The sequence below is a fragment of the Quercus lobata genome, chromosome 4 (assembly GCF_001633185.2).
Source record: "Quercus lobata isolate SW786 chromosome 4, ValleyOak3.0 Primary Assembly, whole genome shotgun sequence".
Taxonomy (NCBI): Eukaryota; Viridiplantae; Streptophyta; class Magnoliopsida; order Fagales; family Fagaceae; genus Quercus; species Quercus lobata.
The window spans coordinates 611,641-683,729 of record NC_044907.1 but is presented as its reverse complement, the minus strand read 5'-3'; the positions used below and the strand labels follow the sequence as shown (position 1 = coordinate 683,729).

General features: G+C 34.8%; 4 protein-coding genes and 1 pseudogene across 5 annotated transcripts; 3 read left to right on the top strand and 2 right to left on the bottom strand.

Moving 5' to 3' along the window:
* Window positions 1-2,545: 2,545 nt before the first annotated feature.
* On the top strand, window positions 2,546-3,582 carry LOC115988000. Its single transcript, XM_031111621.1, has 2 exons — window positions 2,546-2,614; window positions 2,788-3,582. The coding sequence occupies exons 1-2, from the start codon at window positions 2,546-2,548 to the stop codon at window positions 3,580-3,582; spliced, it is 864 nt and encodes a 287-aa protein (XP_030967481.1).
* A 20,252-nt stretch (window positions 3,583-23,834) lies between these two features.
* LOC115983843 (callose synthase 1-like) lies at window positions 23,835-54,378 on the top strand. 2 transcript variants are annotated; one of them, XM_031106674.1, is made up of 43 exons: window positions 23,835-24,017; window positions 24,543-24,768; window positions 25,432-25,532; window positions 27,224-27,345; window positions 27,447-27,540; window positions 27,736-27,846; window positions 27,930-28,046; window positions 28,128-28,220; window positions 28,314-28,405; window positions 28,609-28,735; window positions 29,899-30,036; window positions 30,133-30,209; window positions 30,291-30,384; window positions 33,561-33,683; window positions 33,778-33,895; window positions 40,060-40,394; window positions 40,584-40,636; window positions 40,732-40,792; window positions 41,186-41,267; window positions 41,346-41,395; window positions 41,526-41,612; window positions 42,574-42,711; window positions 42,841-42,935; window positions 43,073-43,154; window positions 43,236-43,396; window positions 43,502-43,625; window positions 43,714-43,811; window positions 43,897-44,029; window positions 44,617-44,768; window positions 46,780-46,892; window positions 46,989-47,114; window positions 47,215-47,283; window positions 47,381-47,570; window positions 47,656-47,815; window positions 48,158-48,277; window positions 48,399-48,517; window positions 48,635-48,718; window positions 51,952-52,064; window positions 52,158-52,387; window positions 52,477-53,271; window positions 53,359-53,409; window positions 53,554-53,739; window positions 53,921-54,378. In XM_031106674.1, the coding sequence occupies exons 2-43, from the start codon at window positions 24,585-24,587 to the stop codon at window positions 54,167-54,169; spliced, it is 5,847 nt and encodes a 1,948-aa protein (XP_030962534.1). In that variant the 5' UTR covers window positions 23,835-24,017; window positions 24,543-24,584; the 3' UTR covers window positions 54,170-54,378. The 2 variants fall into 2 exon arrangements, with proteins under 2 accessions (XP_030962534.1, XP_030962533.1); XM_031106673.1 differs by having other exon boundaries at window positions 46,780-47,114.
* A 4,819-nt stretch (window positions 54,379-59,197) lies between these two features.
* LOC115987989 lies at window positions 59,198-60,784 on the top strand. The gene has a single exon (XM_031111610.1). The coding sequence runs from the start codon at window positions 59,198-59,200 to the stop codon at window positions 60,782-60,784; it is 1,587 nt and encodes a 528-aa protein (XP_030967470.1).
* Window positions 60,785-62,433: 1,649 nt separating this feature from the next.
* LOC115987985 lies at window positions 62,434-67,584 on the bottom strand (annotated as a pseudogene).
* Window positions 67,585-68,854: 1,270 nt separating this feature from the next.
* Window positions 68,855-71,066, bottom strand: LOC115987976 (serine/threonine-protein phosphatase 7 long form homolog). Its single transcript, XM_031111592.1, has 5 exons — window positions 70,510-71,066; window positions 70,148-70,238; window positions 69,577-69,975; window positions 68,905-69,321; window positions 68,855-68,860 (listed from the first exon to the last, which is right to left on the bottom strand). Exons 1-5 carry the CDS (start codon window positions 71,064-71,066, stop codon window positions 68,855-68,857), a joined length of 1,470 nt encoding a protein of 489 aa, XP_030967452.1.
* Window positions 71,067-72,089: the final 1,023 nt, after the last annotated feature.

Genomic DNA, 72,089 nt, shown 5'->3' with positions numbered 1-72,089 from the left:
AGTTTTCAGTTTTCAGTTTCAGCAAAATAAGTTTTATCCAAATGGACTCCTAGTTTCCTTAATTCCTATTGAGAATGTAATTGTTTATTTTGTTAAGGTTTGTCATTATATATAACAAATAGAAAATCGAAATTAATATTTTTAGTTCCATATTTTATTATTTATATTAAACATCAAAATTTTCATTTTTTATTATAATATTCAAAATTTTTTTAATCTATTAAGATTTTTCTATAATTTGAATTATTAGATCTTATTTTCATATATAATTTATATACCGGATTTAAAATAAAAAATAATATCATTTAAAATTATAATAATATGAGACAATAAATACTTAATTTTTGGCTAAGTAAGCACACAAAAAAATATTAAAAATTTAAACATCATCTCCTTCATCACTTGTTATATATTTGTCTTAAAAATACAACTAAAATTTGAAGAACAATATGTACTAAATGTATTATATTCTTAATTAGTTGAATTTTTATACAATATTACAAAATTATATTAAGATAATATAAGTATGCTTCTAAATTGAAATATAATAAAAGTAACTTAACATATATATAAATCTTTTGTTCATAATTTTTCGTTCTAATTCTTAATATAGCTGTACATATGTATTTACAATTTTTTTTTTCATTTTTGGTTTTATGCCATATTCCGTCAAAAAAACTAGTTGCAGTCTTGCAGACTCATGTGATACTTGGAAATATATAATTATTTTGAGATCTAGTATAATGTATAATTTAGTCTTTAATTTTATTTTAGATAATTTTTTCTCCCTAAAAATTAAACAATTTCTAAAAGTAATATATATTTATATATTTTTACAAATATATAAATATATAAATTTATTTATTTATTAGTATTTTTGATTGATGTTATTCTTTTGTGAAGTGGTACATATTCTTCTAACTATTGTTATTGTGCATTATATTTTCCTCATTTCTTTTGGTACAACTAAAATTTTTAAGTTTTAAATTTCTCATTCTCTTAAGGTAATTATCTTAATAATCATAACTTAAATTACAATTGTTATTATTTAAATAATTGATAAGCACATTCAAATATATAGCCATGTAGTTTGTGTTTTGATATAAACTAAAATTCTCACTTCCAAACTAAAATAAATTTAGACAAAAATCAAACCAAAACTATAAAGGGGAGAGAGAGAAGAGTTGTGATGGGGAACTCAAAAAACACAATACCAAAACATATCAATTCAAAGTAAAGATATTAAAAAACACAAAAATTCATCAATATAAAGTAGAGTTGCAAGAAAGATTGAAGGAGAGAGAAAGAGAAAGAACATAATGGAAAAGGTGGACCGAAATAGACCAAATAGATCAAAATGGACCAAAATGGACAAAAGTGAACTAAAATGGACTGAAGTAGACTGAAATGGATTGAATTGATTGAAGTGGAATGAGTGGACCAAACAGGACAGAAATGTTACTTTGATGTGGCTCAATAGGATCATAGCAATAATGAATGTTATGCTTCGGCTTTTAGATATTTTGTAGATTTGTAGATTGTAATCAACACTCCTGCTTTTACAACAGCTGAAATGCTTTACTATCTTCTTCCTCGTTGTCCATGGATGGTATTCTAATATATCAATTCATGCATTTATTTATACAGGTTGTGGCAAAGCTAATAAGCAAGTGGAAGCTCATTTTTGTGTTAATAAATGTGTTATACTCCCCAATGATTAAACTTTGGCCACAATGCCTTTGTAGTTCAAAATTATCCTAAAATTGTCTTGGTATGCAATGTGTTTCCAGTCAAGTGGTTATGTACTCGATGTTCTGAATTGTTTGACCTTTCTCTCCGGTCCTTTGTGAATGTTCTTCTTGTAACTTGTTAAAACAGCTAGTCTGTTTTGTTGCAAGAATGATCTTACAGCGTAGCACTTCATAGCACATATGACCGAGTGCCGGACATTCGTACAATTCGCAAGGTCATTTTGGTAACAATAAGATCACACCTTTTATCATGATTAAGTAGTTGAAGAGAAGAATTTGACAATGTCATTGACCTTGTAGAGATGATTACTTGATTACAAGCTTTTGTGCCCTTAATATGTATTACGTGTTACTGACTTTAACTTGGAGTTTTTTTTAAGCTTTAGCATCACACAGGAAACGCCTATATGGCATATCGGTATTACAAGAATATATAGTTAGGATCATCTATCTACAATGTGAATGTGAATATAGAGTAACTTATACTAAGCTACCTAAACAAATTCATTTTGATTTCTTAAGACTCATGAAGTCTGCATCTAATTGCATATTGTGTTTATAATATGTTTTTTTTTACTACTATATACTACAATATCCCCCCAAATTGCCACTACAAATGCCTTTAATAATTAGCTACAATTAACTATCAAACTTCCATTCCAGCCAGCTCAGAAGTTGATTGGCAAATTCAACACCCTCATTGCCAATAATAGAAGTTGACATTGACTCTGTCTATCACATTATTGGTTGACTTAGCTCGCTAGACTCAACATTATAAGCTTGGTTTGCACTATATGAGTTTAATACTTCAATTGCACAAACCAATTCTGAGAGATCAGAAAGAGAAAGCGGTGGGAGAAAAAGTGAGCTACATTGGTATAATGAATGGCCAACCTGAACTTGAAATTCACCATTTCAGCCACCAACATCCATTACAGCTCTCCAACTATCTGCCACAACAAACCCTAAACTTAGCCTTGTGTTCAGGTTGCAAACTCGGAGCCTCTAGATCAATTTACAGTTGCACATTCTGCAGCTACTCCATATCTCATGTTCACGATTGCCTCAGCAAATTACTCACCCATTTGACCAAAACCATATCCTTTCTCTATTCCCAAAACCTGTATACCCAGAAGGATTATTCAACTGTGATGCATGTGGGAAGGAAGGTAATAGCTTTTCCTACCATTGTGGATTGTGCAACATCGATCTCCATACTACTTGTGCTTCCATGCCATTAATGCTTAGTCACCAATCCCACTATCACCAGCTCAATCTCACATTCTCATCTCCTGATTATAACAAAAGCTTCTCATGCGATATATGTATGGAGCAGCTGGGGGTCAAACAGTGGCACTATCGATGTAGCTTGTGTGATTTTGATGCTCATTGGGGCTGTACTAAAGCAAATCCAAGACCTCCTCCAACCCAAAATTGCATAGTTCCAGCTAGTCCTCATTATCAGGTTCTTGGAAATCAATCACAAACAGGACCTCTCATGCAAAACTATATGGCTCCAAGAGCTGGTCCTCAGTTTCAAACAAGGCATCCTGTGCAAAATCATGTGAACTATGCCCACCAGGGTTCCTATGGATCTGTTGGGACTACTGGAAGTAGGCAAAGAAATGGTATGCTGAACCAGGCAATTAAAGGAATTTCAGAGAGTTTAGGCCAGACATTGGTGCAAGGACTACTAGGTGCCGGCGATGGCAGCAATGGTGTTATGAATACTTCTGGAGGCGATGGTAGTGCTAGTGAGGGTGGTATATTTTGGGGATCCACAGACAATTCTGGTGGAATAGATGACTATCAAGATTATTCTAGATTTTAAGATTTACACACATGAATTTTACCTAGTTTGTTGTTTGTTTTTGTTATTGCGAATGAGTAAGTTAACTACTATGAGAATACAGTTAATGTGATCATATATACCATGTGGCAATTACACAAACTTGATGATAGAAGCTTGAAGTTGAGATGCAAACAAATGAAGCTTTGGAATCAATTACGATTAAAGTACTTCAGAGTTCCACTCAATTTATTATAGCATTGGGGATATGAGCTGCCAGGAATGAATAATTATAGGACCATGCTGTACCCTCTAATTTTGAAAATAAATCTACATGTCGTCCAAAACTTATATTTGCATTTTATGATGATGATTTTCCAGTAAGCTTACTATAAGCATAAGCAAACATGTAGATTATTTTCCCATTTTAAGACGCAATATGCCAATTATTTATCTTATGGGATAGGTTGGATGATGGATGAGGATCTGCATTTCTCTTTGCCTCAAACGCAAATATTTAGTGAAATTTCTGTTCATATTCTTTGGTTATGTTATTTAAACAACAGTTTTCATTGTTTAAATAACACCACATATTTTCACAAAACTTTTTCACACACTTATTTTCACAACATTTAAACAATGTTATTAGAATAATATTACCAAATGGGTCCTAATACTCTGTAATAAAAAAGCTTTGTTGTGGAGCATGGCTGCACAAGGGAAGTGAGGGTACTAGGTAACTGTGTTACCATGTTTAGCACAGACTACATTTAAAATGACTGTATATCTTCAACATCAAATTTAAGTCCTTTTTGGTATTTCTTCTTTAAAAAAAAAGTTCTTTTTGGTAATTTTCATCCACAACAAAAAATTTATAGTTTTCAAACTGCAATTTTTACAAGTTTTACCAAACGTTTAATTGTAGCTTTCAAAATCGAGGACCCGTTTGATAAGAGATTTCTAGTAACGTTGTTGTTGTTTTGTAGAAATATGTGTGGGTGAAAAAATGTGTGAAAATACGTGTAATATTGTTTAAACAACAATACAAAACACCCTTCGAGTTTTCATAATGCACATTTTTAAAACGCTATTTAAAAAAAACCCAATTTTCAAAACAACCTATCCAAATAGATTCATAGTCTTCTTTTTATTTTATTTTATTTTATTTTATACAAGATAGAATTCTACTTTAGCCTAATCTAAGTGTATATGTGTCTGAAACTCTCTCCTGGAGACTTGAACTCGACTCTTGCCCCCTACACCCCATAAGCACTTATACTTGTAGAGTGACCATCGCATCATAGGTGTGCAGTGGTTTTATTTTTATTTTTTGGATTCGCTTTTCGTAGGACATGTTTAATTTAAATTAATTTGCTTCCTCAATTTTAAACTTACACCTAAATTACTTTTATTCTATTTATCTAAGTGCGAAACAAGAGTAAATGAAGAACAATAAACTGAAACTACTCTAGTGCATAAATATAGGCGTTACACAATAAATGTATAGGGGAGAGAGTTGCAAATATACGATAACATCGAGAAGTGTTATCGAAGATGAAATCGAAGAACTCGGTGAAAAATCTTTTCGCGACCTACCGAGTCGAAATGATCCACTAGTAAGTAAGTTAGAGCACAAAGATATCAAAAAGACTCACCAAGGCTAATTTACCCAAAGTACTTGAGCCCTCTAAGCTCCAGCTACCAACAGACTTCTTAGAGTCTTATTTTTACTAATTATCCGGATCCTGCAATACCACCCTTGCACTGCCAAGCCTTACCGGCTTCTTTTGGCAAATACCTATTGCTTCCTAACTCCAAAACACTTTCTACGCTTTGAATATGTGAGTTGTATTTTGGTACAAATCTCCTCTCAAGGTATAACAATGGGAGAGGGGAGGAAAAGAAATTACAAAGGAATTCTCACTTAAGCATGAGTAATTCTCTCTAAAATGGTGGGTGTTGTAGAAACTTCTCTAGAATTTTATTCTGAATAGTCTCCTTACAATTTTGTGGATAATGAAGGTATATATAGTATGGGTGAAGCGTATAAGAGTCACACTTAAAATCCCAGCTGTTTATGGCTGTTCACAGGTTGGGCTGGGTCAGGTTTGTGCCCAACCCAGACTTGACCCGAATGATTTGGGTGGAGGAAATTATGACTTGAAACCGACCCAAATGATCTTGTCTAATTTTTTGGTTTGGGTCTTGTCGGTTTCGGGTTGTGTTGGGTTGGTCTCAGGTTTTATCATTGAGGCCAATATTTGGCCAGATCTAGCCTAGATTTGGTAGGATCTAGACTAGACCTAGATGGATCTCGATGAGATCTCGCTGAATTTCATCCGAAAAGGTTAAAGCTTTTAGTTCGGGTCGGGTTTCACGGGTTTTGAAATGGAAAACTGACAACCAACCCACTGGGGTTGCGTTAGAGAGTTAGGAACCCGCGTTCAACGAAGGGAGTCGTCGAATTGAGTGGTATTGCTCTTTGTAATTGTATGTTGGCAACGTGAAGAAGTTGAACTTATAAATTTTCCACGTATTTTTAAATGATATTATTGGTTAATAATCTACGTATAAGTCAGAGTAAGAGATGTGGTATATCTGTCCTTGCTTCTAGTACCCTTATCTGAAAAATGTACTGATAAAACCGAGAGCTAAAATTCAAGATTGTGGTGCAATAATTCATTGACCAGATCAAAGCTGTACTAATTAATACAGTTCATGCATGACATATAAATGAAGCAGTTTACGCATGTCATATTGAAAGTGATGGGAGGTGCTCAATATATGCTCATGGTTGTGTCAAGTTGACCCAGTAATATGAAAAATAGAGATCTGACTTAGTGAGTGAGATCATGATTCTTTAATTAAATGCCTACGGTCATATAAAAATAAGATATAATTATCTTTTATATATACCATGTTGAAATCAATTCCTGGTTTTAATGAGGTCAACCTCGCATGTTGTGGGTATTTGGATATCTACAAAATTGGCTTTTGTCCTTTTCCATCAAACAATCTAACATTTTGTCCCATTTCTCAAACTAATTAGGCAAATGCCTCTCTTTTGAAACTTGATTTTCTCAAAATCAAGTTAAAAAAAAAAAATTCTAAAGCCGTATAGTGGCGTTTTAAAGAGCTTATAATGACATTTTAAGGAGCCTATAGTGGCATTTTAGAACTCAAGCTCCATGAACTCAAGTTCCATACAAGTTTTTTTTTTTGTGGAACTTGAGCTCCTTAAAACATCACTGTAGGCTCCTTAAAACACCACCATAGGGCTTAACTCGATTTTGAGAAAATTGAGTTTCAAAAGAGAAGCATTTTCTTAATTAGTTTGAGAAAGGGGGCAAAATGCTGGATTGTTTGATAGAAAGTGGCAAAGGCTTATTTTGTCCACTCATTTTATGTAATTCAATGTGTCATACATGTAAACCAACACTTGTCGGTATGCATATTGGATATTATAATTGTTTATGAGATTGAGAAAATGAGAGCGAAGAAAAAATAGAGAGTGAATTGTGGTTTGGGAAAAGTGTTTACTAAAGTTTGTATTTTGGATTTTAGAATTGTTAATGAGATTGAGAAAACGAGTGGGAAGAAATAATAGAAAGTGTACTGTGTACGTGTTTCGTTTACACTTAAATTAATAAAAACTACTAAAAGATTCTTTTCCAAAGAAAGTTCTAAAAGGATTATATATGTACCATATAATAAATTGTCATTTTACAATGAGGCTATTGGAAATATATATAGAGAGACTAATCATAAGCTAACTTGACATTTAAATATTTATAGTTATAATGTACAATATTAGTAGTACTGATAAATTGAGTATGGATTAACTAAAATGGACATGAATCTTAGGTTTTGATAACTCTAACATTGATGCTTATAATACACCTTATGAAATGGCACACTGAAGTCTTTAAGGGGATTCTTTCTACATCAATGTTAAACACCCCTTTGTAACAACAAGGCAGAGAGGGTTAGAATGTGTGTTTAAGACTTCTCTTGTTGACGCATACATAACTTAGCACTAATAAAAAAATAATAATAACAATAATAATATTTTAACAAAGGTATCTAGAGTTTAAATCCCACTCCCCAACAATTAAAAAAAAAAAAAAAAATCAGCAATAAATCTCATCATCAATGGTTATGATTTAATAATCAACACTTTTGAACCAGTCACTACTAACATGAAAATGTAGAGACTATCTTTTGACCATTAATCTCTACCATTTTGGACACATGTAGCTTTTATTTTTTGGGCAATGTTTTCATGATTGTATGTAAACTATTATTGACAACTATCTTAAGAGCACATGTTAAAGAATATTTAGTTTTGAATTGCAAATTATTTTAAATGTTTTTAATAGAAAAATAAAAGACTTGCTCATGATTCATTGGTTGTTTGCATTCCCTGGGTATACAAATTCAAAATTGCTGTATGTTTTTTACTTAATATTTGTGTAGTGGTACTCTAAATGAGAAGGTTTTTTTTTTTTTTTTTTGGAGAAAGAAGACTTGAATTTTATTCAATTAAGGCATGTCTACATGATAAACATTCAAACAATGGACTGGAACATCCTTTATTCATACATAATAACCTGTGATATGACTTGCATATCTAGCAAGGTTGTGAGCTACTTTGTTGCCTTCCTTACCAACATGTTGAAACCTAACCCCATTAAACTGATTCGCCAAAGTTTGTGCCTCCCGAATCAGCAAGCCATAAGTTGCAAATGGTTGTGATGAATCTGTTAAAAGCCCTTATGACAGTTTTATAATCACCTTCAAAGATAACTCTGTCGAAAACCAGCTCGGAGGAGAGTTCAATGGCTCAGATGGCTGCCATGGCTTCCATTTCCATCATTGAAGTCGTGAGATGAATATTCTGTGATGCAGATACCATTACTAACCCCTTGCTGTCGCGCAAAATGACACCGATACCTGCCCTTTCATCCTCTTTGAACGTTGCTGCATCAAAGTTTGCTTTGTACTAGCCATCAGGAGGAGGTGACCACCTTGCACCTGTTCTGACCGATGTTCTTGTTCTGATTGTCCATTACTGAGCTGCTCTGTGCTCCATCAACGCCTCATATGCTCTCTGTGATATCAGATTCAGAGGGAAGCCTGGAGGAGCTGTTCTAACCTTATTTCTTCTGAACCAAACCCGTCCAAACTTGCATTGCAAATAGTTCCACACTGCACTCCGAGTTAAGGACATGTAGGAGCAATTGTGGGAAGTCATGGAAGGTCATTCGGTCTTTGAAATTCCACTGGTTGTCTTCATTCCACACCTGTGCTAGCTCTGGACAGGACCAAAGTGCATGGAGCACGTTCTCCTCCTGTTGCGAACAGAGAGGGCATAGTGGATCATCAACCACAATGGCGCTGCAAATTTTTCATCGTTGGAATGGCATTGCTACAAGCTCTCCACAGAAAATTTCGGACTTTACATGGCAAGGACAATTTCCATATTTTTTTTCCACAATGGTCTCAGCATCTCGGTATTGTTTCATCTCAAAGGAATGGTTGATCTTGCTTCTGTTTTAAGGAAAAAATACCCAGACCTGACCGTGTACTCTCCAGATTGAACAGAAGGCCAAAATAGAGTGTCATTTACGGTGTATCGGCTGAGTGGAATTCTTTGTATCAGATCTGATTCCTCAGCATTTAAAGAGTTTTGCAGCAAACTATGATCCCATTGCCTAGTGATAGGATTTATGAGAGAACTCACCGTGGCTCCTTGCATTTCTGCCGTAAGAGGTCCATGGACTGTTGGAGTATGTAAAGAGGGCAGCCATTTGTCACCCCATATTTTGATTTTTTTTCCCCATCACCAACTCTCCACTTTGCACCTCACCGGATAAACTCCCTTCCCCTCCAAATACTCCTCCAAGCGTATGAACCACCACGACCTTCCTTAGCTTCTAGAATTGAAAAACTTGGAAAGAAATTTGTTTGAACACTTTGTAAAACAAGGAATTTTGGTTAGCAGCAACCTCTAAGTTTGCTTTGCCAAGAGAGCATCGTTGAACAAAACTAATTCCTTGAAGCCCATACCACCTTCGGATTTTGGTTCACACATATCCTCACATTTAGCCCAATGAATCTTCCTTCGATCACCCCTTTGTCCCCACCAAAACCTTTGAATGAGCTTTTCAATTTCATCACAAAGGCCCATTGGGAACTTGAAACAACTCATTGTGAATATGGGGATTGCTTGCACCACCACCTTGATCAACACTTCCCTCCTTGCTTGTGAAAGCAATTTTTCTTCCCAACCCTGTAATTTCCTCCACACCCTATTTTTTATATAATCAAAACTCGCTTTTTTGTGTCTCCCCACTAGTAAGGGTAAACCCAAATATTTGTCATAATGTAGAATTTCAGGAACCCCCAAAACTTCCTTTATTGCTGTCATCATGGCCTCAGTAGTGGACTTGCTAAAAAAGATGGAAGTTTTGCCTAGTTTAATTTTTTGCCCTAAAAAACTTTGATAGGAAGCCAAAATTTCCAACACTTTTTGACATTCACTTATGCTAGACCTGCAAAACAGTAAGGTATTATCTACAAAGAGCAAATGTGTTAGTTTTGGACCTCCCCTATTTAGGGAAAATCCATGGATAAAGCCTTCCCTTTCTGCTTTCACAATAAGACTATTAAGTCCTTCCGTGCATAATAAGAATAGGAAGGGGGATAGGGGGTCTCCTTGGCAAATACCCCTTGAAGGTTGAATCAACCCCTTTGGTTCCCCATTTACAAGCACTGAATATGACATTGTTTTGACACAAGTCATGATAAGAGCAATCCATTGTTCATTGAAACCCATCCTTCTCATCACTTCCCCCAAAAAACTCCACTTCACTCTATCATAGGCCTTACTCATATCCAATTCTACCGCCATGTAACCTGATTTGCTAGATTTATGGATATTCATGCTATGCAAAGTTTCAAATGCAACAAGAATATTATTCGAAATCAAGTGGTGTTTGGTAAAAACACTTTGGTGTTCAGTTATTATGGAAGGTAAAATTTTCTTTAACCTATTTGCAAGTACATTAGAAAATATTTTGTAAAGAACATTGCATAGGTTAATAGGACAATAATCAGTGACAGCCAAAAGGTTCTTTGTTTTTGGGATTAGAGTTATAAAGGTGTGATTTAGAGGTGGGGTATAGTGGCAGAATTTAACCTGGATAATATTGTTTTAGAAACATCATGACCAACAAGACTCCAATAATTTTGATAGAAAAGAGGGAGCATACTATCGGGGCCAAGAGTTTTTAGGGGAACCATTTGTTTAAGTGCTTCTTCAACCTCCAACTCTGTGAACTCTTGCAATAGCATTGCATTCGTATCATCGGTAACACTTCTTTCCATGTGGTTCAAGGCTGCCTCCCCCATTATTGGATTTGAAGAGGCAAAGAGTCGCTGGTATGACTCAATGAAGGTCTCGGCAATGTCATTGGGATGAATTACCCAATCCCTTAAGGAGTTCTGTATGCCCAAAATTCGATTTCGCCAATACCTTTGGGTTGCCTGATTGTGGAAATATTTCGAGTTCATATCTCCTCCCACCAACCAAAAGGATTTTGCATGTTGCCTCCACATAGTATTTTCTTTGATCAATAAATCATTTATCTCCAATTTCAACTCCTTAACCCAAAAATTACATCCAGTCTACCTTGCCTCCAATTCAGCCTTAGCCAACCACTTTCTTTTCTCCATAATTTCCTTCCTAACATGTCCAAAATTCCTCCCACTCCATTGTGTAAGTTCAGTTCCACATTTTTCAATTCTATTCAACACTTGAGTCCCGGCCACATGGTAGGAAGTATTTTTCCATACCGCTTCAACTACCCATCCACACCCTTTATCCGACAATCACATTTCTTCAAAATGGAAAGGCCTTGACATGGGGGGGAGGGGGGGGGGGGTTAGTATGTCACTTGGAGTGATCCATAGAGGAGAATGATCCAATGTAGTGCATGTAAGGTAATTGACCTTTGTACTGGCAAATTGGGTGAGCAACTTCGGTGTACATAGAGCTCTATCTAGTCTTTTCCATATCGAGTACCCATTACTGTAGTGTTTGCTCCATGTAAATTTTGAACTTGAATACCCAAGATCAATAAAACCACACATATCAATTGCATCCCGGAAGAGTTGCATTTGGTTGTTCTCCTATTTCCACCCAATTTTTTGTCACTTTGAACCAGCTCATTAAAATCCCCCACACAAAACCATGGCAATCTGAATTTCTGATTTAGCTCTCTAAGCAAGTCCCAAGATTCAACTCGCTTCTGTGTGTCAGGTTCACTATAGAAACCGGTGAATCTCCACTCACCTTCTTTGTTTTTATTGATGATGGTATCGATATGGTTCTTATCAAAACCCTTCACTGAAATGTCAACTGACTCCCTTCAAAAAGGAACTAACCTGCCTCCTCCAGTGTTTCTTGGTGATGTAAACATATTTTCGAATTGAATTTTCCTTTCACATCTTTTAGCCTTGCTTCGTCTACTCATATTTCGGCTAAAAACACGACAGAAGGATTATTTGCCTGCACCATTTCAGCAAGCTCATTCCCTATACATGGGTTCCCAAGCCTACGACAATTCCAGACTAAGTAACTCATTGTGATTGGCGGGGCAGATTCTTAGCCTCCACCCTTGAATAAAACAACTCCCTCTCATCTTTAGAAACCAGTTGATGTTTACTTGGTAACTCCAGATGAGACACTTCCCTTCGCTTCCCACAATTTTTTTTCTCCGTTGCCAACCCGTCTGCTACCCTCTCCCTGACCCCCTGCCTTTTTTTTTTTTTTCATTGGTGGTTGTGGTGAATTTTTTCCCCCGTGTTGCCCTAGTGCCAACTTGTCTAGCTCTTTCCCTTTCATCAGAAATGACTTGCTTTACTGGAGAATTTGACTGTGAATTAATTACGGCAGTTGGAATTTCCTTAAATTCCGAGTTATTCCCAAATGCCTTTAAAGTCTCATCAATCTCCCTTATTTGTATATCAAATAATTCTACCTCTGAAATCAAATTTGGAATTAAATTTTCGGATTCAATTAGGAGCATTAATAGGAGGTGATAATGTTGATATAGAATCCGAAATTTGTTGTTCTTCCTGATTCGGTTGTAACGTTCCCTTCACGTCCACGCAATTATTGTTCAGTGCTTCACCCTTTTTAATGCCATCAATGCTCTTGAATGCCTCACCATCAACGCTCTTTTTTGTCACCCTCTTAGCTGGTTGCACCACCATCGGACTGCCATCCTCACCTGCCCTCACTGATGAACTTGACTGGGACTGAACACCATGAAACTTAGCACGGGCTCTAGGCTTCGAATGCTTATAATAACATGGGGTGTAAATAACATCCTTCTGTGCCGATGTATAAGGGGCTGCCCTCAAAGTGGAATTAAACTGTTGTTGAATGTTGATCTGGTGTAAGAGTTCCTTTACTATCAATCCACAATTTGCAATTTTTTTCGCTATGGTTCAAGCGTCCACACCAAAAACAAAAATTCGGTAGTTGTTCATATTTGAAGCTAATCTAGATTTTTCCTCCATTCTCCATTGTGATCAGCCTACCCTGACATAGTGGCAGAGAAATATCAATAAGAACTTGAACCCTTATGAAATGTCCACCCTCCTCATCAACTGCACTCGTGGACTTCTGTACCTCTTCGATTGTGTCACAGATTTCTTCAGCTACCTTTCTCGTCTTGAAACGCACCGGAATTTCTTGGACCTGAACCTAAAATAGTGTTGTCTTGAAAACTATAAACTAGATCTCTTACTGGAATATCCGAATTGTACCTTTATAGCATTACTAGGTGTTTGTTGAAACTCTAGGGTTGACTCTTCAGTATCCGATCCACATCACCCAAATTATCAAAGACAAATAACACTTGATGCTTCTTATGATTATGTATCTTGAAACCATTCGTGGACCTCCATAATTGTTTGAAAGTTCTTGCCATGGCTTCCATGTTAAGGAATCGTGGCGTCAGGAACTGTGCTGCTAGAATGAACTCACCCGTTTGTTGGTCTCTTTGAAGTACAAAGCCTGTGTTCTCCCTCTCTGATAGAGTAAATTGACTCCATTTTTCAGCTAAGTCCTCCATACCCGTGATAGGTAGTATGCAAACTGACTATGTTTCCCTAAACCCCAAAGAAAACAAAACCCCCTTAGCTCTAATGGTAACCTTGTTACCTTAGAGATACAAACTCCCCTTCATTGGAAGGGACAAAACACTTCTACTGTCTAAGAGAAAAGATGAAGCTCACTTTCTTAGTGACAAAGAGACTTTTGGCTCAATACAGGTTCAAGTTGGATACAATTACAGTGTTAAATGAGAAGTTAATATAACATATAAGAACATTATTTTACCTAAAGATAAACATATGAGGTAAGCCCCAATTATATTGTATTAACCACTCATTTTTGTCATTAGTATTTTATGTGTGACTTCAAAACATAATTAATCACACAACTCACAATGAATATTTCAACAAAAAATATTGATGACGTGGTAGAATTCATGATGATTTCATCCATAAGTCTCGAATGAAAAATATTTGGATAGAAGTTTTTTTTTTTTTTTTTTTTTTTTTTTTTTAATTTTAGAATATTGATATTAGGTTTGATTTGTGACAAACCTAACATCCAAACAGTTAATTCTTCAAATTAAATGTTCAAGAGCCAATTTAACATAGGTAAAATTCAATTAATATTTGTAAAAATAAAACCCCGTATAATCAAAATAATCATTTAATTTTTAAGTAAAATAAAGTTTTACATAATATAACTTTTTCTTAGCAAAAATGAGGCTGTGACAAAGGTAAAGAAGTTTTGAAAATTTTTTGATAAACGCAAATCAATATATTTCTAAAAGTTTAAGCGTAATATTTATTGTTGTTACACTCCAGTTTAGCCATATCAGCGGCCATGACATCTTTATAAAAAAAAAAAGACATTTTTTTAAAATATTAATATCTAAGGATGACTTTACACATTCTAAAATAATAATTAAATATATGTAACTTACCGACTATAATAATGCTATAATTATTATTGTAGGTGCTCAAGAATTCTTTGGTTTTGGCTTTGGCTTTTTTGGCTTGATTGCCTTGCTTTGCCCTGCCTTTGGCTTGAATTCTTTTGTCCCACATTGGAAAGATCTCTTTCCTCTTTCTACCTTATATGGGATGAACCAAGGCAAGGCAATCAAGCCAAAAAAGCCAAAGCCAAAGCCAAAGCCAAAGCCAAAGAATTCTTGAGTACCTACAATTATCATTGAAAACATGTAGTCATAAAATATGTTATTTATAAATAATAATAAAAACCAAAATATAAAAGTAGGAATTCTTCACCGGACATACCATCCTCTTTTTTTTTTTTTTTGTTAACCCTTCTCATAGGTATTTTATCAAACATGTGACATAGAACTACAAATGGTGGGATTATCTTCAGCATATCACTTTGTTGGTGGTAATTTATAGTAAAAGAGATATAATAGAAATAGAAATACCACTTAACACTCCAAAATATCTAACATTATATATATATATATATATAATACTAAACATATTAAATATTAAAATATTCAATATTGGACATAAAAAAATCAAAATTGCATTATCAGTTTATGACCTTACACATTCTCTTGACTGAACATATGAATTCTAAACTATTCCCAAGTGCATTATGGCAAAATAAATTGTCATATGAACAGAATAGTAGAAAACACACCCAATATTGCATTATGAGTTTATGACCTTACACATCCTCTTGAACGGTCATATATTAAGTTATGCCAAAGTGCATTATGACAAAATAAATTTTCGTATGAAAATGAATAGTATAAAACACACCCATGAAGAAAATAAAAGAAAACACACCCATCAAGAAACTCTGGATTTTCTTTACTAAGATTGAGATGATTTATTCGATCAGAGATAACAATTCAACAAAAAGTCATCGTCTCAATTTGGTAAGTATTTCAATGTGCTTACAATACTCTTGATCTTCACTCTATTTTTTTTTTTTTTTTTTGGGTACATTTTAAATGTTTTCCACTTCTTCTTTTGAGTAATGGTTATTTTCCTTGATCACAATTTATCAAATCACTTCCATCATATCGAAATACATTACCATCTTGCTAATTTCTTATTTTGTTTTAGTACATGGTCTTTTGCCTCCCATTTGTTTATTTTATTTTCTGAATAGCTTTGTTATTTTTTAAATTAAATACTACACAAATTCTTGCTAAAATCCTTTATTCTCATCTAAATATATGCTAATTTATAATTTCTTTCTTAGGATTCCTTGGGAGAGGAAACAAAATATTATGATTTATAGGTATGGCGTTTCTCTTTTTCTTTATATTTGGGATTATACCATGTGCTTCTCTTTTTCTTTGTATTTGAGATTATACCTAATCTTTATATGGTTTTTTCATTAAATTTTCAACAAAATACAATGCAAATAACATTGTGGTAATTCAAACACACTAAAGGTTTTTTAAAATTTTATTTTAAGATCTAATCTCTAAATCTTACCATTTGTAATTTTCAAGGAAACAATTTTGGGACACTTACAATATTTAAGTATTGCATCCATTTTATGACTATGGGCATGCATGCAATATTTCTTTATGTTTTTCATGGTTTACCTAATATCCATTTCTTTGGATTTAAAAATTCTTTCAACTGAAGCATATACCTTGATGTAACTTATTCTTAGAAAATTCCACAACTTAATTCAAATCATGCTAGCCAAATATATATATATATATATATATATATAGACACACACACTATTATTCCTCACCTCAGTTAGCTTAAACTTATCTCATTCTCAAGGGGAAAAAAATGCTTAAAATTATCTCTTTTTTCTGAGTTCAATATGTTCTTTGTATTTATTAAGACAGAGCACAATGATTTTGTACCTTTCTATATGAATTAAATCATCATACCTTATTTAGCTTAAACTTATCTCTTATTCCAAGTTCAATTTGGCTATGACATGTTGCTCTTCAATCCATAATACTCCTTAAATATTTTAGTGTAATACATATTTCTTTAGTACTTTTTTCTTATATTCATCTGCATAAACTTCTTATAAGTTCTTGAATTGATTAGAATTTAAGAAGGTTGTATCAAGATAATGGCAACAATCTTTTGTGTTAGCACTACTCAAAGAACCAAAACTATTAAACACAAAATTACTACCATAATTTTTTTTTCTTTAGGATAATAAGTGATAAATGGTTGTTAGTTTGTTTACATTTATTTGTAAATAGTTGTTTTTGGTTATTTTGGGTGATGATGTAGGTATTACTAATCAAATTCTCTTACATTTAAAAAAAAAAATTATCACTAAAATTATGTTTCACATATGTCACACTTTTTAGCAAGTGCTCTGAATATATATATATATATATATATATACACATATATTATTTCACTGGCAATTCTACAATCAGCAATGCAATACTCTTGCGGTGTAATTTATAATTTATTTCATTGATTATTAACATGTGATAGTTTATCAGTTATTATCTTTATCTCTTCCTTCTTTCTAGAATGTATAGAATGTATTTAACAACTGTTATCATATTGGACAACACAATATGAATTGGATATATTGCACTTTTTTTTTTTAGGCTTGGTGCCTCACAAACAAATATGCTCTTCTTCGAAATTTTCTTTTGTTTTCTTCTCTTACTATTTTCTTGGCTGATTTGTTAAAATTTAGAAATTGTGTTTGGCTTCATCTTGCTAGCTAGGTTCATTTTGCATGATCATTGGCTTATATGCTATAATTTGGGCTAAAGCTACACCTAGAACTGGAAGAGATCAAACTAGATATATAGTCGTAGAGAACAAGAGTATTAAATGTATAAATTTGTGAATAGCTCAACAAAATGAACTAGTTCTATGGTATTAAAACACAATTATGAGCATGTATAAACAATTCTATCATGTCTAATTTTGCTTTCTCCTACCCCTTTTGTGTTATTTATTGATTGACTAAGATTTACTACACATTTAGATTCCTCTGTTTTCAGGTTTATTAAATTGTGGAGAAAAAATTCTATAAAATAGTTGATTCTCATATATGAGTTTAGTGAATATCAAAATATAAATTGTTATAGCTTGGTTTAATAAACAAAGTTTGTATAAATTGCTCATTAACTTCTCAAAAAATGAAAAATAATGTTAGCTTCCATATGAAATAATCAAGATTCATTTTCATGTTGTAATCAAAATTGTACATTCTCCAATTTTTTTATTTTTTTTTATTGTGTTGGGTTTTGATGCATAACTATATTATAACATGTTACAAAATATCTTGCCATATATAATAATTGAAAGCAAATTGCAACATGTTTCCTTGGATATATATCTATCAAGATATAGACTTCTTTACCTACATAATATATACTACTCTATATTAGAATGTAATCACATTATTTTGAGATGAGTTTGTGACTAATACTTATAAGTCTCAAGTCCAACTTAGGTAGCCCCATCTACCCATTTTTTTTCATTAAAAAAAAAAAAAAAAAAATCACTAGTACTATTCTCATTTTTTACTTCACCACCAAAAAAAAAAAAAAAAAAAAAAAAAATTATGATGTCAAATTTTTCCGCGCATTGCGCGGGTTTGCGACTAGTATAAGATAATTGTTCCTTTGCTAGAAGCCTCAATTCTTATTCATAATAGAAATGAAAAAGAACCTCAATTAACTCTTCTTCCATGCGCTTAGATCTTACTGATGAAAACTTGGCTTAACCAGTAGTACCATAAAATATGAGACCATCTCAAAGTCACACCCATTCATATGATCCAAGAGTCATATTAAATTTTCCAGGGAGCAGTGATTGTTTGTGCTCAATTCCATCCAAACAAATGAAGTCATGACTCATTTATTGAAACTAAAAGGGTAAATTGCAAAGTACACTCCTGAAGTTTGGGGTTACTTGGATTTTACATCCTGAAGTTTGGTTCCGTTAGCAAAACCTACCCGTCAGTTAGTTTGAGCTGTTAAGTGACAAGTGGCGTGCTAACGTGTTTTTTTCTTTGCCAAATCAGCACTACAAAACAATACTGTGTCACTTATGTAACACCGTTTCCCATCACAGCAACCCAATTCCCAAATCAAAACCCCCATGAACTCAGCATACGAACGAGGGCAGAGCCAAGAATTTTTGTTTGAGAGGGCCAAGTTACAACACTAATATATTTATCAAAACAGTCCGGACAAAATTGGCCTTTGCCCTTTTTGGGCAAAATAAATAGCATTCTACCCCCTTTCTCAAACTAATTAGGGAAATGCCCCTCTTTTAAAACTTGATTTTCTCAAAATCGAGTTAAAAAAAAAATTATGGAGCCCTATAGTGGCGTTTTAAGAACTTATAGTGGCGTTTTGTAACTCGAGCTCCATCAACTTGAGTTATATGCAAGGTTTTTACCTATAACTCGATTTCATGGAGCTTGAGTTAAAAAATGCCACTATAGGTCCTTAAAAACATCACTATAGGACTTAACTCGATTTTGAGAAAGTCGAGTTTCAAAAAATGGGCATTTCCCTAATTAGTTTGGGAAATGAGATAGAATGCTATTTATTTTACATGAAAAGGGCAGAAGCCAATTTTGTCCAAGACAATCCCTCACACACACATATATACACATGTTTTTTTATTATATACACACTTTTTTATTTGATAAGTTATATATATACACACTCAAAAAAAAAAAAAAACCTTAGTATTTTCAATCACAATTATGTTTGATGGCGATCTTTTATAAAATATTTTTACCATTTTTATAGTGAAATTCTTAAAAAGTTTCATTTTTTATACAAATTATCAAATTTTATACTAAAGTAAGTAAAAAATATTTCAATTGAACTAATAAAATTTTCAAAAACATGAATGATCCAAAACTTGGAATAAGAAGTTAAGCTTCAAACACATTTGAAGCTATCTTTCTCTAATCCATTATGTGGCAACTAAAAAGACATTTCATGTATAGTTTTAGTGACAATATTTTTTTAATGAGTCAATGATTTATTAATTGCCACACAACAAGTTGAAAAAAATATAGATTCAAATATGTTTGGTGTCAAACTTTGTCAAATATTTAACAAATATAAGAGCACATTTTATAATAAAAAATAAAATTGCGAAAAATAATGTTATATCTCTATAACTATTAGAACAATTTTTTTTTTTTTAAGAACATCATTTTGGACTAAATCAAATATTGGGGGACTCTTATTTTTGTAGACTAAAATTTGAAAATATTAAAATAATTATATATTTTTTCTAAATTTGGGGGAGGCCCCCCACCCTTACACATAGGTACGCCCCTGCATACGAACCTTTCGTGAGCCCATCAAGCTCCGCGGCGGTGGCAACGACGAGTTTCTCTTTGCTTTCTTTCTCTTGTGCTTTTTTCTTTCCATTATTGGATTTGGATTTGTTGGGGGGTTTTTGTCACCGTCGAGCCACCGCCATCGAGTTGAAGCAAATCTCTTACCATTGCCGACAACCTAGAACGAACAAGATGGAAAGGTTTTGTGTGTGATGAAACAAAGAGGTTTGGGTTTCAGCAGGTTTATTTGGAGTAGGTTTTTGTATTTTAGTCACTGCACTTTGTTTGTGGGTTTTTAGCAAGTTTGATTGTGGATTTTGGATTTTGGGAGTGCCCACTTAAGTCGTCAATAGGCAATAGCCATGTTGAATCGTCCCACACACCTCACGTGCCACCAGGACTCCACACGCACCAGTTTATACTGATAGCCTCAATCATGTTTCCCCATGCAGTGACATCTCCTCTACTTATGCCACGAGTCATTTGTATCTTGTCAATGGCAGTCTGCTCCACTAAGATGGATGAAATTTTATTAGACACGAATTTTAAAGACTGTCTCTGTGTCTTTGCTTCCATCGAGTTGTATAATCATAGGATGCCCTATTGAGTGAAGACAGATCAGTAATGATGTAGTTTTGAATTTATTTGGAGATCAAATTAAAAGGAAGTGATTTTTTTTTTTCTTTATGCCACAAGGATCTACCCTGGAAGTTATTTTGGAATGAGTTTTTGATTTCTGGTAATAGGTCGTGTTGTAGATGGTTTTGTGTTTTAAGTTTGGGCGAAGGTGTTTTGGGAGGTTGATTTGGCAAAACCAATACACATTAGCACTCCACCTTCTTAGAGCATCAGCATTGAAGAATGCTACTCTATCCTATTTTACCATTCGAAAAAGCTACTTTATCAATTATACCATACCATTTTACAATACACCCTACATCCAAAAACTCTATTATTTTACTTTTTCATTAAAATATTATTTTTTAATCTTTTTTTATTATTTCTTTCATATCATCACTTTTTTTCAACTAAGGATTTGATTCCAACGGAAAAGAGGTGGAATAAAATATATATATATTTTTTACCATAGTGCTACAGTACAATTCTAAGTTTAGAATTGTACTGTAGCACTATTGCAAAAAAATTTGCAATAGTGAGGTATACCATTTTTTGATGCAAAGGTTTTTGAACTATGAAATGCCAAAAAGGCCTTAGATAGAGCATTAGCATAATGCTAATGCTCTAACTTAACAGTTAAAACAAACTGAGGGTGAGGTTTTGATAACAGAACTAAATTTTAGGTTGTAAAATCCATTTTTTCAAACATCAGGGTGTAAAATTCAAGCAACTCCAAACTTCAAGGATGTACTTTGCAATTTACTCAAACTAAAATATTAACCTAGCTTTGCTTATACTCTAAAGTCCTATTGTGGGTTTCAGTTAGCTCAACTGGTAAAGTTTTTGATGGTTGTATAAAAGATATGGGGTTCAATCCCCGCCTACACCAAAAATTGATTGGTGTCTTGGTCTGATAATAAAGAGCTATCATCAGGAGCGAACGCCATAGGTTGAAACTTTCTCCAAAAAAATAAAATAAAATAAAAGTCCTACCAACTCCTAATTTTTCAAATTCTTCAATTATTATTGTGGAGGAAGATTTGTTCCAAGCCCGCAAGCAATTTGTTCGCTTTGAGGCCGAAGGACCTGCACGGCTTTGTTCTTTGCAAGCGACGTGAGCAATTTTTTAGGCTTGCTCCCACATCGAAGAAAGATGCGCCCCACTCATGCCTTATAAGTCTTAATTGAAGGCAAGAGTGTACTAGATTTGTTCCAAGCTCACAAGCAGTTTGTCCGCTTTGGGGCCAAAGGACCTACACGGCTTTGTTCTTTGCAAGCGACGTGACCAAAGCGGACAAATTGCTTGCTGGCTTGGAACAAATCCTCCCCCACAATTATTATTATAAAAAATGGGAGAAGGGGATAATATGAAAGGGTGTGGTATATAGATTTGTAAAGCTATAAGTGTTTTTAATTTAAAAAGCGTTTTAAGATTTTTAAAAAAAAAAAAAAAAATCTTTTGGAAAAGCAGTTTTATCCCAAATTTTGCAAAAATCACATTTTAAAAAAGGTATATCAAACCAAGATTAAAGTGTGAAAACTTAAAACTATTGAAAAAGATTCTATGATATCTTTGTGTGTGTAGCACATCTATTAGTAATAGAAAAATACAAATGACAGTGGATTGTTCTTTATCTCTTCGTAGCTCCCATTTTATACAAAGGTACATCATGAACTCTACTAAAAATTTATGGTAACTTTTAAGAAAAGGTGAAGTAGTAACTCGCAATCTTCTTAAACATTAACTTCATAGTTTTCGTAAGTTCCAAATAATTTAACTCATGAAGTACCATGTCGTCAAATAAAGAACTTTAGTTCAAATCTCATCTACACCAATTACCAAAAGTCAATTGATGTATTGAGTCATCAATCATCATGAAGTAAATTTCATAAGTTCAAATTTATTGTATTTATCAAAACTTTATAGTGTTTTCATTTTTTATTTTTACTTCATTTTTTCTCATTAAATTATGATAGGTCAAATAAGATAGTGTCTATGTTAAACCTAATGGTAAGTTTCGCCACATCATATGATAACCCATGCTTCTTTTTTCGTTTTTATTCATCTTGTACTAACAGTAAAATAGTCACACATGATACTAATTTTGTCACACTCATCAATCCATAACAACGGCTATATGCTATATCGTATCTTAAAAATATTATAAATACCATAGAAGGGAGGTGGTGTTTTAGAGTATTTACATCTTGCTTTTCAAAAGCCATTGAAAGAAAAAATATGGATAGTACTGTACATAAAATGACATAAAATCGTTCTTATATCTAGCTTATTATTATTATTATTATTCAAATTTTTGTAAAATGCTACATTATTATTTTAGAATATTTTGAATAAAATATATTGCAAAATAGAGTAAGATGTATGATATATTGCAAAAATGGACAGCTAATGTGAAAAAAAAAAAAAAAAAAAAATTAAAGATGCTATTTAGGATAAAAAATACTTAACAAAATGGGATGTGATTCATGTGAATGATGTTGTGCTTAAGGTCTTGCAATAGTAGGGTCAAACAGTTACACGTCTTGCGTTTTGCGTGAACAGTTCTTTTTTCTTTCTTTTTTTCCTGTCCGTGAACAGTAAAATCACATGATTTTACTATGCAGAACAAAAAAACACTGTTTATGAACGGTTTATTTACTGTTTACGGATCCCACAATATTATTCATATATTTAAAAATTATTTTGATATAGTGTTTTCAGTTTTCAATTTTTAGTAACAATAAATTCAATCCAAACGGACCCAATATATGCGATGATTATATGCACATGCCCTTCTACGTGTTGCCACTTGTTAATCCATATGTATGGATGGTTTGGTTGCCACTTGTAGATTGAGTGCAACCGATTGGACCAATCACAGCATGTTGCCAAGCTGAGAAGAAACCCGAAAATGAAACTTCTAAGTGACTTGGCATCTTGTGATTGGACTATTAATTAAAACCCAAGAAACAAACAGAGCAATTTGACTTTTGACTTGTAATAATATTTGCTTCCGCTTCTGATTCTGCGTACATCACTCCCCTTCTTCCTCCTTAGCCGCCTAAGTCACTCACCAACCTCTCTCTCTCTCTCTCTCTCTCTCTCTAGAACTCTGTTAGTTTTTTTTTGTAAGTTTCCTCTCTCTCTCCTTGTTTATGCTGTACTATTTTTTATTAATATCAATAAGTACTGTTTGCATATTTAAAGCTGTATATTTTTTTTGTTGACTTAAAAACTTAAAAGTCCTCTGCAGCTGGGACACACTTTCTTCTTCCACTTCATTTCACTTCTGTTACTATTTTTCTTCGAAACCCACTTCTTCAAATTTGAAGATTTTCTCTTTTGCTTCTTTGGTTTTCTGTCTAAGACACAGTTCTCTGTGTATATCTGTGCCTGAGTAATTGAACAAATGCTTCAACCATTTTGAGAGGTACACATAATGGCTTAGTTGAGGTATGCTTCACATTTGGATTTGGAAACACTCCATTATTTCTTTTGTTTCTGTACTTCTTTATTGCAGAAATAACCAAAAAAAAGAAAGGAAAAGAAAAGAAACAATACTATTAGTATTACACTTTGTTTGATACTATGGAAGTGAACCAAAAGAATAGTAGGTAACTAGATACACAGTTTTTGCCTGTTCTGCCTTTTGAAAGGAAAAGAAAAGAAACAATACTATTAGTATTACACTTTGTTTGATACTAAGGAAGTGAACCAAAAGAATAGTAGGTAACTAGATACACAGTTTTTGCCTGTTCTGCCTTTTGTTGTTTTTTGATATCTTGAATTTGGGGGGAAAAAGGGAGTCAATTATTGAGTTATGTATCAGTTGGGTGAAGCTTTTTTGTTTTTTGTTTTGTTTTGTTTTTTTTTTTTTTCCAGGGGCTTATACTTTTATATATAGTGAAATTGTGGCAGACCTATAATTTGGATTCAAACTGATGGGAGTTTCTCTATTGTACTTGATTGATTTGGCAGGTAAACAAGGTGGCTTGAGTTGATATTTGTTGGGGTCTAGAGATGTCAAGTAGAAGGGGGTCTGATCAGCCACCGCCTAGGCGGATTTTGCGGACTCAGACTGCCGGAAATTTAGGAGAGCCAATCTTGGATAGTGAGGTGGTGCCTTCTTCCTTGGTCGAGATTGCTCCAATTCTTCGTGTGGCTAATGAAGTTGAGTCTAGCAACCCAAGAGTTGCTTATCTCTGTAAGTGGCAGTTTTATTTTATATGATTTGAATTGTATATATGCTTGTATGCTTTGTGTATGTATCTATACCTGATTAAGTATCCTTTTTGATCCACTAGGATTAAGAAGTCAGTGGATTTAACATACTTTAAACTATGTTGATATATACTTTGCTTTGATCTGTATCCAAAAAAGTGAAAAAAAAAAAAAAAAAAAAAGCTTGCTTTGATCAGTTAGCTGAATAAATGATGTAGATACCAGGTCTTCCGTTGTTTTCTGGAGGTTGAACTTATGTTGGAATTTGGATTAGCAAAAGTGAATTCAGAAAAACAAGAAATAAAAACATTCATATAAGACATAAAATTTTAACATGGTTCTGCCAAATTTATGCCTACATTCATGGATGATGCAACAAAAATTCACACTTATACCATTTATTTGGTTTTTTCTATAATCAATATCATATGAGTTTTCTGTTCAATTGCTAAGAAATTCTTTTCTTCATTGCTTCTATTGTTCATCCTAACTAATAAATCACAGCATTTGGTTTTGTCTCTTTTTATATGTTATATTATGTCAGAATTTATCATGTTGTATATCTCGTAATGAATACAATGGGATGTTTTCTGAACTCTGATATGTATCTGAACTCAATGCATGTTTATGTCAATGCTGGAATTAGGTCGGTTTTATGCCTTCGAAAAAGCTCACAGACTGGATCCTACATCTAGCGGACGTGGTGTTCGTCAATTTAAAACTGCACTTCTTCAACGTCTAGAAAGGGTAAGCTTTAAAATCACTTGCCCATTAAATCTACTTTTTCTTCTCTAGAAAGAAATATTATTCTAGAAGGATCATGATCAAAGGTGTAACAATTTAAATAAAGAAAAGTCATATACCTGTCATGATTTGCATTTTTTTAGTGAATTAGTAGTTTCATTCAACTGAATGGAGAAACATTAGAGGAGAAACTGTCAGCACAGTACAAACATACTAGAAGTAAAAAAAAAAAAACTGCATACAGAAAAATAAAAAGGGAATATGCCACATACTATGGAGAACCCTGTTCGGAATGGAATTACTCACTTTTTTGCTTGTTTCAGAATGCAATTCTTCATTTTTGTGCTTGCAGCAAGTATCAACCTAACAGCATTCACAATGGTCTGCCAAACTTGTCTCACTATCTTCATCAAACACTTGGTCAATATAGTCTGCCAAACTTGCTTAGTGAAATGATCACTTAGAAAGTAGGTGACAGCTGCTTTCCAGTTCATTCCTGCAATCAGTGCAGAGAATGTCTCCTTTATACTCCAATTAACCTGTTTGATCCCTGGTTAACAGCTTATTCCTGATTGCAAGTTTGTTTATAAAGGAATGATTTGGAATAGCTTTTGTAAACCATACCAACTTCCACCAAGAAACAAAGGTGGAATCTTGTTCTAAGTACTTCCAAGTTGCAGTACATTAGTGTTTAGCATCCTTCGAAGGAAGCTAAGAAATTGAGACTGTGGTACTCAAAACAACTTCATGTAGTCTGGGCTGAATAGACCGTGAGTCCTCAGATCTAGCTAGGGGCCAACACGGCAACACCATTTATCATCTTGAAGTTAAAATTTTTTTTCCTGTCATTGTGTTTGCCATGCCACATAGAGCCATATGGTCATATTTAGAATATATATGTTTTTGATAAATAATAAACTTCATTGAAAAAAGAAGAGAAAAAACACAGGAAAAAATTTAGAATTTGATGGTCCATCAAGATGCCAAAATCATGACAAAGGAAGATAGTATCTCCTTGTCCCACTGAGAATTTCATAAAAGTTCTTGCTGTGTTTCTCAAGCCGAGGATACTCTTCCATCCCCATGTGCTCTCTTGTGGGACTCTTAACTGCCCAAATGCTTATTGCTCTAAAAATATAAAGCTTTACCCAAGCAACCATGATAGAGCATGCCTGAGCAAAGAGATTCCATATTTGTCTCATAACTGCAGCTGTGTTATTCTACACTTCCACCTCCCTCAAACTGCTAGGACCAACTTAGAACTCAATTGAATCAAGAAACAAAGGAGGACACTCGAGAACTGGAGTTTCTGACCCTAAGTTCCGATCAGCACTTAGCTCAGAAAACACCTTCTCTAACCAGCATTGGCTGTCAAACCAGAGAACATTTCAAACTCGTCTTTTACCTGCTTAATAGTCTCAATGGTGATTTGGTATTTTTATCTCAGATATTGCTTTTGTGTGATGGCTGACTTTAAATGATATAAATGTTTGGTGCCTTCTATCTGCTTTCTCCCTTTTTTTTCTTTTTTTCATTTTTCATTTTTCTTCATTTTGAAGTAAAACTAATTTGCTCTAACTTAAAAAATATTCCATAATTTTTCAAGATGTCATTACATTTTGGATTTAATTCCCTACAATTTCTAATCAAGGGTCTCTATGAAGAAATATTTATCACTCTTATTTTATTTTCAGGAAAATGAAACGACATTGGCAGGAAGGGCGAAGAGTGATGCTCGAGAAATGCAGAGATTTTATCAGGATTACTTCAAAAAGTATATTCAGGCTTTGCAGGATGCTTCTGATAAACATGACCGGTTGGTTCTCTGAGAGAATTGATGTATAGTTGATTACTTGCTTGATGGTTGGCTCTAGTGCATTATATTTATTTGATATTAAGTTCATGTTCCTGATTCAGTGCCCAACTTACAAAAGCATATCAAACTGCTTCTGTCCTATTTGAGGTTTTGAGGGCTGTAAATCAGACTGAAGCTGTTGAAATGTCTGATGAGGTGAAACTGAATGCATTTTACATCTTACTTCTGAATGATATCAAGTTATTGGGATTTGCTAAAAAGAATACATTTTTTGTCCAAAAACCTTAATGTGCTGTGGTTGCATATTTATATGTGGATATGGTAATTATTTTCTTCTTTCTCTTTTGTTGTGGTAATTGGATAGTATTTTCCTTTTGATTTCTATTGTAGATTTTGCAAGCTCACACTAAGGTCGAGGAGAAGAAACAGTTATATAAGCCTTATAATATTCTTCCTCTTGATCCAGATAGTGAAAATCAGGCTATAATGAGTTTTCCTGAGGTTTGTTCCAGTTTTCTGGTGTGGAATAGTTGATTTTCCTTAGTTCTTGCACACTTTTTGATTTTGAATTATTTATTTTGCAGATTCAAGCTAGTGTTTCTTCACTTCGTAACACCAGGGGTTTGCCATGGCCAAAGGGCCACCAGAAGAAAGTAAATGAAGACATTCTAGACTGGCTTCAGGCCATGTTTGGTTTTCAGGTGACTTGCCAAATTGTTTGTTGTCGATTTCTTGGTTTCTCAAGTTTAACCGCAGGATACTTTCCATTTATTAATATACAGAAAGATAATGTTGAGAATCAAAGGGAGCACTTGATTCTGTTGCTTGCAAATGTGCACATAAGACAATTCCCAAAGCCTGATCAGCAACCCAAGGTCTCATTTTTCTTAGATTGCTTGGGATTTTATTTTTACTTTCTGAGCAAGTCTTTAAATTGCCATAACATACACTACTTTTTGCCACTTTAGTTGGATGATCGTGCTCTGACAGAAGTGATGAAGAAACTTTTTAAAAACTACAAAAGTTGGTGCAATTATTTGGCTCGCAAAAGTAGCCTTTGGTGAGGCTTCCTATTTTTTATTTATCTATTTCTAAAATATGTTTTTGTTTAATTGCCAAGTGGATTAGATATAGTGTTGTGTGCAACAGTGCTACACTGCTGCTTCCTTCTGCTGTAGTTGGTACTTAAAGCACCTTATTTCACAGTTCGTGTATTGTCTATTCTCTTTCATGCTCTTACTTTATGGTTTTTTTAATTGGCAGGTTACCAACAATTCAACAGGAAGTGCAGCAGCGAAAATTACTGTACATGGGTTTATATCTTCTTATATGGGGAGAAGCTGCAAACTTGAGATTCATGCCAGAATGCCTTTGCTATATTTATCATCATGTATGTACAGTTCAAATTGTTCATGAAATTGCAACAAGAGAAAAAAGAATAATTTTTCTTTCCCATTTCTTTAGGGCTTCAAATTGTAAGAAGATGTATGAGAGATTTAGATACTTATGAGAATTAATTCAAGTGTAAGGATGTTGGCATGATAGTTGAAGGAGCCAAAATACAATAAAAAATTTACTTTTAATAATTCTTTATCAGATATTAATGAGAGATTATAACTGAAAGAAAATGCATAATTTGTTTTTTCATTTGCCTTTTGATGTGCCATATTGAGTAGTTGGAAATGCCTAGCTTATGTTGTCGAGGACTGCATGTTTTGTTGCTATTTGCAGCTTTATGATCTATTGGTAGGAGAGGTTTGGAACTTTGGAAGATATATGAGGGGTTGAATGGGCTGCAAGAAAATGCAAGTCAACTCACTGACTTGGTGGTGTTTTTAAATTACTTTATACAATGTGATAGAGGTGCCATCATAGGCTTTCATGTGCTTGGTTTTTGATATTCTCATAGACTTCATAGGTAGTTTAAATTTGCAATCTACAGACTTAATAATAAATGTATTAATCAGTAAGCAATATCTACCTCGTTCAGTCTAAACATTTTGATGAGTATGTACTGATCATCTCCAATTTTTTCTCTTTCCCCCCTTGTCTAGGAAGCATAGATAAAGGCTTTTCTTTTAAAATAATAATTCCATAAAGAAGCCTTTAACAGCTTTTTCAAGTTATGTGATATTGTCAAGTGTCTAGTCATTAGAGTTTGGAAGGCTTAAATTATGCACTGATATCATTGTACCAATTCTACTGTTGTAAATTTTCTAAAACGTTGAACTATTGTGTATATTATAATTTCCATAAAGTTTTTTGTAGTACATTCTGGCCATTACCACGTTTGATACATTGTGCTTTACACTTGATAAAAGTTTCTGTAGTTAAGTTGTGGAAGTTTGGGTCTTGGACCAGAAAAGATAAATTATAGATGCTCAGAACAATTTTTAATAGACTTGCTCTGAATTTTCAGGTTCTTAAAGACATATGTTTCAAATTTATTTATGCTAACATTGAAATGGTTACTATCATTAATCATTGAGTATAATTAATACTTTTATTGATTTTAAGTATAATTATTCAGTTGTTGTACTCCAATCTTTACAGATGGCGTTTGAGTTGTATGGGATGCTGGCTGGAACTATCAGTCCAATGACTGGTGAGCCTGTAAAGCCAGCCTATGGTGGTGACGATGAGTCTTTTCTAAAGAAGGTGGTAACTCCCATATATGAGACGATAGCAAAGGTGTTGCTTCTGCACATTCTTTTGGGTCTATAAAAATGCATGTTATTATATTGATATATGACTGCTTTGTCTTACCATTTGCTTTGTGATTTACAGGAAGCTAAAAGAAGCAAAGAAGGAAGAGCAAAGCATTCTCAGTGGAGAAATTATGATGATTTAAATGAATATTTCTGGTACTATGTGTTTCTTTGTTTATATGAGTTTCGTATGTACAGAATGTAGTATATTAAAAGTTATGTTGGCGTGAATTGTAGGTCAGTTGATTGTTTTCGGCTCGGTTGGCCTATGCGTGCTGATGCTGACTTCTTTTGCCAACCTCCGGAACAGCATCGAGTTGACAAAAAGGATGTACGTTGTAATTTTGGGTTATATGTTGCTTGTTTGTTAGTTTTCTGGACTTGTTAATCTTTTTTTGTATTAAATTATCAATTGTCCCAAAAGTTTAAACTGTCCCAAAAGTTTAAGCTGTTAGGAAATGATGAATAACCATAAGTCTAACACTTCCCCTCACTTGTGGGCCTAAACTTCCCCTTAATAAGTGGGGGCCCAACAAGTGGGAATTTAATATTTTAAATGAGAGGTAGAGTAAAGCCAGGGATCGAACTCAAGATCTCCTGCTTTGATACCATGTTAAATTACCGATTATCTCAAAAGCTTAAACTGTTAGGAAATGATGAATTTAATCACTTAACCATAAGTCTAATACTTTGCAACATATGAATCTAAATTATTTCTTTTATTAATGATTTTTTTTTTTTTAATCTTGACTTATTTCATTGTACATTCATGAAATATTGTCCCTTGATAATACAAAGAATTTTTCTGCTCTATTTTCAGCTATATTTATACAAGAAATGTGAAAGTTGTGTCTTGAGAAGTCCAAGAAAAAGCTTTGAGGGTCACCCTTTGGGTTTATAATTCAAGGCAGAGACATACAATCTGTCTCATGCTTCTAGCTATATTTATAATATTTGCCTCTTACATGTGGGTGCAGCTTACATTATTTATGTCCATTACTTACATATACAGATATACTGCTTAGGTGAGGAAGAGTTAGAGAAGAGAAATATGAGGTTGGGGTAAATAGGGAAGAGCCCGATGTAACAAAAAATAAGGCTAGGTTACTGTAATAAATGGACTAGAAGAGAATGGAGAAGAAAATTGAATCCAAGAAGAGAAAGCCAAAACCCAGGGTTTGGGTGAAAGATATAATGAAATAGGTTAGACAAGAGCCAAAAAAAAAAACACTTGCACTCCTAGGCTTTGCCATAAAGCTTAAGTGGGATAGGAGAGCCTTACAAGAATAAATCCTGAACAAGTTTTGAACTGGAGTTCAACCAATCAACAACTTACGACCAGGAAACAGAAGTGAGTAAATTATAACCAGCGTTTAATTTGAGGAACTATTTAGATCAAGAGAAAGCTAGCAACTATTTCAGGAACTTAAGTAAAAGCCACAGCTGAATTTAGTCCAATCAGTCCTTTCAAACTAATTATACAGAGAGCAGGAACACGATAAGGTAAATAGAGCTACCTTTGAAAAAACCATGCACAGAATGATTTTTCTTTTTACTTGTAAATAAGAAATTTTTGCAATGAATCTTAGCAGTAGTAAACCACCAAAAACTAACAACAATATGACTATATTAAAGGAGACAAAGAAGAAAGGATTTGAAATATAATGACTGAACCAATAAGAATAGAGAAAGGAAGGGTTTTACCAGGTTGTGGGGTATGGTATTTTCTTTAGGAGGATTCGTGGTTACCTCCACATGGTTTCAAGTCTTCTTACTCTGATTTAGACACTCACAATGTTCAGATTTTACGTTAGTGTAATTCCCAAAAGCTAGACACAGCTTCTAATCTCCTACAGGGTTACCTCCACTGTTTGTGCTTCTTGATAACTTGTAAAGAATAAGAAATGCTAGTTATGTAGGATGTGCTGTAGCAGATACTCCACTCTCTTCATCCTCAAGGCTGCATAACCTGATACAAAATTGGGTGAGGATCTTTAAGAGAACCTGCACATGAGCCCTTATTCTCTGGATTAAGGCTCTGAAGTAACTGAAATATCCTTTCCTGTGTCTATGTGTGGATACACAATTCAGGTACAGGAGTTCAAATATAGAAACATTGATCCCTTCCTGAGAGCAGTAATGACTTAAAACTACAAGTAGTACTAACATAGTTAGACTCAACAGCTATAGCTTTTCCGGCTATATGTTGCTGTTTTTGCATCTATACATTTATATTCTGTTCTTTTTCTTCCTAAATGCCTGCATTATCGTAATTGTCATAGTCAATGATATAGATCTTTTATGCAATATGCCACTAGTCCACTTAGTTTCTCATTCTTATTGATGGAGTTTACTTAATTAACAACATTTTTTTAATTTTGGGATTCATATAGCTGACACCTATCACTCTGGGACTTATATATGGGGGTTGGTGATGCAGTTCATTTTTAAAGCCAATTGTTTACTAGTGCTTATGTTGTATGATAAGTAGATCCTTTCACTTGTAACAGAAAGTTAGTTAGTTGATAGGTTATTAGTTGTAAGTACAATAACCTATTAGTTAGTGGAGATGTTTGTTAGGCTTTGGCCAATCACGTGGCAGCCATATAGTAGATTCTTGTAACTGACTTTCTAGCCAATCAGCACCCTGCTTATGTATCTATAAATAAGCAAGGTTGCTCTCATTGTAACTAGTTGAATTTGAATCCAAGAAATTTACCTATGAGGTATTATTTCAAGAGTGTGTCTCTTGAATAGATAGTTCATTCTTTTTTTTCTCTAACCAATTTAGCTTTCTAAAACATCTTTTCTTTTTACCATTTTTTCCTCCATCAATTGGGCTCAAGTAACATCTAGTATAATTCTAAACAATATTACACTATTTAATATCTTTCTTATTGGAATTGAATTTTAACAAATCCTTTGCTGGATTACATTTTCTTCGCACACCCTCCATGCTTGAAAATTTTCAAAATTATCAAAGATCTATAACTGTGTCATCAATCAAATCAAATGTTTAGATTTCAAGTTTTTTATTTTACAATTATGTATAAAAGATGAACTTATGGATTGAATGGTAAATAACATTCAATTGATATACAATTTGGCATACATGTTAAGAACATAGAGACCATGTAATCCAACTGTTGGATTTTCAATGTATTAATCCAATAACAAGTAATTAAGTGGTGTGACATTGCTTAAAATTATATTTGGTGTATGTATATGTGTGTATATATATATATACACATATAAAATATCAACTCAGTTGACCATGTTGTCAATACTCTAGCTTGTAAATCCTGTTCATCTTCTGTTGTAGAATTTAAAACCCAATTGTTGGAGTTGACAATGTAGGGTTTTTAACAACTATAATTTGCAAGGTTTTTATTTTTATTTTTAATTATTTTTAATCTATTACATTATAGAAATAACACTTCTAAATCTGTCAACCTGATTTCGACTAAATATATTGCATTTCTAATGTTGGAAATTGTTGATATTCAGGACGAGAAACCTTATACTGGGGATCGATGGATTGGGAAAACCAATTTTGTTGAAATACGCTCAGTTTGGCATATCTTTAGAAGTTTTGATAGAATGTGGAGCTTTTATATTTTGTGTTTACAGGTAATCCTCTTTCTACTTTTCTTATCATTGTGTTTCATGCATTTTATTCCTGCCTAATATTATGAACAATGTTCTAATACTCTGTCTAATTTAGGCGATGATCATCCTTGCTTCGAATGGGTCAGGGAAATTAAGTTCCATATTTGAGGGTGATGTTTTCAAGAAGGTGTTGAGTATCTTCATAACTGCCGCATTATTGAAGCTTGTACAAGGTAGAAAACCAGTTGAATGGGTTCTGTTGGTGCATTATATATTTTGAATCTCATGCATGTGGATAAAACTATATTTTTCTTTCTACTGATTCCTTCTCTCCTACTTGTGCTTGATCTCTGTTCTTCAGCCTTAGAGAGTATGATTAAATGTTTTTATTTAAAAATTTCCACTTCGTTTTCGTATTTATCTGGAAGTTCACTGGAGTGGTGTGGTGATTCTTTTGGAAAACAAGCCACAACTGCTCTGATCTGAAATTTTTTAACTGATATTGAAAAACTCCATCTTAACCCTTAGTTAACTGAATGGTGGAATTGTTGATTGAATGAACAAGTTGATTATGGATTCTATGCATAAGCAGATATGACAATCACATTTACAGCATGTCAAATCTAAAGCAATAAATATATACAGTAGTAAAGTGCATACAAAGATTTAGTCACAAAGTGGGAAACCAATAAAGAGCATTTCTAATTAATGGAAAAACCACTTGAAGAATATAATCTCATTAGAAAATCCACTATAAAGGAACAGTTATATTAGTCTATACTTACAAAACCATTTTAGTCCTAGAGTCTCCATGTAACCTCCGCAAATGCACCGCTTGCCTTCTTACGGCTGTAATCATAGGACCTCTAAAATCCTTCTACAAGAATCTTCTTGACGAACGTCACAATCACATGAACCAGAACTTCTAGTTCTAGCACTCCAATGAACTTCTTGTAGATTTGCTACAATGAACTCACTAGAAATGATCACTATGATTTCAAAATGTCTCACATAAACTCTCTTTCTCATCACAAGATGAGAAGGTAAAATCTATGTATTTTTCAGTTTAGCACAAGGAGAGAAAGGATCTAGGTCTCCTCTATATTGCTATGGAATTAAAGCCCTTCTCTTTTTTAAAAACTTCATGCATTAAGTGGTTTATATAGGTGCACAAATTAGGGTAAAAGTTAAGCATAAATCCTTCTACTAGCAAAACTTGGATTGCATGTCCTGATGATTTTGCTTGACTTGGATTGCATTATTTTCTTGCTTGAGTGAGTCTTCATTTCGCTCGTGTGAGATTCATTTTTCTTGAATGAACTTAGTCATGCTTGAGCAAAATATGAAAGATTTTTTCTTCAATTCTTTCAACAGAAGCTCTTGACAGACTTTTTATGCAAAGCCAAAATACAACCAATTCAAAAACGTTTGACACATGTTGTCATAGGAAGCAGCCAACACACCTAGCAGATATTTTTTCATTGGAATTGCATCTAGGGGTCATGGAAAGCTAGGGTTGTGGGCCAATTTGATAATCTATGATTTATGGGTTCTTTAATCTGAAATAGGATGTCAAACACTTCCAAACGACACCCATGTCCAAACCAAAAAAATAGAGTTTTTGAATACATCTAGAATTATAAGATTGTTAAAAAAAATAAGTTTCCTTATTTAAGTGCTGCATTATATATAGTTTTTTGGCATACAAACAGTCAAATAAATATCTCAAATATATATTCAGTAATATACATGCCATCTCTACATGTCTTGATTTTTGGGATTTATCATGTATGACACACATATCGAACTGTGAACAAATAGACCTGTCTATATCCAAATCAGTTATCTAGAAGGAACATCAGCTCCATATGAATTAATAAAACCGTTTGGGAGTTCTGTTAAATTGAGGAAAAGAAAAATAATTTATTTTTTCTCTCTTCTTCTACTTCTTAGGCATGATGACATCAATTACATTTTGCCACAATTCATAATAGTAATAGATTGACTAAAATTTACACTGACTGTGAACCTACCGTAACTTTCCACCTTTCTCTAGACTTGTGACTAGCTGTAAACAAAATATATGACACTAAGCATTGACACAGGCAGAGTTAAATGATTGATAACAATGACCCACTAATCTAATCAAGGAAGTATCATGTGGCAAGAATTAATACAATGCACCAACAAGAGTTTACTTCTCCACCAAGATGTCAAAATCATTAACTATATACAAAACTTAAAAATAATCTACTCAAGGAAGTAAAATGTGGTAAGAATTAATACAATGCACCAACAAGAATGTACTTCTCCACCAAGATGTCAAAAATGTCAAAATCATTAACTATACACCAAACTTTAAAAGGGAAGAAGAAGAGGATGTATTTTATTGGGGCCCAAAATAGAGTTAGTGAATTCGAGCACCTTGATTACTAGATTAACTAAAATATCAGAATGTGTCTATTAGGGAAATAACACCTTGGGGAATCTCCAATAGAGTAATTAAATATAACGTATAGGGATACCACTTAACCTAAAAGACTTAAGCCTGTGGATATAAGCCTAGCTATGTATATTTACCACTCACTCTTCTCATTTATATTCAATGTGAAACTTCACTCCTTAACCAATCACACTAGTCACATATGAATGTCACAACAACTGTCCCCCTTCACGTGTAGGTCTTCTAGCTACCAAGTCACTTATGGCACTTTAGTTAGTCTTCCCCTTGAATGAAAGCCTTGTTTTAGCAATCCAAGTTTCATATATCATCATCACCAATAGTGTGCCCTTTACTCGACCATGATTGGGACAAAAATGGGAGTTTTCCTTGCACAACTTTGGGAGTCACCAACATGCTCCTAGTAGAACCCTTTATTCAAACATGGGTGGAAGCATAAGAGTTTTCCTCATTCTAATTGGTGGGATCCACAAACAAACACTTGCCCTCAAACCATTGGCTTTTGATACTACTTTTTGGGGAGATAACATCCTGAGAAAAGTCTAATTGAGTAGTTATTATAACATATAGGGATACCACTTAGCCTAGAAGTCTTAAGCTTATGGGTATGAGCTTAACTATTTTATATTTACCACTCACTCTTCTAATTAATATTCAACATGGAACTTTACTCCTTAACCAACCATACTACTCACATGTAAATATCATAACAATATCTTATAGAAGAATGAGAAATTACCTAATGCAACCTAGGTAATTATTTAGACCCCTAGTTTCATGAATATATGATTAACCCATTGATATAAGCATAGCTACCAACAATTGCTGGATAAGAACAATAAGAAAATTAAATGAACAAATCATAGGAAATAACAGAAGTAAACCAAAGATAACACTGGATTTGTTATTGAAGAGGAATTTAGCAGAAAAACCTTTTTATGGCTAGTTGTCGAAATGATCCACTTAGTATAGACAGTTGTGGTACAAATTGACACACAAAACCCTCAAGTCTAGTGCTTGAGCTCTCCAAGCTCCTGGTTGCAACCAACTTCACCTACTCCTTTCTCTAACTTAGGGCTCATTTGGGAGGAGGGAATGAAATGGAATGAAAAGGAATAAAAAGAATCATTTTAGAATATTCTTCCATTCCTTTGTTTGCGAGTTTTAATGGAGGAAATGGAAAATCCATTACCTTATTTGGGAGTTTAAGTGGGAGGGAATGCAATGGGTATGAGGGAATACTCATTCCTCTCTATTCCCTTAAAACTTCAAATTTTCATTTCCCTCGAAATTGGGAGGAATGAGTGGGAATGAAATTAGATTTAATGATTTTTTTTACTAAAACTCCCAAAATACCCCTATATATTCAATTCTTTATTTTAAAATAAGGGTCTAATAGTAATATTGTCATAAAATGATTTTATTCCATTCCCTCCATGTTGCTTCCAAACAAGATTACTTACATTCCATTTATTTTTATTCCTTTATTTTAAAACATCCAATCAAGGATACTTAATTTTATTCCATTCTTTTCCATTCCTTTCCCTTTACTTAAATACATTCCATTCCATTCATTTCCATTCCCTTATGATCATTTCATTTCATTCCATTCCCTTATGAACTCCCAAACGGAGTCTTAGTCTCCAAATCCACAACCAAGCACCAATTGCATCTTCAAGCCACCATGGTTGAAATGGTAGTGTTCCTCTGATTCCCAAGGCTGCAATCAGCTCTCACAGCTCAAAGGTAGTGATGGGCATGATGGATTTAATCTCCTTTCAAGGATTTGAGGGAAAGGATAAGTGTTTGGCTCTCATAATTTGCTAAGTTTCTATAAATTTTTTATGGGAATTAGGGTTTCCTTTTGTGGGAAATGAGGCTTGTAAAGTCTAGGAAAAGGCTGGAACAATAGAGAGGGTAGAAATTGAATTCTCTCAAGTACTGATAATGTCAGCCCTGAAAGAGTTAGGCAAAACTCAGTTGAAATCCATCTCAACTAATTTTCAAATGCAAGCCATGCGTCAGGTTGGAGGACCGAAGTGCAATTTCAGTTCGTTGGGTTAAAATATATTGACCCCGGTTAATTAATTTAATTACCCAAGTTGATTAATTAGGTCAAATTACATGCAAATTGTGGAGGCACCAATAAATCACCAAATAAACTAAATGTAGTAGAAATTAAATTGACACGGTGATTTGTTGATAAATGGGGAAAACTTCTCGCAAGGTAAAAATCCAACCGGGTGAATTTAAGGTCATCACTTCCAAGAATCCACCAATCAATAATCAAGCTGTTACAAGTATAAGAAATCTCATTACTACCTTGGCCTATCCCGGGATACCAACCTATAATTGAACCTTTGCTCCAAGACCCAATTGGACTTGATCTTGTAGTAGTTGCACAAATTTCTAATCTGTGACTAACTCTTTTGCATAGATCCCAAAACATGACTAACTCCAACAACTTGCATGGTTGTTGTAAGTTGCAAAATTCTTCACTCCATTAACAAAGAAGATTAGGAAGCACTTGGTTACAAAATCATATGGTGTACAAACACAGTTGCTTCACACAGAGTATATGAGTCCTAAGTCTCTGTTTTCGTGTGTGATGACTTTTAAAATAAGTTTTATATATGACTAGGGTTGTGAGAAAAGAAACCTTAATCAAATTAGTCATCATGGGCCGAATTTTAGATCTGGAAATTCTGAAATCATAGATCTTGATAGATCAAGCTTGTATTGAGCTTCTCCATTAATCTTCCATATTAGCATTTGTCGAGAATTAATGAGACAACTTTTCTTCATTTGTTTCTTGAATCAATCTTCATGGCTTTAACAATACCACTTGATATGTTTGAACAATATACTCCTTGATATATTAAACTCAACTTAGATCTACCAAATTACAAGTAAAATGTATTTTGTTAAAGAGTTAGTCAATTACATAGAAAATATGACCCTAACACAGTCAACCGAAATTCCTCTTTCAGCAACTCCAATTTTTAGCACTAGAACTACCCCAAATACAACCCACTCAAAACAAATTACAATGTAATTGAATGAAAATTACAACCAAATTTTGACACAGAATTAGCCAACAAGAACACAAGACTTAACTAAGAATGAGGTGAAAAGTCCCTACCAACCATCAGTTCTCTTCAATATTTGCATGGACTTGGTCTTGGTCTTTTTAAGTCTTCCTTCTTTTTCTGTTAACACCTGTTTAGGTTTTTTATATTTCTTTTTGTTGCCTAAGCATATTTTAGTTTTGCAAAATTTATGGCATTTTCTTAAGAAGCCTACCATATCCTCCACCTATGAAGCACGGGTTCGTTTCCGAATTCGGATGTGGGGTGCGGGACTTGGCAATTTTTGAAAAAGTATTATTATGGCCTTGGTTCACAAAACAAAGAAAGAAGAAAGCAAGAAACACAAAACAAAACAAAACAAAAAACAAAAAAGAAAACACAAAAGAAGCAACAAATATTCAGAATAAAATTGAGGAAGGACAGATTTAGGATGTTTGGGTCTCATTCAAAGCCGATTTCAGTTGTTCCGACATGGTTCAAGGCCGATTTCGGCCTTTTTCGACCGCCGGTCGATATGATCCGATTCGGCTGATACAACCTGATCTTGGCTGAATTGGTGCGAATCAAAGCCGAGTCGGTGCGAATCTCAAAAAAAAAAAAAAAAAAAAAAAAAAACTCAGACGCGGCACCGACGTGCAGGCAGCCGCGTCGATGGCCGCACCCCGCATCAGGCCACGTCAAACTCCAGTGCGGCACCCTCCCAGCCGCGTCAGTGCTTCCCAGTCCTCCACATACGTCTGTACATTCAATTATCAATATGACAATCTCCTGCTTTATAAGATAGTTCTGATTTGAATTTTTTTTTAGTGTTACTGCTATTGTTATTATTATTTTGGAACATTTGCAGCTGTTGTTGATGTAGTCCTGAGCTGGAAAGCAAGGCTGAGCATGTCAATATATGTCAAGCTAAGATACATTTTGAAGGCTATTTCTGCTGCAGCATGGGTCATAGTTTTACCAGTAGCTTATGCCTATAGTTGGAAAAATCCTCCGGGGTTTGCACAGACCATTAGGAGTTGGTTTGGCAACAGTCCAAGTTCACCATCTTTGTTCATTTTGGCAGTCCTCATTTACTTATCTCCAAACATGCTCTGCACAGTGTTGTTTCTGTTCCCATTCATTCGCCGATTTCTTGAAGGATCAAACTATAAGGTTGTGATGCTCATGATGTGGTGGTCTCAGGTATGTAGATGCATGTTTTAAACTTTTACAAAAACACTTTTACAGTGATAATTTCTATTTCTGCAAGAACATTACATTTTACATGCCTATGGATATGATATGTGAAACTCATTTTTAGCTTGCTGTTTGATTTATTTTCATTTCTCTACCATCTTTTTTTTTTTTTTTCAACCTTTTGATATCTGGCAGCCTCGGCTCTATGTCGGAAGGGCAATGCATGAGAGCTCAATTTCTCTTATCAAGTAAGAGAACAGAGTTTGATTTTTTGGGTCAGCATGGCTTGAATGCGATTCATTGGTTCTCTTGCTGATTATCTTCTACTTTTTCTGACTTCTAGGTACACTATGTTTTGGGTTCTCTTGATAGTATCAAAATTAGCATTCAGTTACTACGTAGAGGTATTTCACTCATCTTTCCTCAGAACTTATTGTTGTTATTGTCGCTACCATGTATTACAATAATCCTAAGTTGGATAGAATCTAATATAGTAAAACCATGAACATTTGACTGAATAGGTTTAACTGACTGCACAAATTATGTAGTCAATTGATTTAAGCATATTGTTTAGGTTAGATCTATAGATATAAATATATTTCTATAAATTTAACTTGTGCATTTTGATACTTTGAATCTTAAAAATGATTTCACCTGATGCAATTAATTTTGTAATGAAAAGTGTTGCTCAATATATTCGTTATAAGAATTGTTGCTAGTTGGAGAAGGTTGGAAAATGTCAAGACTTCTGGGATCAAGTACTGGTTAAAGCCATCTGAAAATTTTCTTCTTCGCAGATTAGGCCTCTTGTGGGTCCAACAAAACTTATAATGAAGGTTCACGTGAAAGTATTTCAGTGGCACGAGTTCTTCCCTCAAGGTAATAGCTTGAGTTGGAAGAATATTTTAAATTTACATTGTGGACATGGTTTGTAATGTCATAAGTTGCTGTTTGCAGCCAAGAACAACATTGGTGTCGTGATTGCACTTTGGGCTCCTATAATTATTGTAAGTTATGTTTGTTCAGGTGTCTATCTGTTCCATAATCTTTAGCTGTATTCATTTTAATATGATTTTTTTTTTTTTTTTGATAAATAAACAATGCAAATAAAGTTTCTAATAAAAGCAACTTTTTCAGGTCTACTTTATGGATACTCAGATTTGGTATGCCATCTTCTCCACTATATTTGGGGGTCTATATGGTGCATTTCGCCGTCTTGGAGAGGTTGGTGGAGCTCCTTCTTTTGTTCTTTGTTATTATGTGGCTTGAATTTCAAAAGGGTGCATGAATGGCACAACGAAGATTTTTTGCTGCTGTATGTTTTTTGAGAGAGAGCTCATTGGGTGTATTTTTAGTTTGGGTTTTGTAAGAGTCTAGTGTGCCACTCTTGTAATCTCCAAATTTTCCTAGTAAAACTTTTTCCTCGATATAGGCCTAAAGAGCAAACCATGTAAATTCCATCTTTCTTGTGTGTTTGATTGTTTCATTTTTTTTATTTCACATAAACCTAATTGATTACACTCAAAACAAATTGGTATCAAAGCTTTTGCTATCTCAACATTCTTGGTAAACTGTATTCTTAGATCCAAGACTTTGATGTTATAATGGGGAAAATGGTTTAAAGTATAGTTGAATGCCATACACTCACCAAAAACATCGATAGAATCTATTCTGTATTTTTCTTTCAAGAGGAAAACTTGATGTATATTATTACTGGTAGATGAAGTTAAAAGAAAGAAATGTATTGAAAGTTTGCACATGCAGTATGTTCAGACACAGCTGACCCATTGATTGTTGGTACTTGAACAGAGAAACATCTTGAGGGTTTCAGTAGTGTGGTGTTCACAATAGATAAAAAGAGAGAATTTGAAAAGATCATGAGAATATATATATATATATATATATATATATATATATTGCCAAGAGCCTTGTAGCTTAGTGGCATAACTTGCTTTCCTTTAGTAGGAGAACTAGGGTTCAAATCCCCCCTCCCCTGTTGTTACAATTATCAAATTATCAACACACACATATATAATTTGATGTTTATATATTTTCAAGCATGATTTGACCTTTACTCCTGACTTTCTGCCAAGGAATTGTATGTCCTGATGTAGACATATACAGAATCATGAATTCTATACGTTTAATAAGTGTCTTGAACACAACCTAATCTTTGGTTTCTCAGATTCGAACATTGGTAATGCTGAGGTCTCGATTTGAGTCACTGCCAGGTGCTTTTAATGCCCGCTTAATTCCAGTGGAAAAGAATGAGAAAACCAAGAAGAAGGGGCTGAAGGCCACTTTCTCTCGAAAATTTGATGAGGTTTGATTACTATTTTTTATTATTAGCAGCCATAATTGATAACCAGTTAACCCAATTCAGAACCTGTTTCTTTTGATGCCTACAAGGCATTTTTTTTCTGAGTTTTAATAAGTTCCTTGGTTGTTTCAGATCCCATCTAATAATGGGAAGAATGCAGCACAGTTTGCTCAGTTGTGGAACAGTATAATCACTAGTTTTAGAGACGAGGATCTAATAACTAACGGGTAAAAATGATGATCCAGCATTGGGATATGTTTTCCTTGATTCTTGGGGTGAACCTTAAGTGTTACTCTTGCTTCTTCTTCTTCTTTTTTGGGGGGGGGGGCCTTGGGAATTAATACCTTAGATGTAAAATTTGCAGGGAAATGGACCTTTTGCTTGTTCCATACTGGGCGAGTGGTCTGGATCTTACCCAATGGCCTCCATTTTTACTTGCTGGCAAGGTTAATCTACTTATGAGTTAATTTTATTTGAATAGCTTCACTAAAACCTGTAACTGTATTAAACTTTTACTTGCTGTGTAGATTCCAGTAGCATTGCATATGGCTAAAGACAGCAAGGGAAAAGCCAGTGAGTTGAAAAAGAGATTAAAAAGAGATAATTACATGACTTCCGCAGTTCGTGAGTGCTATGCTTCATTTAAAAAAATAATAAACTCTTTGGTTCTTGGAAAACGTGAAAAAGAGTGAGTTTGCGACTGACTGATATATATCTAATCAAAAGCTCAAGGAATACAATTTCATCTGTGCTGATGTATTTTACTATTTCTTTGATGGTTTGCTCTGTCCAGGATTATAAGTGAAATTTTCTCGAAGGTTGACTATCATATAGAAAAAGAAGATTTGATAGAGGAATTGAATATGAGTGCCCTCCCTAGCCTCTACGAACAATTTATTATGCTTATTAAATATTTGGTAATTGTTTTTCCCGATGACCTTCACATTTTTCTTGTGAAACAATGTTAACAATAAATCATAACTGGATTCTAAATACTTACAACAGTTAGAGAATAAAAAGGAGGACAAGGATCAAGTTGTAATTGTCTTGCTCAACATGCTAGAAATTGTGACCAGAGACATACTGGAAGAAGAGGTTAATAGGTAAATTATTTGGGTGCAACTATCCCCTTCAAGTGGATTAATGTGCTAATATTATTATTATCCTTTAGTTATTTTTTTTATGTAGTTTGGCAGAGTCAAGTCATGGTGCCTATTATGGAAAAGATGAGGAGGGAATGAAACCCCTTGATCAACAATATCAATTTTTTGGGGAACTTGGATTTCCTGTTAAACAAGAAACAGAAGCTTGGAAGGAAAAAGTAAGTTATATTTTTAGTGTTAGAAGTGCAGCTCAACACATGAAAGTTACCATGAGTGACTTTACCATTGAATACCAATACACAATCAGAAAATCAATGGGCTAGTCCTTGCCTACATAATTCCACCAATGGCTTAGGGGAGGGCTAAAGGGGTCATTGCATTCATTAATATATCAACCCTACTTTATATTCTTTGTTGGAATGAAGTTATACGGTTATACTATTTTGCTTCATTACTCCATTTAACGTGGGGAAGTGTGCTTAGGGTTCATTAATCTACCCTAACATTCATGAATGCTATTTATATGTGGGTAATTACTCTAATTTCATAATATTACAATTCTCCAAATTAAATTTTATTTGAAACAAAGATAACTAATAGATAAATCCTTGTTATGTATAAAATGATATAATACATGTTGCAGCATTGCAAAAAAATATTAACTTTTTTCTTGTTCTCTTATTTTAGATAATTGAGTGCATGTAAATTAAAAATATTGTATAAACTAGAAAATTTTCTTTTAATTATCAACTTTGGCACTGCTTCCAAGTTCTGTTCTTGCATAACTCCATTATTGTCTAGACAGATTAAAAGGCTTCATCTATTGCTTACCATAAAGGAGTCTGCCATGGATGTGCCATCCAACTTGGAAGCTAGAAGGCGTATTTCTTTCTTCTCCAATTCATTGTTTATGGACATGCCTCCTGCACCCAAAGTTCGAAATATGCTTTCTTTCTCGTAAGCTCTCAAATCATTGAACTTTTCTGACAAAAAATATTGCCGTTTTCCTTGTATAGATGAGTTGTAGCCCCTTGGGTTAATGAGTCAGAATCAATTCTTACTTTAAGTCCAGATATGAAAACCAGTTTCACCTTTTTCTCTTTGTTTAAAATACTTCACTGTGAAAATTATCTATCTTTGAACATAGGTCAAGACACAAAACAACAATATCGGTTAGACGTATAATGGAGAGATATAATCTTGTATTAAGTTGATTAAGGATACTTATAAAGGAGTTGTAACTAGTGTGAGAATAAGTGGAGGAATCACAAGTGAGTTTCCTATCCCTATAGGTTTGCATCAAGGATCATCATTAAGTCCATATCTCTTTGCACTTGTGATGGATAATGATGTGAACCCCGTCAAGAATAACGAGACCCAACAGAGAAAGGGAACCCAAGATCGTTTTATGGACAGATTCAAATGGGAGACCTCGACCCGTTGTTTGTCGGTATAAGGAAGACGCCACAAACGGTGGTGGAAACTCCGTTTGATAAGTCGAGATGAACGCCACGGGAATTCCCGATAAGTTTGAGTAGTTCTTCAAAGAACCAAAAAGAATAAACCTCACAAGTTTTATCAATAATATCTCTGAAAAACGTTTACAGACTTAGATGACTATTTAAGGGCTCCTTAAAACTTGACAGACAAGAAAATATATTCTAAAATAACTCCTAATTGATACCTAACCATATTAGGAATAAATTTTGACCTAAAAAGTATTAAATACACCTAAAAACAAGGAAATAAATCATCTAAACTTAGAATAACGTTTTTTACATAGACCTAAAATATTTCATGCCAATTCTTAGCCTTGACCGGATCCTTCTAGAACTTGAATCAAGGTGACGATTTTTTGTTGCCCACGTGGATCATGCTCAATGGGCCTCCATGAATTTGCTTGAGCCCATAACTCTTGGATGAGTCCGTTAAGTACATCCTTGAACTTCTTTGGTTGTGCTCTCGTAACCGGCCTAATTGGTACTTGAACGAGATCCTTCGAAGTGGTGCCTTGATCTCCATCAGATAACCTCACTAAATCAATTCGAGAGGAAGTCCCTTGGTGAATCCTTTTTGCAAATAATATAGTTTTTGTGGATGGAACTATAAGATGTTAAAAATTTAACAAGATGCTCTAGAATCTTAAGGCTTTCAATTAACTAATACTAAAACAGAGTACATGGAACGGAAGCTTTATAAAAGTAGAAATATAGACGAAGGGGTGGTAAGACTTGATGACCAAGAGATGCTAAAGAGAGAGAGTTTTTGATATCTTAGATCAATAATTCATATGGATGGAGAGATTGAAGAGGCTGTGAAGTATAAGAGTAGGGCAGATGAAGTGGAAAAACACATTAAGAGTATTGTGTGATTGTATAATACCCATTTAGTTAAAGGGAAGATTTTATAACACTGCTATACGACCAGCTATGCTCTATGGTACTAAATATTGGGTTGTTAAGAAGCAACATATTCATAAAATGATCGTATCTAAAGTGAGAATGTTATAAAGGATAAGTGAAAATACACGGAAAAATAGGATCCAAATTGAGCAAATTCACTTAAAGATAAAAGTCGTTCCTATTGATGAAAGATGAGAGAGAATCACTAGAGATGGTTTGGTCATGTTCAAAGAGGAGCGATTAGTACACTGGTAAAAAAGAGTGAGTTGGTCCAAGTTGAGGGAATTAAAAAAGGTAGAGGAAGACCTAAATTAACATTAGTAGAAGTAATAAAAAGGGACTTATCAATTAAGAAAATAACAAAGAATATGACTTTAAATATAACATAATGGAGGAAAGAAACACATGTGGCTAACCCTAACTAATCTATTGAGGATCCATAGCCAACCCCAAAAATTTGGGATTAAGGTTTGTTGTTGTTGTTGTTGTTGTTTTAGCAGGTATCTCTTTCACAATAGATCTTATTTTCAGCATATAATACCTGACATTTGTTTTTTCTTTTGTAGTGTCCTAACTCCTTACTATGCAGAGGATGTGCTTTTCTCCATAAATGACCTAGAAAACCTAATTGAAGAAGATGGAGTTTCCATACTTTTTTATTTGCAAAAGATCTTTCCAGGTTCTCCTCCACTTTTTGAACTACTTATTCTCTCTTTGACTATCATTTCCGTTAGAAAAACTTATATGCTCTTCCATAAAATTTTCATTTCTACAGATGAATGGAAAAACTTTCTAGAACGGGTCAAGTGTAAAAATGAAGAAGAACTCAGAGAAAAGGAAGACCTGGAAGAAGAACTGCGTTTATGGGCATCCTATAGAGGCCAGACATTGACCAGAACCGGTATAAGTTCTCTCTCTCTCTCATGAAGACGCGTTCTTTTGCCTTTATTTGATAATGACTATTCTCTGCATGCATCATCACCCTACTCTCAACAAATAAGTTCGAGGCATGATGTATTACCGGAAAGCTTTGGAACTTCAGGCCTTTCTGGATATGGCAAAGGATGGAGGTGATTCTGGAAAGTTTGGTTGTCAACTTGTAATTTTATCATCTATTATACATGGCGCACCATCTTATTTTTATAAATGTTAATTGCTTTTATTCAGATCTCATGAAGGGCTACAAAGCTGCTGAATTAGAGAGTGAGAAGAACCCCAAGAGTGAAAGGTCATTATGGGCACAATGTCAAGCAATAGCAGATTTGAAGTTTGCATATGTGGTGTCATGCCAGCAGTATGGCATTGACAAACGGTCTGGTCATTCTCGTGCCAAAGACATTCTGAAGCTTATGGCAAAGTATTTCTCCCAAATTCAATTCTTCTCATATTTTTGTTTCTCTAAGCGACTGTTAGTTATATATCCTCCTTTTTCCTTCTCTCAGGTACCCATCTCTTCGGGTAGCTTACATTGATGAAGTTGAAGCACCTCGTAAAGATAATTCCAAAAACACAGTTCAGAAGGTCTATTATTCAGCTCTTGTAAAGGCTGCCCCACCAACAAAGCAAATTGATTCTTCTGAGCCAGTTCAAAATTTGGACCAGGTACAAGTCTTATATTATCCTGGAAACTGGGTCAGATGACTCAAGAAATTAAACACTGATGATACTTTTAGACAGACTGTGTTTTTCTGGCACAGCTTCCTATATTCGCAAGTGATGCATATACTTTTGGTCTGGTTTTAAGAGTTTTTGATGATTGACAGATGATTAAACAAAAATTTAGACATTCTGGTTTTTATCCTTTCATTTTGCAGTTCTTAGGGTCGTAAAGATTTTATGATTGTTCATTTGAATCCAACCGTAGGCATCATATGCCAAGCATTGTCATGTAACTTCTCCCAACTGGGTGTAATGCTTCACAAGTGTTTGGATAATCTACTGCAGGTTATTTATCGGATAAAGCTTCCTGGGCCTGCGATATTGGGTGAGGGTAAGCCAGAAAATCAAAATCATGCCATTATTTTTACACGTGGGGAAGGCTTGCAAACAATAGATATGAATCAGGTACCATAGGAAAACATATATGGTTTTTTTGTATGTGGGTCTATGTATGTGTGCACACTTAGAAATTTTGGGGAAATAGTTTCTTAGGCAAAAGCCAGATTATTAAGTAAACTGTCAACAGGATAATTATATGGAAGAAGCCTTCAAAATGAGGAATTTGCTGCAAGAATTTCTTAAAAAACACGGTGGCGTGAGATTTCCAACCATCCTTGGACTTCGGGAGCATATTTTCAATGGCAGGTACTTTTATTGGCATTGCTAATCTTAAACCGTATTTTGTTTGTAGTGCTGCTGATAAATAAGACTACATTTGTCTGATTTTTTGTGTGGTTCATCATGATTTTGTTGTTAGTGCAGTGTTTCATCTCTGGCATGGTTTATGTCAAATCAGGAGAATAGTTTTGTAACTATTGGGCAGCGATTGTTAGCTAACCCTCTAAAGTAAGATCTCTCTCTCTCTACATATATATATGCACACACACATACATAATGATGTGTGCATATGTACTTAAAATATCTTCAAGTATAATGCTTCAAGAAAATCTTAGATAGTAAAGTCTCTTGCTTATGTATAAGAGGCATAGGACAAAATCCGGCCTACACCATAGTTATGGGGTTTAAGGGATGGAAGAGAGCTACCTCTCATTTGAGTATCTTATAGGCCCAATGGGCCTCCAAAAAAATGGAAGTTTCATATTTGTGCAGCAATTGAGGTTCCAGAAAACTTCCATCTCTGTGCCATTTGTGAGTTGAGCAGGGTTTTCTGATCCTGTCTATTTTGTCAAGTTAATATTGGTAGGCATGAATTGCAAAATGAGTAATCAAGTGTAGATTATGGTTTTAAAAACCGGTATGGTCAAAGAACCGGTAAAGGGACTGGTTATCAGTTTTATGGTCTGACTAGGGTCGAACCGATGGTCGAACCGATGATGTCATAAATAATTTAATTTAAAATATTTAAATAAATTTTATGTGAATTTTTATTTTTCATAAATTATATTAAGAAAATATTTAAAAAATAAAAGATTTTCTTTATTCTTCTTTTTTTTTCCTAATTAATAATTGTTGAAAAAGTATAATTTGCTATTTAAGTTCCACATATATATATATATATGTATTATAAATAATATTTTTTTTGCTGAATTATATAAATAATAGTTTGATATTTAACTTTCAACTTTCAACTATTTATTAAAAAAAAAAAAAAACCAAAAACCAAAGTTCAAAAGGTCAGAATGACTAGACAAGTCATTCATTACCTTTCTTACTTTCATAGCATACTTTCATAGCAATTGTCACACTCACTCACACGTTTACTTTTGTTTTTTTTTTTTGGTTTTTTTTAATTTCCCTTAAATCTATAACCGCACATTACCACCTACCCTCAACCTCAAGGCCTCAAATCAGATTCAAACTCCTTTTTAAATTTTACTCCTCCTCAATTTTCTTTCCACACTTTTTCGATAATGCAGTAAACTTCGTCTCAGCCGCTCCCTCTCAAATCTCAAGTCTTTCTCTTTCTCAAGATAAGTTTTAGATGGTCTTTCTTTACATTTTATTCTAGTCAAAGCTCAAAGCATAGATTTCTTATACATATCATCCAATAGAAGTATTTCTTTTATTTTATTTTCACCACAAATCTGAAAATTTCCCCAATTTTACTTTAGTGCAAATCTAAGAAGTTTTTTCCATTTTATTCTAGTTTTTCTTCTTATTCTTCTTCAGATTCAATAACCGGTTTAACCATAGCGGTTTCCGATTTTTCCGGTTGAACCAACAGTTTTCGATTTTTCTCGGTTTTTCTTCTATTTCGGTTTTTAATGATAACAGGACCGAATTGGTGTCCGGTTCCCGGTTGAACTAGCCGGTCCGGTCTGGTATTTAAAATATAGGTGTAGATAGTAGATTTTCCAATGACATATTTTTATGGCATCAAAAATGAGAAAAATGTACATACTCACTCAGGGGCGGAGCCAGGGGGTCGGGGGGGGGGGGGGGGTTAATTGCCCCCCTGGCCTGCCCAAAATTTACTAAGAGGTTTACTTATTTATCATATTACCTAGTGAGTTTGGTACCTCAATCAATATGCCTACACCAAATAACAAGATTATGAGGAAATAGAGCTCAAAGAGTAATAATTTTTTTGTGAGTTTCAAGGTTTTTTTTTTTTTGGGTTGTGCTTTTATCAACTTGTTCCCTCCCCTTCACGTTGCTGGTCCCATCTTAATTTTTGTATTTCATTTATTTTTTTATCCTGTTTGTATGAATTTGTTTTTACATATTTTTTTTCATTTGTGAAATTATCTTTAGACTACTATTTTTTTTTTATATGAGAACTTCATTAAATATAAAAGAAAAATAAAATCATTCATAATCTATCAATGTGTTTTAAAGCTCAAAATATATAAAAAAGAAAGACAAACATAAAAAAATGAATAAGTAAAGAAGCACAAGTTTTAATTGAAAAGATTGAAAAAGAACATTATTATTGCTTTTGAAGTGATAAAAATGATAAAAGAAAAATAAATTTCTAGTGCAATAATTTATTCTTCTTTTATTAGCATAAGCAAAAAATGTAAAGATAATTATATAATAAATTCTAGAGCTCAATATTGTTTTCATTTTAAACTTTGAATTTTCAAGTGTTTATAAGTTCACAATTTTGTTTTTAAAATATTACAATTTGTTCACTAAAATATCATATTCATATGATTTGTACTTGAGTATCCAACTACTAAAATCTTTTATGAGAATCGTAAATGGAATTTTTAATTAAAAAAATTATTCAAATGTAAATATATCCCTAATAGAAATATATAGTATAGCAAACATATTAATGTTATTTTTTGTTTGTGTGCCCATGTGCGTTGCTTATAAATTTTGCCCCCTTTGAACTCAAATCTTGGCTCCACCTAACTCAAGTCAGAAGGCTCCTGCTTTTGCAAATTTGGGAAAGGTGATTGGTAGGTTGCCTTACACCCATTTTAAGAAAAGTTGATCCCTAGACTAGAACCCTTGACACATCATTTGGACAGAGGGAACTTGCCATCATACCAGCATCAAAAAATGAGAATGCTAGAAAAATTATGTGAAGCTTCAAAAAATTTTTTTTTTCAATTTTTAATTCAGCACTAAGATTAAATCCTTTGAAGATGAATTATTTTTTCTTCTTTTATTTAAATTATTGAAATTACAGAGGATTCACAACACACAATTTGAATGTTTCTATACTATATGACCAATTTTCAAATGTTTGGGTCCAAAATTCTCTCTTTTGTTGGCCAATGGCTATCTCCCCTATAAAAAAATTGATACTACTGGGCTTTTCAAAGTTTGAACCATTTCCTCTTAGTTGTGTTAAAATATTCAGTGGTGTTTGAAGATTTTGCACCCAAATCTTACCCCATGTCCTTTTGGGATTTTTAAGCCCGATACAAGTGACAAGCTACAACTAATAGATGATTCCAAACTATGAAATGTTATGTTTGAAACTATACTATGGCCAGTTACCTTCTTAAGCTTGCATTCTTGTATGAAGCTGTAATATCAATGAAGTTTCTCCACCCAAACTTTACATTTTTTTCCAGTTTCATTTTTCCCACTTGATGTATCGTTTGGTTATTTAATGCTAAAGTCTGATGCACTGAATCTGTAATTTTCTGTTGCTCATTCAGAGTTCGGTTCCACTATGGTCATCCAGATGTTTTTGATAGACTGTTCCACCTTCCTAGAGGGGGTGTCAGCAAAGCTTCCAAAGTCATCAATTTAAGCGAGGACATATTTGCTGGTATTGTCTATCTGGAGAGCTTGTTTCGTATAGACTAAATGAGTATGTGAGTTTAGATTGGCCCATTTGTTTACATCTCTCCATGGCATGCAGGTTTCAATTCTACATTACGCGAAGGCAATGTTACTCATCATGAATATATACAAGTTGGTAAGGGGAGGGATGTCGGCCTTCAACAGATCTCAATGTTTGAGGCCAAGATTGCTAATGGGAATGGTGAGCAGACATTGAGTCGTGACATATATCGGCTTGGTCACAGATTTGATTTCTTCCGAATGTTGTCATGTTATTTCACCACCGTTGGTTTCTATTTCAGTACCTTGGTATGTATGAAATATTACTTATTTTCCTCTATATATTGTATGGTCCCATATAGTTATGTGAATCATTACTCTATTTCTGGTTTTGACAGCTGACTGTGCTCACAGTCTATGTGTTTCTCTATGGCCGCCTTTATCTTGTTGTCAGTGGACTTGAAAAAGGGCTGAGCACTGAACCTGCTATTCGAGACAATAAGCCTCTTCAAGTAGCTCTAGCTTCTCAATCTATTGTACAAATTGGATTTCTGATGTCCTTGCCTATGATGATGGAAATTGGTTTAGAAAGAGGCTTCCGTAGTGCATTAACTGATTTCATATTAATGCAATTACAGTTGGCCCCTGTCTTCTTCACATTTTCTTTGGGAACGAAGACTCACTATTATGGAAGGACATTGCTTCATGGGGGTGCACGATACAGAGGTACAGGTCGAGGTTTTGTAGTGGTCCATGCTAAGTTTGCTGAGAACTACAGGCTGTATTCTCGCAGCCATTTTGTTAAGGGCATTGAATTGATGATTCTGCTTATTGTGTACCAAATATTTGGCCAATCATATGGAGGCGGAGTTTCATATGTCTTGATCACTTTTTCAATTTGGTTCATGGTGGGGGCATGGCTTTTTGCTCCTTTCCTCTTCAATCCATCAGGCTTTGAGTGGCAAAAGATTGTTGATGACTGGACAGATTGGAATAAATGGATAAGCAACCGTGGAGGGATAGGTGTACTTCCAGAAAAAAGTTGGGAATCTTGGTGGGAAAAGGAACATGATCATCTCCGATATTCTGGGAAGCGTGGTATTATTGTTGAGATATTGTTATCATTGCGCTTTTTCATCTATCAATATGGGCTTGTATATCATTTGAACATTACAAAGAGCAAAAGCTTTCTGGTATATGCTGTGTTTTTCTTCAACATTAAGAAATGTTAATAAACTGGGTGGCTACAATAATTCTAATTAATTTGATCTGGTTAACAGGTTTATGGAGTTTCATGGATTGTGATCGTTGTAGTATTGTTGTTGATGAAGGTATGTAGCAAAAGCCTTCAGACTCATTATTTTCTCTTGTTTGAGAATAATCTCATAGGAGACTCTATCCCTTGATATCACATCATGACAGCAACAAGTTTTAAATTAAATTATATCATAATATTTTTATTGAACCTTTTGCAGATTGTGTCAGTTGGAAGGAGACGATTAAGTGCAAACTTCCAGCTTGTGTTTCGATTGATCAAGGGTCTAATTGCCCTGACATTCCTTGCTGTTTTCATTACCTTAATAGCAGTTCCTCATATGACGCTTCGGGACATCATAGTGTGCATTCTTGCTTTCATGCCAACGGGATGGGGAATGCTCCAGGTCAGTAAAACATCTTACTATCATAGTAGTCCTTCCATATGTTATTTTATTTACTCTCTTTTGGTCTTTACCTTCCATTTTTTCCAAGGTCTATGCAGATGTGGGCTTCAATTGTTGTTATTTGTATTTATCAAACCTAATATTTGCTTCTTTTCTTCCTGCTTTTTCTTTATTATTTTAGATTGCACAAGCTAGTAAGCCACTGATTGAACATAGTGGAATTTGGGGATCAATCAAGGCGCTTGCTCGTGGATATGAAATAATCATGGGCTTGATTCTGTTCACCCCAGTTGCATTCTTGGCTTGGTTTCCATTTGTGTCCGAATTCCAAACACGAATGCTCTTCAATCAAGCATTCAGCAGAGGTTTACAGATTTCCCGTATTCTTGGTGGAAAGAAGAAGGAGCGCTCTGCCAACAACAAAGAGTAAATGCATTCCCAACAACAGTTCCATTAATTTAATATATCTCTTACTCTTCAGTGTTAATTTCACCCTTGCACATGATATGGAAAAACCATTTCATTGATGTGTTTGTATAACATGTCCCACTTGATTGGGAGATGTGATCATGTAAATCAATGACTCTTTTTATTAGAAACTTGAGAAGATAGAAAATTATCAATTTGTAAATTGTGCTAGCTAACCGTTTACGGTTATTGGGCCTTGCAATCAGTTTAAAGTTGACAATGTAAGCAGCTTGCATTGCATGTCTTTTTCAGTACCATTCACAGGAAGCTTCTTATTTTGAGTTTTGTAATTTCTACAATTTTCTAGAATGTGCTTTTATTTCCTTGATTTTAGATATTATTAAGATTTTCTAGTCAAATTTAAATCCTTTTTTGTTAATGTGTGTCTAGCATTGCATTAAGGGAGAGTTGAAGAGCTTTATGGAGATGTAAAAGCTCTTTCGCAAAATTTGTCATCTGTTTGCATTTTGTTTTGTTTTTGTTTTTGTTTTTTGTTTTTTGTTTTCTTTTTTGTTGGGGGGGGGGGGGGTGGGGGGAGATAATTTGGTAGTTGGGAGATGGGGAATTTGAAGATTGTGTTTCTTCATTCAAACACCATGAGATGTCAACCGATTGAACTACAAGACTTTTGAAGGTTTGACATTTTGTTAAAGAGTTTTTACCTTAAAAATAGCCTTTAGCTAAGCTAAGACCTAGAGCATTGGTAATTGGTTACCTAAAATAGGGTAAGAGATGAAAATATGGTAACTCGAACTTGTTCACAAGCTACTTTATTCGCTTATTCTTTCCTTACACATATAGCGAACAGTACAACGAATTTTTTTACCCCTTCAAAAATCTATTCTAATAACTTACAACTAAATTATAGTTGCAACTTTATTATTTGAGTTAATTAGATATAATAGTTTTTGTTTATGAACTTCTAAAAATCAGATTTACCAACTTTTTAGTGTCAATAATTGAAATAGGCTATTTATACTTTCAATAAATCCATATCATATCATATACTATATATAATAGTAGAAGCTGAGAGAAAGTGGAATCCTACAACTAAGGCCGTGTGACAAATAGGATAACTGCCTATCTAAAATTCAGACACGTTTCACTTTAAAAAGCAATACATTATATTGTTTTAAAAGCTACAACACTGTTTGACTTTTTTTTTGGTATATTAAAAAAAAACCCAAGATAAAATAAAAAAAACACGTTGCAATTAAAAAAACCCTAGCCATCTTTTGGAGGTATTGTGCATATCAGATTCCTTCAGCCATTCAAAATAGTAAGTTAGGCACGTTTTCAAACAATTAAGAAAACTAACATCTCGAGTTTTTGAAACTCGAGATTCAACTTAAAAACCGACTTTTATACAATCACTTTCCATTTGTTCTGCACTGCTGAGGTGGCAAAAATTGCCACGCGGATCTCAAGTCTTTAAGACTCGAGTTTTGCCTGGCACAAACCGAGTCTATAAGACTCGAGGTTCAATTAGAGGAATAATAATAATTTCAACAGATCTCGAGTCTTATAGACTCGAGTTTTGCCTGGCACAAACCGAGTCTATAAGACTCGAGATTTACTTATCCAAACGGTGTTCTAAATAAACTTTGAACAGAACTCGAGTCTATAAGACTCGAGTTCTGGTGGAACTATTTTACTAATCCGTTCCGTCCACACTCAAAAACAGATAGCAGTAGTTTTCAGAACGTGTTCCTTGGACTATATTATTCAGTCCACACTCAGTATCTTCAAACTCTCACCCAAAAACAGAGCATCCTCAGCTCTCACCCATACACTCAGCCTCACTAACTCTCACCCATACACTCAGCCTCACTAACTCTCACTCTCACTCACCACATTGCCTCTCTCACTGCTCTTCCCTCTCAAGAATTTCATATTTCAGGTATGGGTTTTTTGATTTGATTGTTATTGTAGTTGGGTATTAGTTGTGTATGGGTTTTGCCACTAAGAGAACTTCCCAATGACTTTATGGGTTTTCCAATGACTCCATGTTTTTTCCTAATATAAGATGTTCTTCTTGTAGTATCCCATTGTTGTTGATTTCAATTCCGTGTTTTTATTGGCTTGCATGTCATTTGAGCTATATAATATTTGTTATATTTTCTTTGATTTATTACTAATTCATGTGATTAATCTTAACCATCTTGATAAAAATATGTTTTTGCATTAGCCATTTTGGTGAAATAAAAAAAATTCTGTTCTCATTGACTTTATTCTTTTTGAGGTGTTTCCCTGCATTAATTCTTCTTGATCAAATCTGCCAATTTTAAAGAGAATGAATCTTTCATGAATTAGATTCACCAAATTCTTGTAGGTTAGAAAATTTTATGAAAGATTCATAGCAATGTACGTTTCCCTTGTTATCTGATATGTGGAGTGTTGCTTGATTGTGGAGTCACCACTTTATCTTGAAGGAGCTAGTGGATTGTTTGAATTTATTGTTAAAAGACATAAAATGGGCACATGGTTATAGTAATTGTTGAAGTTACAAAACTTCTTCTTGAAATAATGCGTACAAAAGACTAGCAGGACATGAGTATGCAGATATCTCAGGGGATTTAGGTGTGGATGCTAGGATGTAAGTCTTGCTTTGGAGTTGACTGTGTTGTTTGCCATGCCTGGAAATTGTGAACATCTCAGAATATAGTAAAAAAATAACTTGGAGAGGATTATTTGTGTAGTTACTAAGAAGTACTTTAAGGGCTGCCTAATATTTCCTTCATTTTGCTTTCTGACACGGTGCTAGAGACATTAATGTAATTTTAACTGCTTGAGTTGCCCCTTTTCAGTTTAGTAAATGGTAAACGTAGCACTAGAACATGACAGTTCCTTTATTTAGGAATTGTCTGCCTCTGTACAAGATGCAAACTTAAGAACCATTGATTTTGTTATAGGTAAATCATGTGGACGTTTACATTTTTTTTTTTCCAGTGAAACCTTTAAAGTCCCTAAAACTTTTTATAGTGGTGTAGCAGATTGAGTTTAGATGTGTATAGGTTAGTACAGGTTAATATAGGTTAGATGTGTATAGATGTGTATAGGTTAGTATAGATTAGTACAGGTTAATATAGATGTGTATGTGTGAACAAAATATTATGGAGCAGAGGTTCTCTTATTCATTTTTGAAGGGGCTTTTGTTGAGAACAGTCACAATGTTGAAGCAGATTTAATTTGTAATGAGTGTGTATCGTGTATTCATTAGGCTAAAAGGTCCACTCTGATGTGGTTATTAAAGGTAGTCTTGGAATCTAATAAAATAGTTGATTGGGATTTCAGTTGATACTAATGTCTTAAGCATAAAATATGTTGCAAATACTGAAAAGGTCTCGATTCTTTTTTGTTTGGGGGGGAGGGGTTTGTATGTGTTACCAACAAATGTGGTTGTGTTTGTGTTATAAAATTATATGATATATCTTTTGCAATTATTTAGTCCCCCATTATCTTTTGCAATTTTGTATGTGTTAAAAAAAATTGCGTTTGCAATTATCTTTTGCTTTACATGTGTTTACCTCTCATACCATGTTGCTGTAATTAGCCTCTTGTATATAGGAAGGATAGATGGATTTGTATATGTTCAATTGTTAAATATAGTCGTACTACACTAAGAAATGGCACGAAAAAATGTTCAGTTTGTATGTATGATGAAAAGCAACTTATAAAAGTTTCTCGGCCGCATCTTTTTATTAGAAAGTTAAAGACCTACTAAAAAGTTTCTTTTAGATCAGGGAACTTGAAAATGTTTGTTAACTAACATAGTAACTTGACTGTAACAGGTTCACAATGCCTGAAATTGATATAATCATATACCACGGTGGTCCGTTGAAGAATGCCAATGCGAACAAGGGATTGCCATTTGAAGGGCCGGGTATAAAGACCTATTATACCCAAATTGATCGTAGGTTGAAGACCCTTGACGAATTGAAGATGATGGTTATGGAAGAGTTGTGTGAGAACCCTACTGTGCACAACATACACATTACTTATCGCATGCCAAATGAAATCCTGAAGCACCGGATTAATTACAAGTACATGGCGATAGAAGCAGACAAACATGTGAAGATCATATTTGACAAGTTGGAGAGAATACCTGAAGTAACTAACATTGAGTTGTACATACAGTTGGAGCCACGTGCAGAAGTTGGTATTGAGGAAATCCAACAAACACAAACAAGTTTACAAGTTACAGTTCCAGATGCTCAATACCAGTATTTTACACATGTAGAGCATGCTGATGTTCATGCCGATGAAGATGTTCATGCCGATGATGATGATGATGAGGATGAGGATGAGAATGATGATGATTATGATGATGAGGACGAGGATGAGGATGATGATGATGACTATGTTGATGAAAATATTGCCATTAATGGTGAAGATTTTGGCGATAGAGATGAGATTGAAGACAGGATTGAACAAGGGGACTTTAGGGACTTTGAGAGGGACATTGATGACGATGAGACATTGGACGGTAGTTAACCTAATGCATACAATGTTCTTAGTGTCCAAAACATTACAGACACAATCCTTGTGTACTCACCACCTGCCTTGTCATTTTCTGAAAATACTTGGGAAAATTTGGTTGATCCTTCACATATTGAGACACCATTTATGTCTAGTTGGAGAGAGGGGATGAATTTGTGCAAAGGCTTGACTTTTGCCAATAAAATGGAGGTGCAACGCGTATTAACAAAGTGTGCCCTCAAGGAAAACAAACATTTTATGATCAGTAGGTCAACCACGACAAAACTTTGTGCGAAATGCGTTGATGAGTCATGCACGTGGTATGTCTGCGTAGTCATGAAGCCCAAGTTCCACAATCTATGGATGGTCACCGTGTACAAGGGTCCTCACACGTGTATACGGACTGGGGTGCGAAATGATGGTAGAATGATGAGTTGTAAATTTATTGCAGATGACATCCTTAAGAAGTTATGTGAGGATCACACTACCCTCAATTAAGCATCTCAGATCTATGATAGAGTCGAAATATGAGGGACAAAAGCCTTCTTACTACAAGGTGTGGGATGCGAAACAAAAGGCGATTGGGAAGATGTTTGGGAATTGGGAAGAGTCTTATCAAAGGTTGCAAAAGTTGCTAATGGCATATATTGATCAGGATCCGACTACGCAGGTGTTCTATCGTACCACATCCACCGGTGAAGATGACACAGTATTTTTGAATTATGTGTTTTGGTCTTTCGGTCCAAGCATTGATGGATTCAAATATTGCAAGCCGGTTATCAGTATTGATGGGACCCATCTGTATGGTAAATATCAGGGAAAGTTGTTGGTTGCAATGGCAACCGACGCTAACAACAAGGTATTCCCTCTTGCCTTTGCTATTGTGGATTCTGAGTCAGGGTCTAGTTGGAGGTGGTTTTTACAATGCCTCAGAGATGCGATTGGCCGCGTGATACCTAACGAAGGCATTTGCATAATTTCTGACCGACATCTCGGTATCAAAAACGCCATTGCAAACTGGCCTAGAAGGGATGATGGAAGAGCACTGGTATTTCATAGATATTGCCTTCGACATGTTGCTAGCAACTTTAACACACATTTTCAGAACTCGACTCTGAAGTCAGCGGCGTTGAAAGCCGGATATGCTAGTCAGGCAGTGAAATTTACCTCCATAATGGAGACCATTAAGCAGGCGGAAATTGAGGCCATTAGAAATAAGAAGAAGTTGACGGGGAAGGATGGCAAGGAAAAGAATCAAGATTATCTTCCATACACATACCTAATGGGCAAGTCTGTCGATATGTGGACCCAGTCACATGATGGTGGGAGACGTTTTGGGGCAATGGCAACCAATATATCAGAGTGCTTCAATGGTGTATTGAAAGGTGCACGGGGCCTTCCTATTGCCGCGTTGGTTGAGTTCACTTGGAACAAACTTGTCAGTTATTTCCACATCCGTCGCAAAGAATACCTTTTTGAGTTCTCAGAGGGTAAGAAATGGAGTAAATATGCTTTCTCCAAGTGGGATGAGAATAAGAGTAAATCTGAGAAACATTATCTCAAGCCATTTAGCAATGAAGAGCTGATATTTCAAATAGTTACCCAACTCAACACGTGTAGTGCAGGAGGGGGAAACCACAGTTATGAAGTTCGGTTACAGGAAAGAACATGCAGTTGTGGGAAATGGCAAAACATAGGGATCCTGTGTTCACATGCAATCAGAGTATGTGACTATTTAAATATTGATTCGACCACATATATTCACCCGTGTTATGGTTTGAACAATGCCAGTAACACTTATAAGCATGCATTTGTGGTTCCTAAGTCTCCGGCCTTGTGGAGGGATCCCATAGGGCCAAAGTGGTTGCCTAATCCAGCATTGTTGCGGGCCAAAGGTCGACCAGTGAAGTCGAGAATAAGGAATGAGATGGATGGAGTGAGGAATAAGGATCGAGAACCGGGATGGCGGAGGGAGGATGCAGATTTGATAGAGAGTCAGCCCAAGCAGACATGTGGACTGTGTCATGCTTCCGGGCATAACCGCAGAAAATGTTCGCAGTCCCGTGGCGCTTCCACAAGCGGTCATGTTCCACACTAGGTAGGTAGATGGCAAATACTTATGCATCGGTTAAATATTTGTTGTTCATTCCATGTTGACCTAATGTTTACTATCTTTTCTCCTAATGTGATTACTCTACGTTTTTCAGGCATGCTTCCAAGGACGATGTTTTTGTTGTGTGGACAACCGATGTTAGGAAAAGTGACTACGTTGTATTGGCTCTATGTGAACTTTTTGGTTTTTGTTGAATGTACTTGTAAATCTCTATTCAATGTATGCCTATGAAGATTGTGATTTCAGTAGTATGGTTAGAACTGCAAATTAAGCGTGGTTGGGCATGTTTAGAATGTTGATATTGAGAATGCCTTTTCTTGCGATGTAACTGCATTTTGCATTGTAAAACCATGTTTATACAGAGAGCGTAGAAGTTTCAGTAGTTTCGTTTGTTGTAATGTACGTGTATTTACATTCTCAGCTTCTTTGCCTCTAAATGAGTGTTTATGGATTATATTCGTAGTTTGTCTATCTTTGCTTCTCACCAGGTGCATGCACACGTTTCAGTTTCTGGTTTGTCTGCATAACCAGGAAAAAAGAAAAAAAAAATTCCCCAGTGAATGATTCCTGGAATGAGCAGAGGAAAACAGAGCAAAAAAAAAAAAAAAAAATTTCCATAGAACTCGAGTCTATGAAACTCGAGTTCTACTGGAAAAAACAAAGGAAATCAGAGCAACCCTCTTGGACCTCTCTGAGTAAACAGAGCAAAACCAAGAAAAATTTTTTTCCAGTGGAACTCGAGTCTATGAAACTCGAGTTCCACTGGAAAAAACAGAGCAAAACAGAGCAACCCTATTGGACCTCTCTGAGTAAACAGAGCAAAACGAAGAAAAAAAATTTTTCAGGGGAACTCGAGTCTATGAAACTCGAGTTCCACTGGAAAAAACAGAGCAACCCTATTGGACCTCTCGGAGTAAACAGAGCAAAACAAAGAAATAAATTTTTCCACTGGAACTCGAGTCTATGAAACTCGAGTTTCGGTCTTTGGTTCTCGACTTTTATAGACTCGAGTTCCATGGGATTGAAAATTTTTTATTTTATTTATTTAATTTTGTTAAAGGTGACAATTGTTGTTCTTCTCTAGAAATGAGCTTTTTAGAACTTTTTAAGGGAAAAAGTTCTGTTTATGTTTTGTAATTTTGTTTTTAACCACTTGGCCTCCTTTTATGTGGAGTAGATGTGTACACTGGGATTTTTTTATTTTTCTTTTTCTTTTTAACTTTAATTGATTGAGCTCCTGTGTTACCCAAACCCCAATGCCAATACTATTAACTCTAAATAATATAATAAATACACGTTTCATAAATGGTCCTCCTCATGGAAGTAGCTTTTGCCGCACTCAGTCTTCAATTAATTGGAATCACCGGCTCCTATATTGTTATGCCTTCCAGCTAGCATTATTGCTAGGTTATATTTAGATATTTTGCATATGACTGATCATTTTAAATTCACATATACTCTATTTTCGATTATGAAATTTTAAAATTTTTATGCTCATTGTAACCTGTAGATGCATTGCATTGAATAAACTATTCCACTCCATAACACCAAATGAGTGCTTTTGACAATATAGTGAAATGATCTTAACTCCAAATAATATGAGACACAAGGTGGGCATCCAAAAAATGTGTCAACTACATAGTTCTCTCTATACAAAACATAAAATTCCTGCCAATCAAGGCTTAAATATCCACATCTCAATACATTGTTCTCTCTATACAAAATTTGCAATCACACTAAGAAATGGCACGGAAAAGAAAGTTATCCACCCTTTTAAGACGGTAACCAAACCAAGATAAGGTGGCAATGACAATGTTGGTCTCAAATCCCCCCATTCAACTTCCAACTGTCAGGCATTGGAGATGGCTTTACTCGGTCCTTTGAAATCGTCATGATGGTACCTAATACAAATCACAAACAGAATTTTATCACATTTCCCATATAATGCAAAAACAAAAATCTATCATTCATATATTTATCAATTTAATTAATTATATATTTTTTGCAAACTATTTAGTTTCTTTACAAAATTATAGTGTTATGCACTTTACCAAGATGCTTATAGTGGTTTGCTGACAGTTTACTATCTATAACTCTTTTGCCCACAAACAAATGCTCAAACATAAATAAATAAATGTGTTTAACATGACTCTTGTCCATGTTAACAAATACAACACTTACCTTAGCATAAAGATATGATGTAGTAATTGGATATGAAGACCAAAAGTGCCTCAGTAATTCTTCAATGGATATCCAATGCTGGAAACAAAAAAAAACTCTTCTTATTAATATTAAAATCACTGAAAAACCAAAATTCATAGAATATACAATTAATAAGTTCAACATAACACAAAAAAAGAATTGATTCTAGCACACAGCCGGCTTAATCAATTCTTCAACAAATAAGATATCCATGGTGTTTAGCCACATTTTTCTAGAAGAAGCTATATATTATTTTAAGAAACACACATCTACTCACATGTAGTAGTTCCTCTTTAGTTGTGTTGGGCAAGCTGTTCAGTATACCCTCTTGAGCATTCTTCCCAAGTTGAAATTTGGTACTTGAGATGTTCTGGGTCAATCCATTAAGGACCTGAATCATACAAATTACACACTTAAATTATGCAACATATATATGATAGCATATCACTTTTTCGGGGTTTTTGGGGATAAGTAATATTATATCTAATATCTTAAGGCTGGCACAAAATAAAGATGCTATTACCATAACAGCAACCTCAGGTCTGACTACAGGATCACTTAATCCCATTGCTTTTATCTCTGATATTGAACCCCTCAAAGAACCATATGCTTCCTCAGAGCTCAGGCTACATCTTAATTATTCTGATCCAGCTCGTGTATCATCGGAAGTTTTAAGTTGTTGGGAATCAAAGTAATCACGAGGATCCTGATTTTGGAAAAGCACGTATAAAACATCTGTATGACAATAATTTAGAAGCATTGTACAATGTATACAAAGTTCGACCTTGATACAAAGTGGAGCAAGAGGGTGATCATACCATGCCTGAAGGTCCTCCATCTCAGTCATCCGTGAAATTCTATCAAGCCTCTCCTGCTTTGCATTCTCGTCAGATTCTTCACCACAATAGTACAAGAATAAGTGCAAATTCTATAGAAGACTTGAAAAAAGGAAGTGGGATTTTTTTAACAAACAAAAATAAATCATGCTAACCCTGTCTTGACTGCGCAAGTGCTTCTGCTACAGTTCGTGGATCTTCCAACTCTACATCTACATTAAGGTTACAAACCAAAGTTATCTACCTATATTTAACGAATAAAAAGGAAACTCAGCTAGTATAAAATCAAATAACTGTCTGAAGAAAATGAAATTTGGTGAGAAACAGAATAAATAAATTCAAGAGAGATCCTTACCAATAGTTCTTCCTTCGAGAACAACTTCGCCTTGTCAGTTAAGATCTTGCAAGAAAGTTCTCTTGAATTGCTCATGCTGTGAATCAGTTATTTCCTTGCTACCATCACGAAAAATTCCATGATCCTGCAATATACAACCAGATAAGATACATAGGGATGTACATGTACACCTAGACATTTTCCACTATAGAAGTAGATGATTTTATCTAATAACAAGGAAAATTAACCAGATAATAAAAACTATCCCATTTGCTATTTTCTACTCTTAGAAGAAGTAATGGTTCATATATCAAGTACAGAAGTAAAAACTGCTGACATGTTCCAACTTTTAGCACAAATCACCAATTAGCTCCCTCAAAAATTTGTCAAAGCAAGTTATCGTGACAGAAGCCAATAAACAAGCAGGAATCTAATTACACAGTGAATTTGAAGTGACAAACAAAAAACCCACTTTTAAATGGATGCCCTCATTGAGTAATTCCATTAATGCAGAAATGATAAAGTAAAGAACTGTGAATCTTGTCATTTAAAAGAAATCATTTACCACCTTTCTTTTTTCTTTTTTCTTTTTCTGTGGGTGGGGGGGAGAGGGATTTAAAGAAGTATGGTTTCTCCAACAATATTTTTTGAGTTCAAAAGCTACTAGCATAAAAGAGTAACTTTGTATTATCAATATAGAATTGCATAGACCTCTTCAAAATCAAGTCTTAAATCTATAAAGTCCTTCCCAACACTGACTAGTAACTTCAGAGTTTTGTAATTACTTCTTTGCAAATCTCTATGTCAACTTTTCTTCACTCAAAAATAAATAAATAAATAAAACACTAGCCTAAATTTGAATCCCCCTTCCCAAGGATAAAAGCAAGAAAAAGAAAAGAAGACGGAGAGACAGAGAGATTAATTTAATATATCAACCAAAAGAAACTACAAGAGTGGTCTAATCCCACATACTGGGAGGTGCATGTAATCATCTCCTTGGTCAGCTTCCATATCAAGAGTTGGATCAACCCGTCGAATCTGCAAACAGAAAATACAAAATAGTAAAAGTACTCAAGTAATCATACAAAATAATGCAGGAGTATCCCGTGAAAAAAAGGGAAACCCCAATTCTCAGAAAGAGTACCTTCTGCGAGCTGCATTTGCCAATATGTCATCATCCTTCAGAAAAATGGCTAGCTCCTCGTCTTCAGCAGCCTCTGCTGCAGTTGCAACAGCATTTTTCGTACTATGGAGATATTCTGCTCTAAAATATTTTGTCCAGAAATCCTTTTCTGTCATCTGGAATACAAAAGTCAAGGGAAAAAAACACCAATACACACTTTGAGTAAAGAATATGAGAAATTAAAATTATTCTCTTTTTTGTTTTTTATAGGTAATAAAAATTTTATATAATTTCATAAGTAAACCTCCTTCACAATTAAAGTGAAAGAAGAATTTGTTTCAATGCCCTCACTACCTTATTGGGAACATGATTAAGGAATGCCCGGTGAACAGCTGGTTTTAGAGCAAAAATCTGAAAGAAAAGTAAACCATTAACACTAAGGAAAAGTAAGCAGAAAAAATTCATGATCAATAAGCCACATGAATATCAAATTGTTAAAACCCAAAGTCTTATCTAGACCATGGCAGAAGCAACTATGAAGAAGCTGTAGCTCAAAAATTCAATATTTGAGCATGAACAATGATACTATCAAAAATATCCATATGGAAACAAATAAACCCTTTAAAAAACAAAGGATGAGGTCATGTGTTAAAGACCCATGGGGTGCGTGTGTTGACTAACCAATAAAAATCACTATAATGCCAGTGCATGTTTATAATCACAATCAGAGTGTTTGCTTCTTATCTTTCTTTGTATTTAATTATTGTCCAAATTATTTCTGCATATAATTGTCTACAAACACTTATCAAGCAACTCAGCAACTACCAATATAATGACCAATGACAATGTTTAACACATGCTTACATCTTAACCTCAGCCAGATATATTCACATTTCACAAATGATTGCCAACTATGTTTGGCATCAGTCAAAGATCTTATGGTGGGTAGGTCTCAAAAAAACAAACTGCTAACAAACACCCAAAAAAAACCAAAAACCAAAAAAAGAAAGAAGGACCATGCCTGATATTTGATCTCTGGTGTCAAATTGAATGTAACCTTGTTTGTCTGGAAACACAACAGAAGAAAGAAAAATATTAATTAGTCCCCATGCATGAAACCACAAGCAAAATGTAACTTGCAAAGGAAAATAGCATTAACTCTTGCAATAAAGAAAATACAATAATCGTAATACACCAATGTATGGGAAAAAATTGTCTAGATCTATAAGATCTTCACATTGTAACGCAAGCACACACATGCACACCCAACCACCCAAGTGTCATCACAAACATTAGAGAGAGAGAGAGAGAGAGAGAGAGAGAGAGAGAGATCTGATGTACCCGGCCATCAGTCATGGGTTTGATGTCTAGAATCATTGAACTTTTAAAACCAACCCGTTGTTTGGACTTTGTGCCACTGTCTCCATCAAGCAACTTCTGTATTAAATTTTAAGTTCAGAAAACGTTAGAAAAACATATCAAGAGAGCAAAAGCTTTTTATTCAAACTCTTCCATTGAATGTTACAAATTCTTTTCAACAAGTCAACAGGTTCTAGTAAAGATCTTCCACTGGAAATTTAGTAAATTACAGAAACGTCTAATCCAATTGAGCTCAAAGTTCAAATATTAAACATAAAGCAAAAGGCAGCATAATTAAATACATACTCAAAAAGAAAACTTACCTTCCTTGTAGCCCAGAACTCAGATTCTGTCAAGATATTACCAAGCACAAATTTCTTATGAAGGTTCTGCAGCTCACTGTGAAAGTTAAAAGTTCAGGGACATCAAACAGTAACTACGAATCTGAAAGTAAGAAAACTATAAGGTGTAGGAAAATCACCACATTTAACAGCAAGCATCCAGTAAAGAACAATACTGATTTATAGAATTATTCCTAAAACATGTAAATTTAAGTCAGATCTTTAGCACAAAAATTAACCAATGCTTATCATACTTCTTATTTCTTGAGCATCATATTTGTCATAAAACAAAGCAAGAGTAGATCTCGATTCAACTAAAGCTGAATTAGAATTGAGATATACGTCTACAAAAAATATATAAGATGCCTTAAACTTATAACTCAAGAGGTGGACCACTACCAAATACATCATACTAAAGAAGGCATTTTAATTACATTTGTATAAGAAAAAACATTTAACCTATTCTCTCTCAATAGCTTTATTCGAAGCTCCATTTCCGCTAAACTGATGAGTTGTTCATCAGGAAAAGTAACTGTAGATCTATCAGAAGCGGCTTTCACAGCCGCTCCAGACCTTCTTAAATCAAACCTTTAAATAGAACATATATATAAAGTTATGTGTTCAAAAAACTGTCCCTCAACTTAGTTCCATGAATATGTATGGATTTTTTGTTTTTTTTTTTTTTTTTGGGTACAGAAATCAAAAGATATGAAGTACAACTAGAAGCCTTTAATGCTAACCGTCTGACCTTACCAAACCCAATTTACTAATGGGTCTCAACTAGCACAGTGGTAACCATGTTTGCAGGATCCCAATATCAGCTATCACAAGTTCTAATCTCCAGCAGTTCGCTCAAACCCCAAATAGCAATTTCACCCCTTCAGAACAATTAGTTAAACGCGGAGACACAGAGTAAAAGCTTTCCCTCAAAACCAAAAGTAAAGCTTCCCTAATAACATAATACCACATCTTGGAGTCAGCCACCCAACTGTGGGAAGCAGCTAGTTTCTTTCTACCTTCCCAGTATTTTCCAAGAAAGCTAAGTTGGATCCCTTCCAACAAGTACAACTCCTAATGTTACATGCATCCAGCAACATTCGATTTCATATCATTTTCAAACCTCTATAAGTCAACATTATTTTTTTTTGATAGGTAAGAAAAAATATATTCAAAAAACTACTAGATGCCAAATAGCACCAGCATAACACAAGTACAAAAAAGAAAAGCAGAGAACAAAAACAAAAAACATTAATTACAAGGAAAGAGAGCTAAGGAAAAGAGGAAGAGAGTCACTAGATGTGAGCTAAGGTTTCAGAACGCAGTAATGCATATTGAGAAGTCAATATTATGGTCCAATTCCATGACTTTAGCACTTACTCAAGGTTTACCAATTTTGTGTTTTTTAGTCCTCGTGTAATGTTTCGGTGGGGGAGGAGGCTGCGGGGCATCAACCTTAGGGTCATCATCGTGCTGCAAATTCCATTAGATGCATGCAATCAATATTCGATATAATGGTAAGAATAAAGTGAAGTAGAAAATATATTATTACATTCAAATTAAAGTTATCATACCATAGCAGGGCCTCGGTGTCCTATTTTGTGTCCACCTGTCCTACAAGTCGGTGCTCTTCTACTGCGTTACGGTCTACCTCGTGGGGGTGAGGGCTCATGAGGGGGATGCTCGTCCAGTACATCAGTATGTGGCTCTACAGTGTCAATCCCAACCGGAGGTCCTAGAGGGTCAGATGAGGATGCGGTAGGTGGGTAATCCTGCTCTATGTAAAGACCAGGAGTGGGTGCACTAGAGCCGGTGTGTAGGTATGAGGGTGTCTCGGGGAGTATAGGAGGGGTCACATTTTGGTCAATACTGACATCAAAATTGGGCTGCGAAGGTGGGCTGGGTGAAGGGACCTCAGGCTGAGGAGATGCATATGGGATGGGTGAAGGGACCTCAGGCTGAGGAGATGCCTGCGGGATGGGTGGAGGCATCTCAAGAGTAGTTACAACCCGAGGGGTTGTTGCACGCCGACCACGGCCCCTGACTGCACTTGTGCTTGGGGTTGCTGTAGCAGGCCAAAGACGACCCCTAGCTGCGCTTGTGCTTGGGCTTGTAGTAGCACGATGACCACGGGTCGGTGTACTTACGGGTGCTGCACTTGTGCTTGGGGTTGCAGCAGCTGCTAGTTCAGTCTCATCCCCATTGTTTGCATGCTCATTTACTGCAGGACCACCACCAAGGCCAGCCACATTATTTAGGACACGCCGGACATGGTTGTGAGCTTGGCTGCCTTCAGGAAGCATCGCCAACAGCGCTAAATGGCTTTGAATCTGAAACGGAGAAAGAACCAGTACAATTAGACTTAAGACATTTATGTATCAATTAATGAATGAATAATATAATACTTATGAATCTACTCAAAACTAACAGTTCTATTAGAATACTATATGTATCAAAAACTATTTCATTACATGTCAGTCAAATCAAACCAGATTTGCTGAGAAATTCATAGAAATTGATTCTATGTTCATACATGTACTCAAGTAAAACGAAGTAGGCAATCAAATGTAAGTAGAACACATTACCATAATATCTAATTTAGCGCTGTTGCGGTCGACATACTTTCGAGTGACCGGACGGTACCAGACGTAATAGGCATGATTGCGGGGCATCTCACCAATCTGAGGAGGTGCATGACAAAGTTGTTGTCGTCTCATTTCCCAGGAAATGATATATGGTCGATGCTCCTCCCTCCAATTCTTTTCCACCTTCCCACGTAAGTCGATTTTATGCAGCCTATCATCGTAGACAACATGGTCAGGCCGCTCCTGCGCCAAGCCAAACTGTCGAAGGACACGGTCTGGGTGGTGTCTCTCTACTATGTAAAAACACACAAGCGGCACCCTTGCTGTCCACGTATCCCTCCCTGCAACGCAGAACTCAGGAAGGTGGCCGAAGTGTGCCTCGTATGGCTGCCACACAATCTACGATAGAAAAAAAAAAACAATTATCATAGCATCTTCAAATGTGAAACAAGAGAAAATACATAGATAAAGGGTAAAACTAAAATTATAACAAAAGATATGTTAAAGGATGAAGCAATCATATTATTAACGAAGATGATCATAACCAAACAAATTTTTTGAATATTATTACCTGCTCTGGCTGCATTGTAACTAATAGCTCGCGATAGTGGACTAAGGCCATGCCGGATGGCCTACTCTTCGGGCTTGGCACCCGCACCCACCTACAATTACAACCAAGCAAATAACATAAGAACAATAATACAATTTAGTTACTAATAAGAGTACATTGCAGAACACACTTGGTATCAGGAAAAGACTTACTTAGATGCAAGTGAAGCATATGGCCATGGGCCATAATCACATCCAGGTGGGGGCTCTATCCTCGGGCACAAGAATGGCAACCTTGCCTATGCCCAATACTGGACCAACGTGCACGCCCCACCAATCTGCGATGCCCCTTTCTTGCTTGCCCGACACAACTCCCTATATAACCAGGCCAGGCAACCACTACCCCAACTATACTGTGGCGGATCACGAAGGTTACGCATGAAGTCTAGGAACATCAAATGCACCCTATCTCCTGACTTGTCCATGAAAAGTTTGTCCCCTATTAGCGCTAAAATATAGCACTGGGCATACCGGTGTATCTGCATCTCCGTTGCGTCATGAGGCAATGGCGCTGCAACGGCCTCAACAAGTCGGCTTATGAGAATTCTTTGCCCCACCAATGTTTTATTGTCATTCGGCGGACTAAAACCCAGCAACTCCGTACACAATCGCCTCCAAGCCCCATCATCCACCACAGCAGTCGGCCCAACCAAGACGTCACCGTCTATAGGAAGTCCGAAAATTACCTCCACATCTTGTAGGGTGATTGTCATCTCACCATGTGGAAGATGGAAAGTATGAGTCTCCGGCCGCCATCGCTCAACTAGGGCCGATATTAGGCAATTATCTATCTCTCTTGAAGGGGCTCTAAATAATCCTTCTAGCCTCAGCAATTTGATAATATCAATGACTCGATTATCTTGCATCTGAACGTTTGCCATCTCCTTCGTGTGACCACGGCACGTAAGTGGGCCCGAGTCCTACAACATCGATCAAAATAATAGCGGTTGTTAGAACTAGAAATACAACATTGAAAGAACTTGCTAACTAACAGTCAAAGACAACGTAAATATTAAAGCAGTTGTTAGAACTAGAAATTTCACCTCGCCATTCCAAATGGCCTCTAATCGATGATATGGCTGTCGTGTCAACAATGACCTCTGACGCGGACCGGGGTCCAAGACCTCTAACTCCTTATCAATCTGAGGCTCCATACTGCAAACAGTGCAACTGTGAGATCATTAATAGTGTAGGGGCAAAGGAGTGCTACTGTAAAATAGAATTTTCTTCAAAAAAGATAAGTTCGCAATCATACCAAAAAACATGCAAATCGATGATGTTTACGCAATCAAAGAAATTAGAATTGGTAAGTTAGAAAAAAACATAATGAATTTTTTGGAGTTGGAATAATTTTGTAAACTTTTACAATTAAAAGAAATTGAATTCTGTACCAAATAAAATGACTACTTTCATTAATTCTGCTTTTTTTCTTGAATCAATGTACTTTAGAATTGAGTTTATACCCCCACAAGAATAAGCTTGTTCATTTAGAGAGAGAGGTAGAGAAGTGACAAAGACACCTACAAGAATGAAACAATGCAACTAAAGGAGACATATCTATACTATCCAAAAAAATAAAAAAAGAGGAGACCCATCTTGACATTAAACAATGCAGTTGTAACAAAACAGGGACAACACAAAAGAAAATTATTTCAAATTTTTCATTGTGGTACCTTCGCATATTTATCCAAAGAATGAGATTAAGAGGTTCTCATTCTCTTTCTCCTCATTCTCATTTCTAATTGGTTAGGGGAGATATATATAATTCATTCGGTTATGGTAGCCTATGGTTTTGTCATGTAACACGTTCAAGTGAAATTGTAAAATAGTCCGTGTATCGCACGGGACATCATCTAGTTTAAATTAACTATAAGAGCATTATAGCTAAAGTTAATTTTCACAAT

Coding starts and splice junctions, on each gene's coding strand:
- LOC115988000 (XM_031111621.1), top strand. CDS start 2,546: ATGAGTTTAATACTTCAATTGCACAAACCAATTCTGAGAGATCAGAAA. Junction 2,615..2,787: donor AGAAAGCGGTGGGAGAAAAA/GTGAGCTACATT, acceptor CACATTCTGCAG/CTACTCCATATCTCATGTTC.
- LOC115983843 (XM_031106673.1), top strand. CDS start 24,585: ATGTCAAGTAGAAGGGGGTCTGATCAGCCACCGCCTAGGCGGATTTTG. Junction 28,047..28,127: donor AGGCCATGTTTGGTTTTCAG/GTGACTTGCCAA, acceptor ATTAATATACAG/AAAGATAATGTTGAGAATCA. Junction 28,406..28,608: donor GCTCGCAAAAGTAGCCTTTG/GTGAGGCTTCCT, acceptor TTTAATTGGCAG/GTTACCAACAATTCAACAGG.
- LOC115987989 (XM_031111610.1), top strand. CDS start 59,198: ATGATAGAGTCGAAATATGAGGGACAAAAGCCTTCTTACTACAAGGTG.
- LOC115987976 (XM_031111592.1), bottom strand. CDS start 71,066: ATGGCAAACGTTCAGATGCAAGATAATCGAGTCATTGATATTATCAAA. Junction 69,976..70,147: donor TTACAATGCAGCCAGAGCAG/GTAATAATATTC, acceptor TTTCTATCGTAG/ATTGTGTGGCAGCCATACGA. Junction 69,322..69,576: donor GCGCTAAATTAGATATTATG/GTAATGTGTTCT, acceptor TCTCCGTTTCAG/ATTCAAAGCCATTTAGCGCT.